Consider the following 72,089-nt stretch of genomic DNA (forward strand, 5'->3'; position numbering starts at 1 on the left):
ACGGACAGGCTCAGTAGTAGTAGCAGTCTTCTATGCATCAATCTGACATGACTACAGACAGACTCAGTAGGACTAGCAGTTTTCTATGCATCGATGTGACATGGCTACGTACAGACTAAGTAGGACTAGCAATCTTCTATGCATCGATGTGACATGGCTACGGACAGACTCAGTAGGTCTAGCAGTCTTTATGCATCCATGTGACATGGCTACGGACAGACTCAATAGGACTAGCAGTCTTCTATGCATCGATGTGACATGGCTACGGACAGGCTCAGTAGGAGTAGCAGTCTTCTATGCATCGATGTGACATGGCTACGGACAGACTAAGTAGGACTAGCAGTCTTCTATGCTTCAATGTGACATGGCTACGGACAGACTAAGTAGGACTAGCAGTCTTCTATGCATCGATCTGACATGACTACAGACAGACTCAGTAGGACTAGCAGTTTTCTATGCATCGATGTGACATGGCTACGGACAGACTAAGTAGGACTAGCAGTCTTCTATGCATCCATGTGACATGGCTACGGACAGACTCAGTAGGAATAGCAGTCTTCTATGCATCCATGTGACATGGCTACGGACAGACTCAATAGGACTAGCAGTCTTCTATGCATCGATGTGACATGGCTACGGACAGGCTCAGTAGGAGTAGCAGTCTTCTATGCATCGATGTGACATGGCTACGGACAGACTCAGTAGTAGCAGCAGTCTTCTATGCATCGATGTGACATGGCAACGGACAGGCTCAGTAGTAGCAGCAGTCTTCTATGCATCGATGTGACATGGCTACGGACAGACTAAGTAGGACTAGCAGTCTTCTATGCATCGATGTGACATGGCTACGGACAGACTAAATAGGACTAGCAGTCGTCTATGCATCGATGTGACATGGCTATGGACAGACTCAATAGGACTAACAGTCTTCTATGCATCAATGTGACATGGCTACGGACAGACTCAGTAGGACTAGCAGTCTTCTATGCATCGATATGACATGGCTATGGACAGACTCAGTAGGAGTAGCAGTCTTCTATGCATCGATGTGACATGGCTACAGACAGACTCAATAGGACAAGCAGTCCTCTATGCATCAATGTGACATGGCTACGGACAGATTCAGTAGGAGTAGCAGTCTTCTATGCATCAATGTGACATGGCTATGGACAGACTCAGTAGGACTAGCAGTCTTCTATGCATCGATGTGACATGGCTATGGACAGACTCAATAGGACTAGCAGTCTTCTATGCATCAATGTGACATGGCTACGGACAGACCAAGTAGGACTAGCAGTCTTCTATGCATCGATATGACATGGCTATGGACAGACACAGTAGGAGTAGCAGTCTTCTATGCATCGATGTGACATGGCTACGGACAGACTCAATAGGACAAGCAGTCCTCTATGCATCAATGTGACATGGCTACGGACAGACTCAGTAGGAGTAGCAGTCTTCTATACATCGATGTGACATGGCTACGGACAGACTCAGTAGGAGTAGCAGTCTTCTATGCATCGATGTGACTTGGCTACGGACAGACTCAGTAGGAGTAGCAGTCTTCTATGCATCAATGTGACATGGCTACGGACAGACTCAGTAGGACTAGCAGTCTTCTATGCATCGATGTGACATGGCTACGGACAGACTCAGTAGGACTAGCAGTCTTCTATGCATCCATGTGACATGGCTACGGACAGACTCAATGGGACTAGCAGTCTTCTATGCATCAATCTGACATGGCTACGGACAGACTCAGTAGGACTAGCAGTTTTCTATGCATCGATGTGACATGGCTACGGACAGACCAAGTAGGAGTAGCAGTCTTCTATGCATCAATGTGACATGGCTACGGACAGACTCAGTAGGAGTAGCATTCTTCTATGCATTGATGTGACATGGCTACGGACAGACTCAGTAGGAGTAGCAGTCTTCTATGCATCAATGTGACATGGCTACGGACAGACTCAGTAGGACTAGCAGTCTTCTATGCATCGATGTGACATGGCTACGGACAGACTCAGTAGGAGTAGCAGTCTTCTATGCATCGATGTGACATGGCTACGGACAGACTATGTAGGACTAGCAGTCTTCTATGCATCGATGTGACATGGCTATGGACAGACTCAGTAGGACTAGCAGTCTTCTATGCATCGATGTGACATGGCTACGGACAGGCTCAGTAGGACTAGCAGTCTTCTATGCATCGATGTGACATGGCTACGGACAGGCTCAGTAGGAGTAGCAGTCTTCTATGCATCGATGTGACATGGCTATGGACAGGCTCAGTAGTAGTAGCAGTCTTCTATGCATCGATGTGACATGGCTACGGACAGGCTCAGTAGTAGTAGCAGTCTTCTATGCATCGATGTGACATGGCTACGGACAGACTAAGTAGGACTAGCAGTCTTCTATGCATCGATGTGACATGGCTACGGACAGACTAAATAGGACCAGCAGTCTTCTATGCATCGATGTGACATGGCTACGGACAGACTAAGTAGGACTAGCAGTCTTCTATGCTTCGCTGTGACATGGCTACGGACAGACTCAGTAGGACTAGCAGTCTTCTATGCTTCGGTGTGACATGGCTACGGAAAGACTCAGTAAGAGTAGCAGTTTTCTATGCATCAATTTGACATGGCTATGGACAGACTAAGTAGGACTAGCAGTCTTCTATGCTTCGATGTGACATGGCTACGGACAGACTCAGTAGGAGTAGCAGTCTTCTATGCATCGATGTGACATGGCTACGGACACACTCAGTAGGACAAGCAGTCTTCTATGCTTCGATGTGACATGGCTACAGACAGGCTCAGTAGTAGTAGCAGTCTTCTATGCATTGATGTGACATGGCTACGGACAGACTAAGTAGGACTAGCAGTCTTCTATGCATCGATGTGACATGGCTATGGACAGGCTCAGTAGTAGTAGCAGTCTTCTATGCATCGATGTGACATGGCTACGGACAGGCTCAGTAGTAGTAGCAGTCTTCTATGCATCGATGTGCATGGCTACAGACAGACTAAGTAGGACTAGCAGTCTTCTATGCATCGATGTGACATGGCTACGGACAGACTAAGTAGGACTAGCAGTCTTCTATGCATCGATGTGACATGGCTACACATACAAGAGCATCCAGCTCACTAAGTTCCTGCCTTCATTGATCAAGAATTCTCCTTCCCAGTTAATGGCATTAAACACACCCATCTTTCAATTGATATTTCTAATATGAAATGCAAAAGCAAGCCTTACATTTCCATTTAAGGATGTGAGATTGTGGACTTTTGGAACCTTTTCAGCTTGAAGTTACTGTTCTTCCATTGTATAGGTCTGTTTCAAGAGTATGGTAGTTTATCCTGCAGAATAAAATCACTAACATCAAATATGTATCGGCCCTGCTGGGCACCCAGCACAGTTTCAATTCTTTCAGGATCGGTCCTCATTTCATTGAGTTTCCCATGCTTATCCCACTCTTGTTCCATAAGACTTGGAGTGAGAGGGCGGGTAGAAGTGGAACATACCGTTAGCACTATTTGCGCGAGTGGCTGATCTGATCCTCTCAGGAGCATTTGAGAGCCAGACCAGGGTAGAGGCTGAAAGTCTGCGCGAGAGTCTGAGCTGTATCTGAAAGCACAGCTCTTGGTTTATCGTAATGAATACTGTGTTCCTGCTGGATGTATTGCTGTTTAGCAGAAGATAAAGTAATGAAAAAAGGTGGGTCAAGGTCAATGATGGAAATGACCTCGCTTTAGGCTCCCTCTCACTACATTCTCACTCTAGTGAACTTGTCTTAGTCAGGTTTAGCAGCACACTGGCTGTCTCCCTTTACTCTTACTATAATGCTTGCTCCTTCACCCGTTACTTCCACCTTTCTGCATGGGTCTTCACAGCCATTTAACAACCAATGCGTCTCCACATACTGATGGCATGAAGATCCCCCTCACTCGTCTTAATGGCGACACAGGCTCTCTCCTTCTCTCCTCAATACTGCGTTTGACTGCAAAGTCCCGACTATACTACTTATAATCTCTCTATGCTCAAAAGCCCACAAACTATCCACAACCCTTCGTATTATGCTCTCACCCTTTGAGAGCATCCACGACCGTTCGTATTATGCTCGCACCCTCTGAGGCCATCCACGACCGTTCGTATTATGCTCGCACCCTCTGAGGCCATCCACGACCGTTCGTATTATGCTCGCACCCTCTGATCACTGCAACATAGCCTCCTCCTTGCTGATGACGTTGCCTCACAATTATTAATATGTCCACACTCTTATCACTCCCTCCTACTTCCCATTGGCCCTTACACATCACAAAGTGCTTGCACCAGTCACTCCTCTTACTGACCCTCCGCTGTACAATCTCACACTGTCCACGGGCACATTCCCTGCCTGCTAGAAAATGCCCATAGCCATTCCCATACTGAAGCAACTTACTGCTGACCGTAACATTCGCTTTCTTTCTAGAGACCCATCTCTCTCCTGATCCATCACTCCAAATATCTGCTTGAATCATATTGTCAACTAGCTTACTGACCACTCACTCTTTGATCCCCTGCAATATGGCGTCCACAGTAAATATTCTACTGGCACTGCCCTCACCCATGCTTCTATGTCATTTCATCGACGGTCATTTATTTTTATGTATTGGTTATTTATAATGTGCCTATACAGCAAATGGTGTTTCAAGGCACAACGAGAGAAAGGGGGGGGAGGGGTGGGATGAACAGGGATGAAGAATAACAATAACGGTCCTACTAGACCTTGTGAACATTTGCATTGTGTAAGTGCAGTAACGAGAAGTGCAAGGGAGTAGGGGAGGTGGGGGGGAAGTGCCTGCCAGAGTAGAAAGTGCTAAGGCCACTTATGTATTTATCTGTGTTTGCATTTATAGCAGCACCCTAGACCCTTAGAAATCATGGCACTGGTTACATTAAGTGCAATTGACAAGTTAAAGGAAGCGTGCTTTGGCAGAGCCACACCCCGTGGTATGGGGGACTACAACAAATATACAGGTAAAATGCACATTAGGATGGGTGCACAACATTGGGAAAGTTTCACCTCATGGTCCGGGGGGCTACAGCAGGCAAACAGATATGAGAGTGAAAGAATATTGCTAAATGCAAGGACTGGGAAAGCCGCGGCTACTGGTATGGGGGACTACCTCCGCAAGACAAATACATGAGTGACAAAATGTTAGTAAATGCAAAGTCTGTAAAAGCCGTGCCTCAAAGTAAAGGGGGGAGGGCGGCTACATCAGGTAAGCAGATACAAGAGTGACAAAATGTTGGTAAATGCAAAGTCTGGCACGACCCCATGGTGCCAGGGCTACCTCAGTTATTCAGGCAAGCACGCGTGGTAGCACGAGGAGGCAAGGTAAGATTAAGACAGGTAAATTGCAGATAAAGCTTGGTACTAGGATGCAGCAGAGAACCGTACAAGTGGAGTTGTTTGCAGTTAACATCAATCAGCAGCAGAATGCTACATAAATGTCAGGTTGGGAACAAATAAAGTCAAGTTGTGAGAGGCGTGCAAATTCCAGAAGAGCCACACCCATGGGAAGGTGGCTAGAATGATGGAGGTGGACACCGGAGGTAAGGTCCAGTGTAAATAGACAGGAGGGAGGGAGTGTGATGGAGTATGGACAGAGGCAGTGCTAGGCAGAAGTCAAAGGCGGATTGGGGCAGCCATTGGCGGCAGAGGAATGCGCTTCTCATGCAATAGAAGGAGCTTCATGAGGGACCACAAGGACTGGTAAGGTCAGACAATGGGTGTCGTTACAGAATGCAGAGCAGAGTAGCGAGATCAAGAAAGTTGGGGCAGCAACACTTACCCGTGATGTTGGTTCTGGGTCCTGATGCAACGTTTGTCCGATGGACGTGAAGAGATTTTCCTATGAGCGTAGGACCGATTGCCATGGATGTTTGGGTCCGGCACATGGACAGGGAAGTGCCCCATCAGATTCAAGAGGTACGAGTGAGCTCAAGGCATTTAGCAGAGATGACGGGGGCAATACTGCCGCAGAAAGATAGAATCATCTCGGCCAAGTGGAGGGCAAGGAGCATGGGGACTGCAACAGGGATGACAAAAGTGGGGAGGAGAGTTGCTGTTGGCAGAAAGGTGGGTTGGACTGGAAAGGAGCTGCAATTGTCAGGGAGCTGTAAAGGGTTGGGGCCCTCAATGCGCCTCAATGCCATGACAGGACAGGGCAGGGTTTTACCTGGCCTTATAATGAGGCCTTAGATCAGAGCCGGCTTCCCCTTCTGGCTTGGTCAGTCCTCCCTCCTTCAGTATGCCGGTAACCGATGGGATCGTCCCAGGCACAGAGGTGCTTGCTGGGTTAGCAAGCCCACAAGCCTTCATGTAAAAGTCATTCCTTTGACATTTTTCAGTGATTTTTTATGGGGGGGGTCCCCTCATGACCCTCCCTTCCCCTTCATTACTACCCCTATCCAAAACCTATTCTCTTTTTATCATTTAATCCATAAATACCCATAGTTTTCGATGGAATTTTGAAGTAATTACTTGGTAGTAAATTACCACAAAGTAAATACTGTTGATAAAGCATCAGGATACCTAAACCACGTTCCCAACTTTCTAACCACTACTCACCCTTCTCAACTCCATCCTCATTCTTCTTGCTCCCACACAGCCTTTGATACCATCCCTTCTTTCTATAATCCCTCCAATTCCCTTAGCTTCAAGGACACCGTACTTCTTAGGGTGGCTTCCGATCTCTCTGAACACTCATTCTCCAACACCTGGAACTCTAACATCTAATCCCCACAACCCTTTTCAGTGGCTACACCTTAAGTATCAGTCCTAGCCCACTTCCCGCCCCCCTCTATACCTTCACCCTAGGGAAACCCCCATCTTTTGGTCTTCATTCTTATCTCTTCACCAATGATAGTCATTCCATTCCATTTGATGTCACATCAGACACTCCCTTTTCTGTAACAGACTTACCTGCTGTTGGCGGAAGTGGTCGCAGAGGGAACGCACACACAGTAGTGGGACGCGCATTCTGGTATGGGACTTGCCTTAATGACCTTGTGTGGCTGGTCCATGCGTGCTTCCTTGCTCCGTGCGGTCCCGCAGTGGTTCCTGCGCGGTGTCTGTGTCCCATCGGGCTCATGATTAGCATGGCAGGAGACGAGTGATGAAGCAGAGAGTCTAATCAAGGTACTGTTAGCAATAGGCAGGTGGCATGTCACGCAAGTCATAGGCTTGTTATGTGCTTGTTCTTGTTACGTGCTTCTCTTGATTAAGCCCAGTCACAGCCAAACCTGTTATGTTTGTATGGGCAATCAGTGAGTGTTCCATGAGTAGCACATCTTCCAGGATTGTTTTATTTCTTCTGTTGCCTTTGATTCCAACTCCACAATGATCAGACATATTACAAGGTCCAGCCCTACAAAAGGTGACCTTTGCACGTACATCTATGCCGACAACTATGCATGTAAAAGTAGATAGGAATCCTTGCAACGTGACCAATACAGAGGTTCTCTCTGGAGTACAATCTTCCCTACAGCCTAAAATTACAGACCTATTTCAACAAGGAGGTTATCTCCAAGATTTCAGACCAGCCAGCAAGTCCCCATTTGAGTCTAATGCTCCACTTAATTCCACATTCATACCCCATCGCCAAGTGTGAGCTGACTTTCAAATGTCCTTGTAAGACTGAGAGAGTCGAGAGTTGGCGTGATGTAGTAGGAAACTGAAATATCCTATAACACTCCCGCAGGTCCGAAAAACCGGCCCGGTCTAATATCATCCAAGGAGCCGACTCTGAATATATTTAACGACAAATAGGCTCTCAAATTCTCCAGGAAAGTGAATATGAAGCCCGTGAAATTAACAGTAGTCCGGCTGATGTGGTCATTCAAAAGGGCACTAGACCAGAAGGAGCTATTGACGCCACGCCATGACCGCGACATCTCAGGCAGTGACTAATGTGCCACAGCGCACAATGACATGAGTCGAAAGGCACCTACGACCAGCAGAAAACACCACATCTGGCAGCCGAAAAGTCCTAGGACTAGGCCTTCCACCAGCCTGCCCACTTTCCCGACATTGGTCAACACCAAATTACAGAGAAATCCATACTAAACGGGTTTCATCTTGTTTAAGGAGGACAGTCATTCCTGTACCCCTCACGCTCTCCTTTAATTGCACTATTAATTTGTGTAACATAGATATATTTGTATTTATCATGTTGTTTGATCTTTCATATCTGCTGGTATTGATTTTCAACAATGCAATGCAGTTGTTTTTTAACAAACACTGTATCGTCTACTAATTGTGAAGTTAAATCTTCTTTGTTGTTTTTTTTTTTTAAAAGGTTCTTTTGAAAATGTTGGGCTTAATGTGAGACTCATGCTCTGATTTAGAGATTTACCTCAGATAGATTGATATGTATTACCTTAATTGTCTTACAACCAATATGCTGAGAATAAAACATGAAATAAAACTCATGTAAAAACTTGACAAACAAGACTATGAAATAGTATGTGATTGAATCACAAACAGTCTCATTGGGCCTCATTCCGAGTTGGGTGCAAAGGGATTACCGGCACCGGTAAGGACACTGGTGCCGGTAATCCCTTTGCGCCCTATTCCAAGGTCCCTTAGCGGGTCCCTCCTTTACCGCCTGGTCTGACCAGGCGTTGTGGACCGGACCCATTATTTGCGGTACCGTTATTTGCTCCTTCCCCATTCCCACTGAGCCCCTATGGGGACTGAAATGGGAATGGGTAATGGGTTTGTCAATGGGGACTTACCGGTCCCTCCAAGGTCAGAATGGGCTGGTAAATCCCTGTTGAACGGGACCGGACTCGGTCCCGTTATTGGTGGTAGTCATGGCGCAAATAGCGCCATGACTACCACCAACCTCGGAATGAGGCCCATTGTTTTCTGTATTTCAATACCCAATGTAATAATATGGGCCATAGGAGATTTTGCTAACACCAATTTAACCACGCCAGAACAAAACATCATACAGAACTAACAATATGCTCTAATTCATACAGGCGGCTACCCCTCTTGTGTAACACGCCTACCAGATATTACAACACCAATCAAGAGCTTCTCGTCACAGCCTTTAATGTACATGGTCGAAAGAGCCTCGACGTGTCAAGTTAGTTCAAGAGGCCCAAGATGGGAGAAGCCAGGTCCAGAGCTGATAGACTTCTCTGAACACTCATTCTATAAAAGAGGGCACTACATGTAAACTCAATGAAGTGGGCAATCTAAAGGAGTTCCGGCAATAGTTTGAGACTGTTAAACAGGGGGAGGGGGAGGCACCCCAGATGACAGCAGAAAAATACTGTCAAACCACCCTAACAGCAGCGAAAGGTACATCTGAGATTGGAATGGATAGGCCAAGTAAATGTGCCCCCCAGACTCCAACTAAGGCTCCCTTGTTAGCAATCGCGTCAACGTTGGTAGTTCATCCACGCGGTCATGTACATCCCCTTCCAGGCTCAGCTAAAACCGCCAGTTAGAAGCAAAGTCGTCACATGCGTACTTACAGACCAATGGATCTTCGCCCAAAGAAAAATGAAATGCCACTGATCAAAAGACACAAAATAAGCAAACTAATTCAGGGGAATCGGAACATTGTCATTACTAATGTAGAGAAGCCTGCAAGGAAGGAACATCATAAAGTCGGCCGTGGGTTTATAATATCGTACAACCTGAAAGTCATTCATAGGATACAAATTGACAAATTGTGTCCCTCCAGCAATAGAGACTGTATTGTTGTGAGCTGTGGTAAAAGTCATCTCCCTTTGTTTCTGAGCATCTGTGAGAGCCAGACAAATGCGTCATTGGATTCCAACTTGAAAATTGGACAGGACCACAATTTAGTTGGCCAAATCCAGCCGTGGATAGGATAGTTCCATTCAACCAGGGACATGGCTTATTAGGCAAATGCAATCTTTAAGTGCCATGGGTCCCCCCCTCCCCCAGTGCCAAGGCCTTTTTTGGTGATTTTGGTATTTCGCCATTCAATGCCTTCTAATGTTTTCTGTTTCATTAAGTTCTCAATGCAATATTGCTCTCCAACCCACCCCATCATCTTGCTGAATGCCTCACTCTTTATTCTTACTCTCAAACGCTGCAACCCTCCTCTCTCCACAATCTCTCTGTCCTATGCCTTCTCTTGCTTACGTCCACTTCCCGACCATTAAATCCAGCCCCTCTGAGTGGAATTATTCAACTCCCAAATCAGGTTCCATTTGCTGTCAGCACCCATCTGAATCCTAGACTACCTCTCCTCACGTTGAAAAAACAGGGACCAAGAAGGACAGCAAGACCATGTGGTTTTCATCACTGGTGTCTTTGGAGTATGTACAGTGTAGTGAACTAAAAAGGTATAACAGGTAAGTGCTTCTAGATACAATGAACGAGACCAACAGAACAGTCAGGATGGTTTTCTCCAGGTATATGTCTTTCCCGCCGTATGCAGGGAGAGTGCCCTTCTCTGGGCTCCGCCATGAAAGGGACAGTCCTCAGAGTTTCAAGGACGTTGTGCAAACTCCACCTTACCTGGTCTAATTTGTATTTATTTAGATATTTGCAGCGCGCACTAAACGAAATTAACCGTATAATGGCGCAGATGACACCCAGATTGATAGAAGGTACAGATAGATCCAATCCAGGCTCCGAGAATACAAAGGGCCATCTACCTAAACAGAAAAGTCTTTAGTGCTCGGCGAAATTGAAAAAGTTAGCTCATTGTCCTTAGCTTTAGTAGCAGGGAATACCACAGCCTAGGACCAAAGACAGAGAATCTTCTATCGCCTCGAGATTTGTAACCAGAAGATGACCATCACTAGAACGTAGCTGTTTCACAGGATGATATAAATGGATTAGCTCTCTGAGATACAAAGGGCAATGCCATTTACACACTTAAAGATACAGGCTGTCTTAAACTTGATACGATCATTAATTGGGAGCCAGTGTAACTCATGGCGGAACGCAGACACATGAGCAGTTTTGCTTCCTTGAATATTAATCCGACAGCAGTGTTTTGTGCTTTCTGAAGCCGCTGAAGCTGTTTAGAGGGGACACCCAGCAGTTAGCAGTATTACAATAGTCTAGGTGGGCGCTGGTTAATGCCCCCACCACAGAGGCATGTTCCTCTTTAGGTATATAAGGAAGCACTTGATGCAGCAATCTCAAAACAAAATACACTGCTTTAATCTTAGCTCCCACTTGGGCTTCGCTACTAAGGTCCTCGTGCCATATGCAGCCCAGGTTTTTTATTTTAGATACAAATTTTAGATTCTTACCCAAAAGTGTAGGAATGGGCAACTTCTTGGCTGTCCACAGGGTATCCCTACAAAATATCCCCACCAAAAATATTGCCTTAGATATGGCCGTTTGTCTCGCCATAGGCGATATTTTTGGGGGGATAATTTGTGGGAGCGGGGATTGCAGGGGTGTCCCCCGTACATTTTAAAATAATGCAGGTGTTGCGGGGGTGTCCCCCACTGGGTCCATGGGTCAATATCACCACAAAAATATTGCGATAAGTTTGTTTTTAGCAGCATTAAGCTGCAACCACTTACTTCTTCCAGACATTGGGCCTCATTACGAGGAAGGTGGTAGGGGGATAACGGCGCCGGTAGAGCTGCCGCCCCTGTTATCATCCTACCGGCTCATTACGAGGTCTGCTCATGGGTCCCACAAAGGACATCTGGTAAAACCAGGCGTCCTTAGCGGGACCCGCTAGCAGACCAGGATGCTTACAACGGGCACGTTGTTAGCATCATCCCCATTCCCATTGAGCCCTATGGGGGCTCAAATAGGAATAGGGATGTACCGGGTCCGGGTTCCAGGAAAGGGAATTACCGGGCCCTCCAAGGTCGGAATGGCCCGGTAATTTCTCATTCCAGGAACCCGGAATGCGGGTAGCCATGCCGCTAGAAGCGGCATGGCTACCTCCATACTCGTAATGAGGCCCATTGTCCTAGTGTGCTGAATGCTTCCTTGAAGTTGACAACTTCAATAAACATCTGGGTGTCGTCTTCATATGACTGGAAATCCAGCTCATAGCGTCTCAGAATTTCCAGGAAAGGCCGAATGTACAGATTAAACAGCAGTGGAGAAAGGGAGGATCCCTGAGGGACCCCACAATTAAATTCAATGAGGTCCGACAGACACTCCCCCAATCTCACACGCTGTTGACGATCAGTCATAAAGGACCTAAACCAATTCAGTGCTGAATCAGAGACTCTTCCTAACTCCTGTAACCGTTCCAGGAAAATGCCATGATGTACTGTATCAAAGGCAGTGGACAAGTCCAACATTACCAGGAGAGTAAGTTCCTCTTGGTCCGCGGCCTTTAGCAGTTCATCCTGTACTACCAGGAGGGCAGTCTCGGTTCCATATTTTGGTCAAAATCCAGATTGGGACTTATCCAGTATTAATTCATGTTCAACAAAATCCTGGAACTGGTTGGTAACAGAATTTTCAAGAACTTTGGTTGGCCATGGTAGTCCTGCAACAGGGTGATAGCTTTGTATAATCTACACATCTAATGATGGCTTTTTCAATAGAAGTAAAACAATAGAAAGCTTTAAACTCTCCGGAACAGTCCCACTCAGTAGTGACTTATTGACAAAAGTAGTAATGAATGGAGTAAATTCCTGTGCCAATTTCTTGGCTGCGTAAACCGGCAGAGGGGAGAGAGAGTCAATTGTAGGTCCTGTACTGCTGATAAATTGAAAGATATCTTCTTCAGTAACTAGATGGAAGAGAAAAGTAGATGGTAACATCTGGTTTTGTAAATCATCTGACTCGGCTACTGATTGATTGTTTACATATACAGATGGATTTATGGCAGCTGCCTGCTCAATGTCTATAGTTATTCGTTCAATCTTGTCAACAACAAAATAAGAGTTGAAAAGGTTGGCCTGCGGCACAGAAAAGTCAGGTAATGCACTTTTGCAGTTTGGGTTGCAGAACCTGGATATAATAGAGAGCAATTCCCTTGGTTGGTTACTGGCAATTTTCAATGTTTTACCCAGGAAATCTTTCTTGGCCAAAAGAATAGCTATCTTATATTCCAATAGAGCGTTCTTAGCTTGAGTTTTGTTCTCCAAGGTTGGCTTCCTAATCCAAGCCTGGTTGGTCCTACTAACTAATTTACGTAGATGTTGCAAATGATCTGAGACCCAGGGTTGTTAAGCCTTCTTGGTTTTTGGTTTCAGTGGGGCTGTTTTATTACAAATAGAGCTCCAAACTGATATTCCTGCTGTGGAAAAAAATCACTGCATGACGCTGTCGGGTCAATGGAAGCAAGAGCCCCAGCAATTTCAATGCCAGTGATTTTATCTAAGTCCTTTGCTTTCTGAGAAAAAGTAGCCGGTTTGGTCTTAGTATTAGTTTTAACCCAATTAGGTAAACTCAGTGAGAAAAATGTAACAAAGTGATCTGACCAATGAACGGGCATAATATCCTTCATGGTAGCACATCCACCTCTTGCTATAATGACATCTAGGCAATGGCCCTTTATGTGCGAGGGTTGAACCCCCAGTGACTGAAGGTCACGAATATCCAGTAGATCCCAGGAGTCTGGTTTTGTCTGGGCATCTAAGCAGATAGTCCAGTCACCCACTAAGAGCAACTCCTTTAATTAGCTCCCCTCGTTGCTGTGGAAGGCATCAAGATTCCCCAAAAATTGTTTACACGGGCCAGGGGATCTATAGGCCAACACTAAATGGATAGTAGTTTTAGGGGAAATGTGAAAAGTCATTTTTCCCACTTGTGCATCATCACCCCCCCGATCCAGAATGTGTAGGTGCGGAATAGATAGTGCTGCCTTGTGAATGATTGCAACACCTGCACCTTTTTTCAAGGTCCTACTAATATATTTAATTAAGTAATCATCCGGAACCAACTCATGAAATGTGCTAGAGGAGGATTCGGAGGACCACGTATCCGTGATCAATATGATGTCCGGATCATGAAAGCGGATAAGCTCTGCAATTTCTGTGGTATGTGCCCCAGCAGATCTGGCATTTACTGATGCTGCTTTACAACTCTCCATGCTTCCAGCAATGGCTGGGGAGGACCCCAATATGGGTTTAAGAATTCGCAAATCTCTAATTTTGTTTAATGTTCTTAAAGTAATACTGCCATGAGAGTTATCTAGTGCTTTCATTTCAGTGGCATTATAAGTAAAGCAATTCATTATACACATCTGTCTTAGCTTATTAAAATGAGTCAAGCCCCTGAAATACCATCTTGTCAAACGTGGACCGCAGCCGCAACCGGCAGCACCTCCTGATGACTGCAGACCAGGCAGAAACAAGCTAAAACAGGCTTTGCGTCAGCGCAGAGCACTGACGGGGGCCAGTTATAGCCTGTATCGCACCCTAGTGATACAACAGGTGCTCGACACAAGATATTCTTGGGGATTGTAGTTCTAACACTGGAATACCCTTTGTTGCTCGTTTGTTCGTGGGAAATATTTAACCACGATCACAGTGAGATTTCTATGGTGCTAACAGGTAAGCAACACCCATAAAATAGCAAAATCCCAGTACTTTCCCTTTAAATCACTAAGTACAACACTTCACTGAAACTAAAAAAGATTTTTTAAAGTTAATAATTCTAAGTCCAATAAAACCAGTTAAAACAAATTAACATAAATGGAATCCTAACAATTAGCTCAGTTTCAACAGAGCCCACACTAAGAATAAAAGTTGTCTCAATAACTGAGTGCGCTGACGCGGACCAGTTATAGCCTCTGTCGCTGCCATACCCTTCGTTGCTTGTTCGTTCATGGGTAATATGTAACCATGATCGTGGCAAGATTTCTATGGTGCTAACAGATAAGCAACACCCATAAGATAGCAAAATCCCAGTACTTTCCCTTCAAATCACTAGGTACAACACTTCACTGAAACTACAATATTTATTTAAAAGTTAATAAATCTAAGTCTCCCACTTCCATGATAGTTGCCCACGCCTTCTGCTTACTCTCTTTCGATGTTACTACCTTGCTTAATACCACCCTTCATGGGTGAGGTATCCCGATACTTCATTTCCACTCGATGTTAGCACCTCAATCCTTTCCTGATGATAGCACCATCCCCACCAGTCCTGGTATCACATCCTTCTGTACCCCTAATTTCACCTCCACATTCCTCACTTCTTCTGCTCTCACCACTGCCCCCAGCTCTCCTCTGCTGCCATATCAGCAGTCTCTTCCACCGCTTCCAACCCGCCAACCTTCTCTGAATGCATGCCTCCTGTTAATGGAGTGTAGGCTAGGATTGACTGGGTCCTTTGGATGCCCTTAGGTGGAGGCAGGCTAAGCCTAGATCTGGCCAGTCCACCATCTTGGATTTTACACATGCTTTTCTGACCCCACTGGCAGCTACTTACACTCACTTCGGGCTATGCTGTTTCACCAGGTTTTCCAATTTGTTTGTGATGCTGGGCAAACAGGGAAAGGAATGCAATGTTTCCCAGTGCAGGCTTCAATCGCTGGGGAGCAATGGCAATGTAACTTTGCTTTGCATGCCAGATTCCCCAAGTTCGTAAAGTGGCTGGCTCGAAACAGAGTGATGGCAAGACCGCAGAGTTCATTACGTGTCCCGCAAACCCCTAAATGGAATTCTTATAAAGTGCCGGGTAAACTGGTAACTATATTCAGTCCTATGCCATCTTCGTCCAGGACAAGGCGAGGGCTTCCCTTAAAGGGAAAGCCTTTAATAGCAGTGTTATGTTTTTTGGTCTGAATAGGGCAAGTCTTGTGCTCTCTTACCTGGCAAAGGTGGACCTTTCCACTATCTTGAAGGTTGTGATGTGTGTTGACCAGGTCCTGTAACCCTCAGACAGAAAGACTATTGTTCTGGGAAGGTACTGCGGCCCGGAGACTGGCCTGCAGTGGAGCAATGTCACTGCCGTCTGCGGGGGGACCAAGGCAAGGTGACCAAGAGTCCTCCTCATATTGCCCCCAGACCAGACAACTACTGGCTCGGGGTGGCACTCAGCGACCTCCGTCACTCTCCTACTGGTCTCGAGACTCGCACAGGAAAGCTCTATGCACTATCCTAACAATATCCCTCACAGATGTAAATATATATTGTTCCTATGTAAATTCTAGCACGAGTCTCCTAATAGCTCATCTCATGCATGTATGTTTCCTAGTCAAGGTTCCCCAGTATATGTATATATATAATGAAACTACCCCTTCATCACTTGGTATAGTCTTCACAGGCAAGGGTTACCTGAATAAAAGGCCCCCTAGCGACGGAACGAGTCGGACATCTGGTATGTGTTTTTTACACACGTCCCTTAGATTAACATCCCTGTTGTACTGAGTGAAACACTTCCCACACTTGGAGTGCCTCTCTCCTGTGTGGACCTTTGTGTGTGTAGTTAAAGTGGGCTTGTTAGCTTAGCACTTCCCACACTTGGAGTGCCTCTCTCCTGTGTGGACCTTTGTGTGTGTAGTTAAAGTGGGCTTGTTAGCTTAGCACTTCCCACACTTGGAATGCCTCTCTCCTGTGTGGACCTTTGTGTGTGTAGTTAAAGTGCCTTGTTAGCTTAGCACTTCCCACACTTGGTGTGCCTCTCTCCTGTGTGGACCTTTGTGTGTGTGTAGTTAGAGTGGGCTTGTTAGCTTAGCACTTCCCACAGCTGCCGCAGATACATCCTCCTTTTCTCCTAAATGTCTAATGAACAGAAATAGAAATATCTTTGGAACGGTTTTATACTGGGGTTACACATTCTGTACATTTGAGGATTTCGATTGACCAGAAAATATTTTCTAAAAGGTCAACTCCCCTTCTGCTCATGGGGGCACCCGATATCCAGACACAGGGTAGAAGATTAACTCTCGAGCCTAATCATAGAATATGCCTGCATTGAAGGCCGTCTGCCATCCCATCTTATAGTGCAATCATTTGGTCATCTTTAAGGTTCAATGCTGGGTTCCTTAGTCATTCAGGGGCAATTCCCAAACAGCAGGTATTTTCCGTAGCACTTACAAGTGTTCCCCAACTACATTTGTGGTCAATTTTCCAAAAGTGATGTTTTGACTCCTTGGCAGCCAATGTTGCTTCTTTTTCTGTTTTTTTTACCACTATTAGTATCTTCTAGTTGGTATGCTTTTAAATACATTTGATGAGACGCATGAAGTTTATTCTGGAGATAGGTCACTTAAAGGCAAAGCTCTGCTCGCAACCAACTCAAAAAGTGGTATGGTGTCTCCCCTGGTTGGTTCTCGGATAACTGTACAGAAGTAAACAGAGATGAAGCGTTTTGCACACTCCGCATGGTGCTATTTTGCCTCCATGTGCAATCTCTCATGCCGTCTCATATTCGACGAATCAGTAAACATTTTACCGCATTCTGCGCACTTGTAGGGCTTCTCCCCAGTATGGATCCTTTGATGCTTTTGTAGAGTCGTCCTTAGAAGAAAGCTTTTCTCACATTGAGTACATTTGTAAGGTTTTACACCACTGTGGAATCTTTGATGTCGCTTAAAGTTTGACAAATCAGCAAAGTGCTTCCCACATTCTGTACAGTCTAAGGGCTTTTCTCCAGTATGGAGTTTCTGATGCCTTGACAGATTCCAGTACTGAGTAAAGGTTTTCTCACACTCAGAGCACTTATAGTGCCTCTGCCCGGTGTGAATCTTTGTGTGTGTAGTTAGAGTGGTTTTGTTAGCAAAGCACTTCCCACAGCTGCTGCAGATAAATGCTTCTGTCTTTCCATGGATCCTCTGATGCGTAACGAGTTCCAAGTGTTGCATGAAACTCTGCTCGCAGTATGTGCATTTATGAGGTCTTTCATGAGAACTCTGGTGCATTAGGAAGCTTGTCGGGTCAGTGAAACTTTCCCCACATTCGGTGCATATCTGACTCTCTTCTGATGAGGCCTTTCCAGATTCAGTGGGACATCCTTGTACGTCTTGTGTAGGATTTCTGATCCGACTCTGCAGGCTCTCGATTTTGGGAATGGCTCCATTTTCTGAAGAAAGAAGGAAAGGTTCTAGTTAATATTTTCCAACAGAGTAGAGCGTAAAGATCAATGGATAAGTAGTAGCATGGTATCCAATACTTTGAATAACTACTCTTCTTTAGGTGCAAACGTTACCTAGGGAAAAGATAGCATTACTTTGTAACACACACACACACATATACATATGCATATGTCTACCAAGAATGCTCAGAATGAACCCCATGGCCTCTATTGGGCTAAAATGAACACAAAAGAAATACACGGTGGCACACGAAAGCCCTATACCAGGTCAAGACGGATCAAAATATCGGCACTAAAATACACATTTTGAAAACTATGCAAATGCCAGCTACAGGGCTCCAAAACAACTCAACACCCAGAGTAGCCGTGGAAGAGTTGAACCCAGAAAGAGCACCCATACATTCAAAGACCTCAAAAAATCCCTTTAAGAGCACTTTGCATGACAAGGGCGAATTTAAGAAAACATTGAAGAGTAGCCCAATGAAAAGTCACAGGACCTCAAGGAGAAAAAATCTCCTTCAGACTCCTTTTAGGCCCGGCAGTAGGACCCGGATAGGTGCACTCTCACATGGAAGAGGTGCGCCAGGAGAATAGAGGTGGAAGCGTATAGAGGGGAAGACTGACGAGAATCTTGAAGATGTGAACATTGATGACATAGAAGACGACACCCCATCATGGAAGGAACAGACTTGGACACAAACATTAGCCAATGGTACCCCGCTGAGAGGCCGAAAGGGACAAACGGGCCCCACGTGGTGGAAGACACCAGACCCTCAAAAAGTAGAAAAATACGCATATAGAATGCATGGCCTCCATGGGCTTATACCTGATGAGGAGGACATACATGACTATCCCATAGATTCCCCAGAAGAGGGCATGACTGAAGCAGGCAGCAGCATGGAGGAGGAACTCTGGCTGCGTACTCCACAATCATTAGATTCCCCAGAAGAGGGCATGACTGAAGCAGGCTGCAGCATGGAGGAGGAACTCTGGCTGCGTACACCACAATCATTAGATTCCCCAGAAGAGGGCATGACTGAAGCAGGCGGCAGCATGGAGGAGGAACTCTGGCTGCGTACACCACAATCATTAGATTCCCCAGAAGAGGGCATGACTGAAGCAGGCGGCAGCATGGAGGAGGAATTCTAGCTGCGTACACCACAATCATTAGATTCCCCAAAAAAGGGCATGACTGAAGCAGGCTGCAGCATGGAGGAGGAACTCTGGCTGCGTACACCACAATCATTAGATTCCCCAGAAGAGGGCATGACTGAAGCAGGCGGCAGCATGGAGGAGGAACTCTGGCTGCGTACACCACAATCATTAGATTCCCCAGAAAAGGGCATGACTGAAGCAGGCGGCAGCATGGAGGAGGAACTCTGCTGCGTACACCACAATCATTAGATTCCCCAGAAGAGGGCATGACTGAAGCAGGCGGCAGCATGGAGGAGGAACTCTGGCTGCGTACACCACAATCAGTCCTCAATAGATTCTCCAGCCACCAGCGCTAAATGCCTGCAGTGAAATTCAGATCAGCTCCAACCGACGCGCCGTTCATGAGAGACCAATTAATTAAAGATTCCAAGGGTGTTATGGCTAGAAAGTAATGCAATGCCCCCACTTTCACTAGTGATGATTGTGGCAATATGCCCCGTAGACAGCGGGCCAAGGTAATGCCCCCGGGGCCCTTAGTTACAGGCCCGAGCGCAGTGAGGGCCTTAACGAGGTCCCGAGGGCATTGGCCCGCTGTCGAGGGGCTTATAGCCATTAGTACCCCGGCCCATTAGACCGGGGTACTAATTGCATTTTTTTCTGTTCCGAAACGCTGCTGCAGTTCGAAACAGAAAAAACAAAGAAGAAAATAAAATGCCCGTCAGGAAAGGAAAAACGTAGTCCGTTTTCCCTTTCCATGGCAGCCATCGGGAGCGGACGTGCTGGGAACAGAAGTGTTCCCAGCGCGTTCTCTCCTGAGAAAAAGAAGAAAAAAGAAGGTAAGTAGGGTTGGGGGGGTGGGATGGTAGGAAATAAAAAACATATCTGAGACCCTGGCGGGGGACGAAGGCAGCCTTCAGCCTTGGGGAGACTCGGAGCGGGGATTGCTCCGTTTGGAGCCTCCTCATTGGTTAAGGGGCTGCCATGCCCCCCGCCAGGAACAAAGGCAGGCACATACGAGCGTCCACGGGTTTACACCATGGTATGGCTCGGAAACGAGCCATCACGTTAAATGTATCCCCTGGACGCACGTCCGCCGGGTACTAATGCCCAGTAAAGGAAAGTAAAAGGTGCTTTTTTATGAGCAAGTCGATCAGTGCTGGGAGTCAGGCTGCCCATGCCACTCTGTTAAAATGTAACTCCTGGCCTAGGGTCACAGGGTTAAAAGTGGAGGGACAAGCTGTTTAAAATAAGGAACGTGGGATCACTGCTTGTTGGAGTTAGTACACTCATGAAGAAGGGGCAATTAGGATCCCTGCTTGCTAGGGTGAGTGCACTTATGCAGAAGGGACATTTAGGATCACTGCTTGCTAGGGTGAGTGCACTCATGCAGAAAGGGCACTTAGGATCACTGCTTGCTAGGGTGAGTGCACTCATGCAGAAGGGACACTTAGGATCACTGCTTGCTAGGGTGAGTGCACTCATGCAGAAGGGACACTTAGGATCACTGCTTGCTAGGGTGAGTGCACTCATGCAGATGGGACACCTAGGATCACTGCTTGCTAGGGTGAGTGCACTCATGCAGAAGGGACACTTAGGATCACTGCTTGCTAGGGTGAGTGCACTCATGCAGAAGAGACATTTAGGATCACTGCTTGCTAGGGTGAGTGCACTCATGCAGAAGGGGCATTTAGGATCACTGCTTGCTGGGGTGAGTGCACTCATGCAGAAGGGACACTTAGGATCACTGCTTGCTAGGGTGAGTGCACTCATGCAGATGGAACACTTAGGATCACTGCTTGCTAGGGTTAGTACACTCATGCAGAAGGGACGTTTAGGATCACTGCTTGCTAGGGTTAGTACACTCATGCAGATGGGACACTTAGGATCACTGCTTGCTAGGGTTAGTACACTCATGCAGAAGGGACACTTAGGATCACTGCTTGCTAGGGTTGGTACACTCATGCAGAAAGGACATTTAGGATCACTGCTTGCTAGGGTGAGTGCACTCATGCAAAAGGGACACTTAGGATCACTGCTTGCTCGGGTGAGTGCACTCATGCAGATGGGACACTTGGGATCACTGCTTGCTCGGGTGAGTGCACTCATGCAGATGGGACACTTGGGATCACTGCTTGCTCGGGTGAGTACACTCATGCAGATGGAACACTTAGGATCACTGCTTGCTAGGGTGAGCGCACTCATGCAGAAGGGACACATAGGGTCACTACTTGCTAGGGTGAGCGCACTCATGCAGAAGGGACACATAGGGTCACTGCTTGCTAGGGTGAGCGCACTCATGCAGAAGGGACACATAGGGTCACTGCTTGCTAGGGTGAGCGCCCTCATGCAGAAGGGACACATAGGGTCACTACTTGCTAAGGTGAGTACACTCATGCAGAAGGGACACATAGGGTCACTACTTGCTAGGGTGAGTGCACTCCTGCAAGAAGGGAAACATAGGGTCACTACTTGCTAGGGTAAGTACACTCATGCAGAAGGGACACATAGGGTCACTACTTGCTAGGGTGAGTGCACTCCAGCAAGAAGGGACACTTAGGGTCACTGCTTGCTAGGGCGAGCGCACTCATGCAGAAGGGGCACTTGGGATCACTGCTTGCTAGGGTTAGTACACTCATGCAGAAGGGGCACTTGGGATCACTGCTTGCTAGGGTGAGCGCACTCATGCAGAAGGGACACATAGGGTCACTACTTGCTAGGGTGAGTGCACTCATGCAGAAGGGACACTTAGGATCACTGCTTGCTAGGGTGAGTGCACTCATGCAGAAGGGGCACTTGGGATCACTGCTTGCTAGGGTGAGTGCACTCATGCAGAAGGGACACTTAAGGTCACTGCTTGCTAGGGTGAGCGCACTCATGCAGATGGGACACTCAGGATCACTGCTTGCTAGGATTAGTACACTCATGCAGAAGGGGCACTTGGGATCACTGCTTGCTAGAGTTAGTGCACTCTTGGAGAAGGGACACTGAGGATCACTGCTTGCACAGGTGAGTGCACTCATGCAGAAGGGACACTTAGGATCACTGTTTGCTAGAGTTAGTGCGCTCGTGCAGATGGGACACAGGATCACAGCTTGCTCGGGTGAGTGTGCTCATGCAGAAGGGACACTTAGGATCACTGCTTGCTAGGGTGAGCGAACTCATGCAGAAGGGACACTTATGTCATGATCACTGCTTCCAAGGAGTCAGGACCAGCCCAACGTCCTTGGAAGCAGGCCCCTAACCTTAATCCTAGGCACCAGCCGGTCCCCACTGGGACCTTTTGGACCTTGTCCTGGCGCCGGTGGCGCCAGGCTCATCAATGCCATCGGTCCCGGCACTGGAAGCGCCGGGCTCATAATCTATATGATGATGCTTGGGTGGACTTACCTGCAGCAGACCATGCTGCTTACTTACCAGCTGCATAGGAATCCTCAGTAAGCCGGAACTACTTTCTTACCTGGGTGGGGCAAGCTCCACTCCCTGGATACAACACTGGAACTCTTCTGGAACAGGAACTCTTTTCTTACCTAGGCGGGGCCGTGGAGGAAGACGCCTCAGCACTCCAAGGCTATTTAAACAACACCCGATTGATGAAACGTGCTTCGCGTTATTCTGCATCTGCAGCAGAACGCTCACCGAGTCTGTTCCAGCTTTTCCTCTATCCGGGCCCGAACCTGCAAGAACAATACTTACCATCCCCGCATCCAGTCTTCAGCAGCACCTGCAAAATAAGAAACTACAGGTTAGCACGGCAACCTTCATACGAAGCGCATTACTCACCTGATCCATCGGCAGCGACCATTTCATCACGCTGCATCTCCGCCTGTGAAAACAAAGGCATAGTTATTTCTTACCGGCACTCTGGGTCTCCAACGCTGCAATCCGGACCTGAAAGACAAAAGGAGAGACATTAGACAGGTATTTACTTACGCCCATCGCGCTCACCATAATAGGACGCCTGCAAATACTCCGGCGTTTTCCAGCACCTCTTCAGCACGAACCCGCAGCTGCAAGAGAAAAGAAACAGTTAGAGCGCTTGCATTTACTCACGCATTTCCAAGCGCTTCATTCCCATTCCAAGGCTCTGGCTCCAGCTTCGGCTCCCTTCACACCATCTTCTGTCTCCAGAGCCCTGCAAAACAAATAGGAGAAAGCATTATACCAAACCCTGATCTACATAAAAGTGCCCTCGCACATAAAGACTTTAAGGACAAAAGGTGTCCGGAAACTCACCGCTCGTGCAGTTAACGGCGGTAGCGATCCTCTGATGTTAAGAGGCCTACGTTTTACCCAGTGAAGGAACTGGCAACGGCACCCTGCACCAGACGCAGATAGAGAGCCCAGCATTCACCTATCTAAGGTGAGCACGTTGACCTGGGGGATTCTACAGGGAAGCTGGGAATAGAGAGAGAGAGAGAGAGAGAGAGAGAGAGACACTCAACTGCCCAGATCATTAACCCCCATATTCTCTCACCTGCAGAAATCTCACCCTTCGAGTTCGACACACAGTGCGAAGAGGCTCAGCCCCAGAAGCCAACCGAGTCCTGCACATCACCTTTCGAGTCACAGACACCTTCCTGCCTAGACCAGCGCCTCCGTGGGAATCAGGTGAGCGTTACAGAACGCGAAGCCCACCGCAAAACTCCTACCCAGGCGCAATGGAAACCTCGGACACTGATCATTTGGCCCAATTGCTTGGGGAATTAAGAGCAGAAGTACATGCAGCTCGTCAGGAAACAAACTCACTAAGAAGAGAGCTGATAATATCCAAGGAGCGAACAGAGGATCTCGCTAGGCAATTGCTACAAACGCAGGCAGGACAGACACCTTTGCCCGCTCCAGGAGGAAGTTATCCTTCAGCATCCTCAAATCCTGTGCAAATCAATTTACCTGGTAATGTGCCCTTGGCTCCGCCCGAACGCTTTTCCGGTGACCCAAAGAAGTTTGCAGTGTTTATTAACCAGTGCCGCCTACACTTTTTATGTCGACCAGCTGCCTTCCCAACAGATCAGACCAAGGTGGCTTTCGTACTTTCTTATCTCAGTGGCAGTGCCGCAGATTGGTCGATCCCTTTAGTCACTCAGGATGATCCGGTTCTTCATGATTTCCAGGCCTTCCAGTCCAGCATGGAGAAACTGTTCGCAAGACATGCACAAGGGCAGGCCTTGGACAATGAACTCCTTTCATTACGGGCGGGTAATCAAGAACTCTTGACTTATGTTGCTTCATTCAACAGACTTATAGTGGAAACTCAATGGCCTGAGGATAAAAGAATAACGCTTTTCTACAGAGGCCTGCGTGGAGAGCTCAAGGATGTGTTAGCTCAAGTTGTGAATCCTCCACAAGAATGCTCAGACTATATTGACTTAGTTGTTCAATTAGACCACAGATTACAGAACAGGAAGGCTGATCGTTCCAAATTTGACACCCGAGTGTTTTCTAAACCACAAACCTCTACTAGGGGAGCTGACACCGTGGAACCCATGCAAATAGGGGGCATGAAAGGACCTTTAACCCAAAAGGAGCGGGAAAGAAGAAGACAGCTGCAATTATGCCTCTATTGTGGAAACTCGGGGCACTTTCTTCGAGACTGTCCAGTGAAACCAGCTAAGAAGGCTGTAGGAGCCGCAGATACCAGTGCCACAAATTCTGAACAGGGAAACGACCTAGCCCGACAAGTGTAGAGGTCCTCTTGCCGAGCGTTAAAATCTGTCCCGTGACCTCGCATTTCGTGGTGCCTATGGTCCTCATTAGCCCTGAACGTCCGGATCGTTTGCATGCAATTGAAGCTTACATCGACAGCGGAGCAATCAGTAATTATGTGGATCGTGAAATGGCATCAAGGATGAATCTACCTCTTGTCCCTAAGGCAGTAAAAGACGTCATTACTACAGTGGATGGCACGGAGATAGCCTCCGGACCAGTAACGCACGCCACCCAAGAAGTGACGTTAGTGAGCCAAGATGGACACCGGGAGAAAATCGTGTTCGATGTGATCAAGGCCCCTCAGTTCCAGATCATTCTGGGAATTCCTTGGTTAGAGAAGCACAATCCTCGGATCGATTGGCGAGCAAAGACGGTTCAGTTTCCAGAATGTTTTGACCACTTGTTATTCTCGGCCTGATGTCTCATTGGCGGCAATCTCTTCTGAGGTTCCCAAATTACCTCCCGAATACCAGGAATTCCAAGACGTCTTTCGGAAGGACCAAGCTAACACCCTGCCTCCTCATAGGTCTTACGACTGTCAAATAGATCTGATACCCGGAACAACTCCTCCTTGCAGTAGGATTTATGCCCTCACCGAGCCAGAGAATCTTCACCTCAGACAATATCTGGACCAATACCTAGCTAACGGGTTTATTCGTCCTTCCAAATCTCCAGCTTCCTCGGCTTTGTTCTTCGTTCCGAAAAAGGAAGGAGACCTTAGGACTTGTATAGATTACCGCGCCCTGAATCAGATCACTGTTAAAAACAGATACCCGTTACCTTTGATCCCTGAACTCCTGGACCAAGTCAAAGACGCATGTATATATACAAAGTTGGATCTCAGAGGAGCCTACCATTTGGTACGAATAAAGGAGACGATGAATGGAAGACGGCCTTCCGCACCAAGTATGGGCTATTTGAGTATCAAGTTATGCCCTTTGGACTTTGTAACGCTCCGGCCGCCTTCCAGTATTTTATGAACGATGTCCTTAGAGAACTCATCAATGTGTGTGTTGTTGTCTACATTGATGACATCCTCGTCTATTCATCATCTGAAGAGGAACATCAGAAACATGTTAAAGAAGTCCTCGAGAGATTACGTCAACATAACCTTTTTGCTAAGCTTGAAAAATGCGTTTTCAACGTAACTGAAGTTGAGTTCCTGGGATTCATATTGTCACCTAACGGAGTCCATATGGATTCGAAAAAAGTTGATGCGATCATCAAGTGGCCTTCACCAACCTCTGTAAAAGGAGTTCAAAGCATGTTAGGTTTCGCTAACTTTTACCGTAGATTCATTCCTGAATTCTCTCGAATTGTCCAACCCATCACCACTCTGTTAAAGAAGAACAAACGTTTTGAGTGGTCTACCAAGGCAGAACAAGCCTTTCAGGACTTAAAATTTAAATTCAATTCTGCACCTGTTCTAAAACATCCTCGTCCAGAACTCCCCTACATCGTGGAAACGGATGCTTCTAGTCTAGCTATGGGGGCAGTTTTATCACAAAGAGATCCGGTCACACACCAATTACATCCTGTAGCCTTTTGGTCTCGCAAATTCTCGGCTCCCGAGATCAACTATTCAATTACAGACAAGGAACTTTTAGCTATCAGATCGGCCTTTAAAGCCTGGCGGCATTATCTTTTGGGAGCCAGACACACAGTCACCGTAATGACAGATCACCGCAACTTACAATATCTAAAGACGGCCAAGGCTCAGTCTTCCAGGCAACTTCGCTGGGCTCTGTTTTTGGCTGAGTTTGACTTTATAATGACTTATCGACCAGGCAGTAAAAACGGAAAAGCAGATGCCCTCTCCCGGATGGGAATAGATGAACACTTGACCAATCCAGAACCAATACCCATAATCCCAGAACAAAGGATTTTGGGCTTGGTCAGCGCTCAATCCTTTGAAGACATCAAGACTACAGTCAAATCAATCCTAACTCCGGCCGAATTACAGGACTGGCAATTAAAGGGAAAAGAATTCTCTGTGGATCAAGACCTTCCATATTTCCGAGGACGATTGTACTTGCCCAGTGAGAAAATACAAGAACAAGTGATCTCCTGTTATCACGACTCACTAATGGAGGGTCACCCTGGCATTACCAAAACCATGGAAAAGGTCCAAAGACATTTCTGGTGGCCATCATGGAAGAAGGATATTAGAGACTTCGTAATCTCCTGCGGTGTATGTGCCCAAAATAAAAGTCAGAAGGAGAAACCAGCCGGCCTTTTACATCCACTAGACATCCCTCCCTGTCCATGGCATACCCTGTCCATGGATTTCATCACGGACTTACCTCCATGCTCAGGGTATAATACCATTTTAGTAGTCGTGGATCTATTCTCCAAGATGGCTCACTTCATTCCCCTGAAAGGCCTACCTACAGCTTCAGTATTGGCCCGAGAATTCTTAGAAAACATCGTTCGGCTACACGGTTTTCCCTCGGTTTTGGTCTCCGATAGGGGAAGTCAATTCATCTCCCACTTTTGGCGAAGTTGCTGTCGTTTAGCCCAAATTGATGTGAGACTTTCAACCAGTCACCATCCCCAAACTGACGGACAAACCGAGAGGACAAATCAAACTCTAGAGCAATATCTACGTTGCATGCTCCAACAAACTGAAAACCCTTGGAAGGACATTCTTTGGATCGCGGACTACGCTTATAACAATTCGACTCATTCGGGAACCGGGAAGACTCCTTTCTTCCTATTATATGGACACCATCCTAGGACCTCGAACCTGGATCCTCCCCAAGAATTCGAAGCACCTGCTGTGGATCACTTGCACTCTGAGATCACTCGTGCTTTTAAGGAAGCCACTGCCCATCTGCAAAGAGCTAAAGCTCAATTCAAGAAAGGAGCAGATCAACACCGTAAAGAGGCCCCTCACTACGCAGTAGGAGATCAGGTCTGGTTATCCACTAAGCACCTGCCTCTAAAAGGACCCCGCACCTTCATTCCGAGATACCTTGGACCCTATCTCATCTCTGCTATAATTAATCCGGTAGATGTCAAATTGGAATTACCTTCGCGTATGAAAATACATCCAGTATTCCATGTCTCCTTATTAAAACCAGTACAACCAGAAACCCGATTGACCGAACTCCCAGAACCTGTTTTAGTAGATGGAGAACTCGAATTCGAAGTAAAGAACATCCTAGATTCCAAAATCTCCAAATCTAAATTATATTATCTGGTTGATTGGAAAGGATACGGCCCCCAGGAAAGGTCTTGGGAACCCTCAGAATATGTCCATGCACCTCGTCTGTCAAGAAATTCCATCTGAATCACCGCGACAAACCAAAACCCCCGGAGAAGACACGCTTGGGAGGGGCCTTGAGGGGGGGGGGTACTGTCATGATCACTGCTTCCAAGGAGTCAGGACCAGCCCAACGTCCTTGGAAGCAGGCCCCTAACCTTAATCCTAGGCACCAGCCGGTCCCCACTGGGACCTTTTGGACCTTGTCCTGGCGCCGGTGGCGCCAGGCTCATCAATGCCATCGGTCCCGGCACTGGAAGCGCCGGGCTCATAATCTATATGAAGATGCTTGGGTGGACTTACCTGCAGCAGACCATGCTGCTTACTTACCAGCTGCATAGGAATCCTCAGTAAGCCGGAACTACTTTCTTACCTGGGTGGGGCAAGCTCCACTCCCTGGATACAACACTGGAACTCTTCTGGAACAGGAACTCTTTTCTTACCTAGGCGGGGCCGTGGAGGAAGACGCCTCAGCACTCCAAGGCTATTTAAAACCACACCCGATTGATGAAACGTGCTTCGCGTTATTCTGCATCTGCAGCAGAACGCTCACCGAGTCTGTTCCAGCTTTTCCTCTATCCGGGCCCGAACCTGCAAGAACAATACTTACCATTCCTGCATCCAGTCTTCAGCAGAACCTGCAAGAACAATACTTACCATCCCCGCATCCAGTCTTCAGCAGCACCTGCAAAATAAGAAACTACAGGTTAGCACGGTAACCTTCATACGAAGCGCATTACTCACCTGATCCATCGGCAGCGACCATTTCATCACGCTGCATCTCCGCCTGTGAAAACAAAGGCATAGTTATTTCTTACCGGCACTCTGGGTCTCCAACGCTGCAATCCGGACCTGAAAGACAAAAGGAGAGACATTAGACAGGTATTTACTTACGCCCATCGCGCTCGCCATAATAGGACGCCTGCAAATACTCCGGCGTTTTCCAGCATCTCTTCAGCACGAACCTGCAGCTGCAAGAGAAAAGAAACAGTTAGAGCGCTTGCATTTACTCACGCATTTCCAAGCGCTTCATTCCCATTCCAAGGCTCTGGCTCCAGCTTCGGCTCCCTTTACACCATCTTCTGTCTCCAGAGCCCTGCAAAACAAATAGGAGAAAGCATTATACCAAACCCTGATCTACATAAAAGTGCCTTCACACCTAAAGACTTTAAGGACAAAAGGTGTCCGGAAACTCACCGCTCGTGCAGTTAACGGCGGTAGCGATCCTCTGATGTTAAGAGGCCTACGTTTTACCCAGTGAAGGAACTGGCAACGGCACCCTGCACCAGACGCAGATGGAGAGCCCAGCATTCACCTATCTAAGGTGAGCACGTTGACCTGGGGGATTCTACGGGGAAGCTGGGAATAGAGAGAGAGAGAGAGAGAGAGAGAGACACTCAACTGCCCAGATCATTAACCCCCATATTATCTCACCTGCAGAAATCTCACCCTTCGAGTTCGACACACAGTGCGAAGAGGCTCAGCCCCAGAAGCCAACCGAGTCCTGCACATCACCTTTCGAGTCACAGACACCTTCCTGCCTAGACCAGCGCCTCCGTGGGAATCAGGTGAGCGTTACAACTTAGGATCACTGCTTGCTAGGGTGAGTGCACTCATGCAGAAGGGGCACTTGGGATCACTGCTTGCTAGGGTGAGTGCACTCATGCAGAATGGACACTTAAGGTCACTGCTTGCTAGGGTTAGTACACTCATGCAGAAGGGACATTTAGGATCACCGCTTGCTAGGGTGAGTGCACTCATGCAGATGGGACACCTAGGATCATTGCTTGCTAGGGTGAGTGCACTCATGCAGAAGGGACACTTAGGATCACTGCTTGCTAGGGTGAGTGCACTCATGCAGATGGGACACCTAGGATCACTGCTTGCTAGGGTGAGTGCACTCATGCAGAAGGGGCAATTTGGATCACTACTTGCTAGGGTGAGTGCACTCATGCAGAAGGGACACAGAGGATCATTGCTTGCTAGTGTGAGCGCACTCATGCAGATGGGACACTCAGGATCACTGCTTGCTAGGGTGAGTGCAATCGTGCAGATGGGACACCTAGGATCACTGCTTGCTAGGGTGAGCGAACTCATGCAGATGGGACATCTAGGATCGCTCCTTCCTAGGGTGAGTACACTCATGCAGAAGGAACACTGAGGATCACTGCTTGCTAGGGTTAGTGCATTCATGCAGAAGGGACACTCGGGCACACTGCTTGCTGGGGTGAGCGCACTCATGCAGATGAGACACTTAGGATCACTGCTTGCTAGGGTGAGTGCACTCATGCAGATGGGACACTTGGGATCACTGCTTGCTAGGTTGAGTGCACTCATGCAGATGGGACACTAAGGATCACTGTTTGCTAGGGTGAGTGCACTCATGCAGATGGGACACTGAGGATCACTGCTTGCTAGAGTGAGTGCACTCATGCAGAAGGGGCAATTTGGATCACTACTTGCTAGGGTGAGTGCACTCATGCAGAAGGGACACTGAGGATCACTGCTTGCTAGTAAATGTGATACTTGGGATCACTGCTTGCTAGGGTGAGCGCACTCATGCAGATGGGACACTCAGGATCACTGCTTGCTATGGTGAGTGCAATCGTGCAGATGGGACACCTAGGATCACTGCTTCCTAGGGTGAGTACACTCATGCAGAAGGGACAATGAGGATCACCGCTTGCTAGGGTTAGTGCATTCATGCAGAAGGGACACTCGGGCACACTGCTTGCTGGGGTGAGCGCACTCATGCAGATGAGACACTTAGGATCACTGCTTGCTAGGGTGAGCGCACTCATGCAGATGGGACACTGAGGATCACTGCTTGCTAGGGTTAGTGCATTCATGCAAAAGGGACACTCGGGCACACTGCTTGCTGGGGTGAGCGCACTCATGCAGATGAGACACTTAGGATCACTGCTTGCTAGGGTGAGTGCACTCATGCAGATGGGACACTTGGGATCACTGCTTGCTAGGTCGAGTGCACTCATGCAGATGGGACACTAAGGATCACTGCTTGCTAGAGTTAGTGCACTCTTGGAGAAGGGACACTGAGGATCACTGCCTGCACAGGTGAGCACACTCATGCAGAAGGGGCACTTAAGATCACTGCTTGCTAGAGTTAGTGCATTCTTGGAGAAGGGACACTTAGGATCACTGCTTGCTGGGGTTAGTACACTCATGCAGAAGGGACAATTAGGATCACTGCTTTCTAGGGAGAGTGCACTCATGCAGATGGGACACTTGGGATCACTGGTTGCTAGGGTTAGTACACTCATGCAGAAGGGACACTGAGGATCACTGCTTGCTAGAGTTAGTGCACTCTTGGAGAAGGGGCACTTGGGATCACTGCTTGCTAGAGTTAGTGCACTCTTGGAGAAGGGACACTGAGGATAACTGCTTGCACAGGTGAGCGCACTCATGCAGAAGGGGCACTTAGGATCACTGCTTGCTAGAGTTAGTGCATTCTTGGAGAAGGGACACTTAGGATCACTGCTTGCTAGGGTTAGTACACTCATGCAGAAGGGACAATTAGGATCACTGCTTGCTAGGGTTAGTACACTTATGCAGAAGGGACAATTAGGATCACTGCTTTCTAGGGTGAGTGCACTCATGCTGATGGGACACTTGGGATCACTGGTTGCTAGGGTGAGTACACTCATGCAGAAGGGACACTTAGGATCACTGCTTGCTCGGGTGAGTGCACTCATGCAGAAGGGACACTTATGGTCACTGCTTGCTAGTGTGAGCGAACTCATGCAGAAGGGACACTTGGGATCACTGCTTGCTAGGGTGAGCGAACTCATGCAGAAGGGACACTTAGGATCACTTCTTGCTAGTTTGTGCGAACTCATGCAGAAGGGACACTTGGGATCACTGCTTGCTAGGGTAAGTGCACTCATGAAGAAGGGACACTTAGGATCCTTTCAAGGGCATTTACCTAGGTGCACAGGTTTACAAGTAGTTGTACGTTTCCTCTCTTCTCAGTGTTACACCTTGTTAGAGAGGAACTATGTTTTTTGCCCAACAGGTCTTTTGGTTTGTTTTTGGTGTCTAGTAGGGCCTTTGTATCATCTAACAGCGAGCCTAGACCCAGTTGCTGATTTCTACTATATCCCTACAAGCGCCATCTACTTGCAAGAAAGAGATAACTGCGTCCTTACCCAATGTAGGACTGCCCTCAGTATGCAGTGTACACAGCAACCATGCATTATTTTAGAGACATATGAAGTATTTTATAACCTAAATGCTGACCTGCAAAGGAGCTTTCCATTTGCTCCTCCTGCTGATTATCCTTGAGGGCCTTCTCATTAGTCCGGTCGTTGTGATCCTCTCTAGATGGCACCTGTTCGTTGACCTCCTCCGCTGCCTCTTCTTGGTGATCGGCATGAGAAGGCTCAAGGTCCTGGGCGTCCACACCAGATGATTTCATCCTTGTCTTCTTCCCCATGCCCTGGTGGGTTTGTAGCGTTGCCTCCTTTTCCAAACACCTGTGAGAATTTACACATAGCTTCTCTCTCAAAGCCTCATGGTGTCTTTCATGAAGCTCTGCCTCCAAATCTATGTTGCACGGTATCTCGTCTTCCTCAGAGGAATTCCAAGCACCTTGCCTTTGGTTACTCTTTGTCTCCGTATAGTGGCAGTCTCTGGTAGATGGTTTCTCCTCCAAACTCTCAGGATTTATTTTACGCAACCTCTTGTTCAACCTCTGGTGGCCTATAATACGTGTTCTCTCTTTCATGCTTGAGTGGGCTTCGACAGATGCCCCTTCACATACATTCTTGCGGTCCCTTACACACTGTTCATCCTCCATGGAGGAGGAGCTCTGATATTTCTCTTCTGACCTGTGGCCAGCTCTAAACAATAGTGTCTCTCAAGAGGGTGGGGCTCCGCTACGGCTTTCCTGCACGCTTCCTTCTCCAGTGACAGTCACCTCCAAACACGGGTGTCTATGGGTGATGGTTCTACCTCTTCCTTCCCTCAGTCGCTCTGCTCCTTGTCCGGGACATCTTTAACAGATGGGGGTTCTTTAATCGTTTCCTTAACCCCAAGCTGCTCAGAAACTAAAACTAAAAATACACAAAATAACACATTTTAATGATTTTAAAACCAAATAGATATCAGCCCATGCAGAGCACATTTAAAGTGAGGACATTGTGCAGCTCAGTCCCCAATCGCAGCATCGTGGTAGTCTAGCATTGCATCATCCCACCTATGGAGGTCTATCGTGGAGAAATCTCCTATTCTCATCCCACTACCACAAGGAAAGAAGCAGATCTGGGAAGACCTGCAGCTTCTTGGACTCAGGTTTCTTTTTCTGAACTCACAAAGTGTATATTTCTACCAGCATTTCCCTCACGTGAAGTCTGGATGGATGCAGGATGCTGCCTGAAACCACTGTAGAGATACATTCTCAAGCATGGAAAAGAGGCATAACCTTCCTGGTGGCCTCTTTACTTCCTAGAGAAGTCAAGTCCATGGCTGATGTCCATTATAGCAACAAAGAGATTCTTGAAACATGGCAGAAAGGGCTTTGATGGAGAAGCCCGGGTCATGGGAGGGTGTGGGGCCCAGAGTCATCTCAAGATCGTAAAGGACACATCCCTGGTGAAACAATGATTCTATTGATATGATATGGCATTTATAAAGCACCTATACACAAGTGTTTCAAGGCGCAACGCAGCAAGGGAGGGGGAACAAGGGAGGACAGACAACGATCTTACTAGGCCAGGTGTCATTCAAATCGCGCAAGTGCATGGGAAGGAAGGAGAGGGAAAAGTGCGTGGGGGAGGGCAGAGGGGAAAGTGCAATACATGGAATAGTAGAATAAATAAGCTAATAAAAAGGACAGATGGTGGCAAGTGTGAGATAAGTGCAGACATAAGTGCTGGTAGGGGTACTGTAGAGATACAGAAAACAGTCCGGGGGTTGCCAGGGAGGCAGTGCAGGTGTGCAACTGGCGGGGCCTGGACCCGAGATAAGAAAGGGTGGCCAGGTAACCAGTGCAGTTTCAGCCAGGAATTCAGCAGGGGAGAGAAGGAGAGAAAGCAGAGGCAAAGAGGAAGGTTTTGAGGTGCTTCCGGAACCGGAGATGGTTCTCCTCAAGTTTCAGGGAAGCAGGAAGGCTGTTCCAGAGGGAGGCCCCTGCTGAAGAGAGAGATCTACCACCAACTCGTTGCTTGGAGAAGCGACTGACCCTGAGGGAGTTGGAGGCGGATGAGCGAAGAGCTCGAGAAGGAAGATATTTGGGAAGATTGACAGTATTGCGGCCTCAGGCCCCAGAAGGCCTTGTGGACAATGCAGAGGGTTTGAACTTAATCCTCACAGCCACTGGGAGCCACTGCAGAGTTTTCAGTCCTGGAGAGATACGATCCATGGGCTTGAGGCCAAGGATAAGTCTCGCAGTCCTGTTCTGGATAATTTGCAGAGGGCGGAGAGTAGAGGCAGGCAGATTTAGATAGAGGCTGTTACAATAGTCCAGCCTAGAGAGAACCAGGGCTCTGGAGATGGTGAGCTTCTGGGGGAAGGAGAGGAAAGGAAGAATACCTCTGAGGAAGTGCAACTGGTAGTGTGACTTCTTAGAGACGTCAGAGATGTGAGGAGAGAAGGAGAGTGTGGAATCGAAGATGACCCCGAGGTTTTTAGCCTTGCAGGTGGGAGCAGGGAGAGGGCCAAGAGAGGCCAGCCAGAGAGCTGCAGGGAAGGAGGGAGTGGGTGTGCCGATAAGTAGAATCTCAGTCTTACTGGCATTAAGGCAGAGGTCATTGGCAGCACACCACTCCTGGATAGCAGACAGACAGAGATGAGGGAAGGAGAGGAGGAGGAAGAGGGTAGCCTGAAAAGGAGCTGGGTATCATCCGCATAGCACTGAAAATTGGGGCAGAAAGCAGCGATGTGGTGGGCAAGGAGTGCCAAGTATTGGTTGAACAGCCAGGGAGAGATGTTAGATCCATGGGGGACACCACAGGTAGACAAAAAGATATCGGAGAGGAAGGACCCAAGTTGGACCTGAGAGGGTCGGCCAGAGAGGAAAGAAGTCAGCCACGCCAGAGCCTGACCAGTGATACCCAGGTTATCACGAGGCAGTTGAGCAGGATGGCATGGTTGACAGTGTCAAAGGCAGAAAAGAGATCAAGCAAGATGAGGACACAAGGGGTGTTCGAGTCAAGATTGGAGAGCAGGTCTTCAAGGATGTTCAGGAGAGCAGTTTCTGTGCTTCTAGCAGCTCTGAAGCCAGACTGATGGTCATGAAGACAACCAACAGATTCGGTGTGGAGATTAAGCTGGGAGATGACCAGGTTCTCCAGGAGCTTGCCAAAGAAGGAAGTAATGGAGATTGGGCGATAGTTAGCCGGGCAGGAGGGGTCGGCAGAGGGTTTCTTAAGAAGAGGGTGCACAAGGCAGTGCTTCGGGGGGGGGATGGGAAGACTCCGGTGGCGAAGGAGTGATTGCAGAAATCAGCCAGGGCAGGAGCCAGGGAGTCGATGTGGTCCTTGATAGTTTTGGAGGAACAGGGGTGAACCTGTTTTGATGAGAGTTTTATAGATCAGACTTGTCTAGAAACCTTGTCTGTGGAGAAAAGGGGAAAGGAAGAGAAGGAGGGAGGAGGGGTGGCTGCAGGAGGGCCAGAGGAAGAGCAGGGAGTAGGGGAAAGGAGGGAATAGGCAGAGAGTGAGGACAGGATATCCTGAGTTTTAGAGACGAAATGAGAGGTCAGTGCTGTGCAGAGGGCCATGGAGGTAGAGACTGTGGCAGGATTGGCCAGTTTCTTGCAGATTTTAAAGCGTTCAGCCGAGCTGTTAGATGCTGCAAAGACGTGGGCTTGGATATGAGCTCTCTTCTTGGTTAGGACAGAGAGCTGATATTGCCTTTGCAGCAGGTGGCAGGCCAGTTTGTCAGAGGATGTACATGAAGCACGCCATTTCCTCTCTGCCACCCTACAATTACGTTTTAGGGTGACGAGGTCTGAGTCGTACCAGGAGTTGCACTTGGCTTTGGGCTTCAGGCGGATTCTCATGACAGGGGCAAGGATATCAAGAGTATCGGAGATAGCAGAGAGGAGCATGGAGAGGGCTGTGTCAGGGTGGGAGTCAGCCAAAGGGGGGGGGGGGAAGGTGGTGGCGAAAGCCTCAGCTGACATGCGCTTCATGGGTCAGATGACTGAGAAGGTAGGTGGCAGGGATGGAGGTGGCTTGGCCTGAGGGGTAGGGAGGGTAGGGTGGGAGGAGAGGAGACAGTGATCACTCCAGGAGAGAGGCGTGGAGAGAGGATCAGAGAGGGGAAGGTCTGAGGAGATCAGAACATCCAGAGTATGCCCTGCAGAGTGAGTCAGGCCAGAGGGGAGAATAGTGAGTGAAAGAGAGTCACAGAGGTCGCGAAAGAGTACAGAGGAAGGACAGGAGGCATCCAGGTGAATGTTGAAATCTCTGAAAAGGAGGAGTTGGGTGGTCGAGGCCAGCAGTGAGGAGGAGAGGTCCGCCCACTCAGAGAGGAAGGAGGAGATCTGACCAGGTGGCCAATAGATAGTAGCCACAGTAAGGGAATAGCTAGGCGAGAGAGAGAGCCTGCAGACGAGGCATTCAAAAGAGGAGTAGAACTGCGTAGGAGTGACAGATGCAGGAATCCACTCAGGGAAGATCCGGACAACACCCCCTCCAGAGCGGTTGCACCTGGGCGAAGAGAAGATCTTGTAGCCGTCGGGTAGGAGCGTGTCAAAGCTGGTGAAAGAGCTGGCTGTGAACCATGTCTCAGTGAGACCGAGGACATCGAGGTCGAGTTCTCCCAGAAGGCGGCAGATTTCAGAGGAGTGTTTGACAGCAGAGCGAGAGTTAAGAGTGGCAAAATTGAGAAGGTTGCCATCCTTGAAGGACTTCCGGGGAGGGGTACAGATCAGAGGTACGCCCTTCAGAGGTGTAGAGGGTGCCCGAGAGGGGGCAGAGAGGGGAGGAGAAGGCAAGGTAGCCAAGGAGGAGGCAGAAGGGGGAGGCGAGAAAGCCACGGAAAGGGGGAGAGAGGGGACAGCAGGGGAAGAGAGGAAAGTTATGAGGCGCGGGAAGCATCTATCAAAGAGGTGAAGGTTGGCCTGAGGGCCTTGGACCAAGACAGTCCTGTTCCAGTAGACATTAATGATGACCTTAGAGGAATGGAAGGAGGCCAGGAGGACGTCCCAACGGGTGCCACCATTAATGGGAGAAGAGGAGAAGGAAGAGAGCACAGAGACCACATGAAGAGTCCATAGGTCTGGCGAAGGAACAACGAAGAGGATGTCGGTGAGAGTTTCCTTAGAGGAGGCACTGGTGTAGGTGTCAGCGATGGGGAGACCTGGGTTGGAGACTAGGATGTCCTTTTTAAACTTCTTGTTACCAGACTTAGTGGAGAGCAGGATAGCCAATAGAGAAGCAGTTGGAGAAGATAGGAGAGATGGAGAGCACCATAGAGTAGGTGGGAGAGGAGAGAGGCGGAGGTATTGGAGAAGGACAATAGACTAGGCAGACAATGAGCGAGAGGCAGACAAGTTGCGCAATAGGACACGATGAAGACACTTAAGCTTACAGAGCTAACTTTTGCACAGTTATGACAGGAGAGAAGACACACCTAAGTTTGAGAATCCTGAAAAGAGGGAGAAAGGCCTAGGTTTCACAAGCAATTTTAAATACTGAGACAGTGCATATTATACCAGGCGATCACACCTAAGTTTGAGAATCCTGAAAAGAGGGAGAAAGGCCTAGGTTTCACAAGCAATTTTAAATACTGAGACAGTGCATATCATACCAGGTGAAAACACCTATGTTTGAGAATCCTGAAAGAGGGAGAAAGGCCTAGGTTTCACAAGCAATTTTAAATACTGAGACAGTGCATATTATGAATTGAAGTGATGCATTGAATAGACAGGAGGACACAACTAAGTTAGTGGGTCTGCAGGGGGAGCCGGCAGGCAGGGCAGCCTGGACCAATGAGCAGGGTGACAACAGGCAACAGGCGCCCCCTGCGGACACAACCAGGAACCACCTAAGGGGATATTATAAAAGGATGTTACTACTCACTTGACGTGAATCGGTTACCACCTCAGACAGGATGTCCAAGAGACAGTGGGGCAATAAGCCATGAAATATTAACACCTGTTAATAGTATCTGGCAATTCATGAAGCAACACAGCATAATCCATCAGTGTTCTCTCACCAAAGCCTTTCCCCCCGACTGTGTACCATTTTCTTATTTGACCAGAACCTTATGTGCCTTCCCCCTATGGAGTTCTGCACCCTCATTGGAGGCACAAGTCCCCGCCCGAGTCCTGCAGCCCCTAACCTCGCCCCTACTTATCTGTTCTTCCCAGTCTTCGGACCACACTCCTTCCTTATGGCCACCATGGACATAGTAAACAGACATACTCCATGGTAGCCATCTTTGTTTGTAGTTTATTTAAGGGAAACTGAGCACACACATTTATTGCAGCCACAATTTCCCTTAAAAAAACGATGAGCACCCAGGATGAAACCCCCGGGGTGCGTTTATTGATAACCCCTTCCCATTGTAACACTGGTTGCATGCACTGTCCATCCATCAGGAAAGACATGCTGAAATTGGCTAAGATTCCTTGAACAGCCTGAAAGAGGAATTTGAGGAAATCTACTGAAGTTTCAGTCTCTCTCCATTAGCAGTCGGATCTTCTCCACAGACATTACACAATTGTGTAAAGCTCAAAATGTGCACTCGCCACTAGCAATAGTGGGTTGTCTGCATGTGAAGAACTGGGGGAGCGGGTGGGCTGGTTAGCAGCTAGCAACTTTACCTTTTGACCCCCTTCTGTTAGCTAGATTTACTCCATAAACCCTGAGGTTTTAAGGAGCATTTCCTTCATGGCATGTTTGCATCCAGATGTAGTCAACATTCTGCTGGGACATGCTCTGTTGAGCTCTAACTTATGGATCCTTCCAGACTCTGAGCTCCAACTGGGTGCTTTGGCTCCCCCTTTTGATCATTTCAGGGGTGTGGTTCTTGAGAGGACTCCTCAAATATGATGTTTAACATGTTCAGCTGCCAAACCTCTTCAGCCCTCCTGTGCATCCCCAGACCTGAGCTCCCAGCCATCCAGAGTCATGTTGGGCGGGTGTAGGGACATTGGAGACAGAAGCCGCCAGTAGTTTTACACCCAGAGGCTCGGGTCGAGCACTGCATGCTTTTCTACATGTAGGCTTTCCCCTACACATTTAGGTTTTTGGTTGCCCAAGTCTCCAGTGAATGGAAGAACTTCTCCTAATCTGGGTTTAATAGTTCAAGCAGATGAAGCCCATCGCTCCCGAGCTACATTTAAACATGACATGATATGAAATGTTCAAACATTTGTCATCTGCAACGTTCTGATAAAATACTTTGGAAAGAAACAATGTAAAAATATTTAATAGGCTCTGAACGCTGCTCATCGTTTTATAGCGCAGCATGCCCACCATTAAAGTCTATGGCGTGCGGCTGTCAAGAGAATTGTAGGTTCCCTTATGTCCTCGGGCATGGCTGTCTTCTGTAGTTGACGAGCCCGGACCTTCCCCCTTAAAACACAGTTCTGCACAGAAAGCACAGCCTTTAACAGAACCCCTACACAGAGTAAGAAACGTTTTGAACTCTCACAAAAGTACTGCTGTCTCCACACCACTGTGCTAGGTTGCTGAAGAATCGGTACTAGAAAGCCCACAATACAATTCTCCTCCACTGTTTGAGCTTGTCACTGCTTCTGTACCGGGTTCATTTGACTGCTAGGCAGAAAGTCAAACTTTATTACACATGTTAGCCCCTGCACTTTCTACTGGCTTCTCTGGGCTTTGGACTTTTCTGCCAGACAGGTTTAATCCGTACCTAGAGTCTAACCAATTACTCGGGTTGCGTCAGTCTGGCTTCCGGCCTCAGCATGGAACAGAAACTGCCTTTGTCGATCTTAAAAGTCAGATTGACGAAATCAAAGATAAGGGCAAGGCTACCATCCTACTCCTATTAGATCTCTCAGCGGCCTTCGACCTGGTTGACCATAAAATACTCTGTAACCACCTCTCCTCTGCCGCCCACTTCTCCCCCTCTGCTGTCTCGTGGATACAGTCCTTCCTAGCCAACAGAACTATGAGGGTCTTCTCTCTGGAGGCAGCAGCAGACCCTATCCCCATATCTTGTGGTGTCCCACAAGGATCATGTGTCTCACCCACCCTTTACAATATCTTTACAAAGCCCCTCTTCGATAAACTGGACCGCCTGGGTGTCATCTACACAAATTACGCGGATGACACCCAGATACTCCTCACTATCTCTGGCAACTACGATACTGATGTAGCTAGGATCAATGAAATCTTCTCTGTCATTCAGGCATGGATGGCCACACATGGCCTCTGCCTCAATGACGAGAAGACCGAACTGCTCATTGTTGGCTCACCGAATAACCTACAAAGATTAAGTCCTAACTACTCTAACATCATAATCGATGGCAACAACATCCCGGTTGCCAAAAATGTGAAAACACTTGGCTTCTATCTTGATGCCAACGTTAACTTCACCAAACAAATCAATGCTACCGCCTCAGCCACGGCATATACCGGAAAACTCATTAGAGCCTGTAGACCATTTCTCTCCCCTAACAGTTGCCTCATACTATCCAGAGCCCTTATACAATCGAAACTAGACTATTGCAATAATCTCTACCTAGGTGCCAATCAAGCGTCAATTAACAAGTTCCAAGTCCTTCAAAACAATGCACTTCGGGCAGCGCTAAATATCCCCAGACGTGAGCACATCTCGGCCACCAGAACTACATGCAGATGGCTTACCATCCAACATAAAATCGACCTAAAAACACTTTGCCTGACGTATAAAGCTCTCAACAATCTAGCACCCCCATACCTGACCAACAAACTCACCATGAAACCGTCCGTTAGAACGACGGGATCCTCCGACACCTTATGCCTTACAGTGCCTAGATTTAACTCCAAAAGAGCCGGATGCTTGAGCTTTACTGTCCTCGCCCCCCAACTCTGGAACTCCTTGCCACTGAGCATAAAAGCATCCAACTCCTTCCAGTCATTCAGGAAACTGGTCATTGGGTGGCTTCTGACAAATAGCCAACTTTGAAGTCAGATCTAGCTATATAATGTATTGACTGTTTATTCCTCACTTATGTTACTATTGCGTGCTTTCACCCTCACTGCCTGTATATAACTGCTATTTAAATTGTTCTAGCTTCACTGTTTATTACCCTGTACCGTGCCTTGTAACCTTGTACTAAGCGCCCCTATACTCCAGGGTCTGGAGCGCTATAGAAATAAATAAACAAACAAACAAACAAACAATCCAAAGCCTGATCGAGCGTGGCGGTTTTCTGGGCTGGTTCTTATGACATAAGGCAAGAGTACCCCAAAGATACCCCAGAGAAGGCACTCCTTCTCTGTTAATCATGTGACTAGGCTGATGGGGGCCTTTTTTCACCTGGGTAAAATTGATGGTTCCACTGGGTGGAAATAATTTTACCTGACAGGGACCTTTTTGACATCCCTGCAACACCCCCCCCCACTTCCAATTCACCAAAAAAGAACTATTTATTTGCCTTGAAGACCTGAGGAATCACATGACTACACCTTTTTTGAGTGTGAGAGAAGTGGCTATCCTGGGCCACCAGATGCCAGCATCTCAGGACTGGGTGCTGTAGTCAAACTGAAACCATTTCTGACTGTTACAAGAAGATAGCTGTCTGGAATAGCATAGATTTGTTCGACCTCTACAGGTGACCTGAAGAAACCCTCAGCAAAGCTCAATTTCTGCAATCCAGTGGAGACAACTGGATCAAAACCCCTGCTTGAGGGCACGTCTCTCTGAAGCACCCATGCCTTCATCACTGGGTGCAGAAATGTGTGCCCCTTCACTGACAGGACTGCGAACACTATGTCATACCTGACCAAAAACCTTCATCCCAGGACATCAGGCAAGCGCCTTGGTTCCTTCTCCCCGACTGGGAAGCTCCTATTGCTTGGGCGGTCTTTGTTCTTGCAACCGCAGTGCCAAACTCACCTCCTGGCCCATCTTCCAAGGCAGGTTCTTCTTTGTTATGATTTCTTCAGCATTGGTTCCCTTCCCACTGGAACAGCCTCCTTGCCTCGCGCCATCTGACCATCAGACCAAGTATGGTAGGTGTTTGTTTCTGTATGTCCTTCTCCTCCCCCGTCCCCATCTATCACGTGTACTATTTGAGACATCGTTGGCCAGGTACGGCAACTAAGGATTGTACGTTCTTCTCCCTCTCCTCCCCCTCCCCCCTTCCATTTTGTCTTACACCAGCACTTATAGTAATTCAATAATTTCATAATCAACCATCAGTTAACCTGAAGGTCTAGTCCACATTTTGAAGTGCCTGAAAGTTTGGGCAAGGGAATCCCTGCTCAAGCCATGAGCTGTGAAGAGCCAGTGGAACATTTGTTGAACAATTATCATTTCGAGACTCAACCCTTACACAAGTAGTATGTGAGGGCAAGAATAGGTTTGGACACAGACAGAACATTTGATTTGGCCTTCCTTACATCAACGGACCTTAGTTTGAGTTAAGTAGGGAAAATCTCACTTAGAATAGGGCAAGGTAGGACTTTTCCCAATCCCATTTTCCTTTCAATAAAAGTTTAAGCCGGTCAAGTGGCACAGCGAGTAGAGCACTCGCTTTGACATCCGTGCAGAGCCTGTTAACGCAGGTTTTAATCCCGGCGGGTAAATGAGCACCACACATTGTGGGTAATAATAAGCAGCGCTCAGGTACCTGAGGGTTCTTAGCGCTATATAAATGCCTAATTATTTTTATTTATAGCCAAACCTATATCTCTTGTATCTGTGTCTGCTTCATGATGCCTTCACACTGTTTGCAACAGATGTTCTGGGGCACCTCTACAAGCGGGTAAGCGTCTCGCTCCTGGTACTGTCAGCATCCCGTCCATCCTACTGCTGTCGGTATTCGAATCTCTCGCTTTCTCCTCCTCAGAGCTCTTCCTTTACAAAGTTTTCCTTTCTTATGTTCTGTTCCAATTTGCTTGACACAAATTGACCAGTGCGTTTGTACTGGTTTGGTGGTGTATTACACATTACGCTGCACTTCTTCCTCGTCCCAGTTTTATAGTCATCCCTGTACTCAATGTTGTTCCTCGTCTCAGCGTTTCTTGAGGAAGTGGTATTGTCTATTCTGCACTCTGATGATTGGGTTCTTTTTAATAGATGTTTATAATATTGAGAATGTATTGTTGTATTGTCTGTTGGCTGCTGTTTGCAGCACGTTCACATCTATTTTATATATAAAGTGTGCAGATGTACGTTGAGTATAAAAAAGTTAGCATTTTTGCACAGTCTAAGCTAATGTGTATTAAAGTTCAATGAAATATTTTTTTTGTGGAAATGTTTGTTGGTTTGTAAATGGCTGTCGGTATGAAAATAATTATTTTTTATACTATATTTGATGAGAAAAGGATAATACATTTTGTTCATGAACAAATTAAAATGAATAATACGTACATTTCTGCCTGTGGTTTTCTATTGCCTGCTCCTGTACACCTATTGAAATTGATTTAACGATATTCGTGAGGCACCTTGGTATTCATGGTCTTCTCTGCAGACATACATGGAAGTGTATGGGGTAATTATGTCCTATGCAGGATAGCAGAGTTGGGGATGTTGGGAATTATACTGCATTGCTCCCAAGGTGTCGTCCTATAGGGGGTTTCCCTCCCCATGAGATCCACCCGCTGACTACCACCCTCCGAGTTGACTATCGGGTAGCGGCCTCACCCCATGGCCTCATGGGAAGGAGCTTCCCCAAGGAAGCAGGGACAACATTCTGGGATTCGTCACATACCTTTCCCACTAAGACATTGGCTTTCCCATGTGGATTGAAAGGGGAGCTCTATTTATATATTTTTTGGGGATCTGTCTTATCCCAAGACCAAAGGGGGGAATTATGGTAAAGTCATCTTCTTCCTAGCTATTAAACGGGGAATATGTGAGTTGGTTCTCATTAAGACCCTTTTGAAATCAGGAATATCGGTCCTTATAATGGCCTCGTCTGGGAGACCGGGAATTATTGCTGTATTCATTTTGGTTTTTCTACCTCCGATATCTATGAGTACTGGAGTTCCATTATATATTTCCTGATCTCCATGAACACTTGTAATTCTGATAGGGTATTTTTGGTCAGGGTCTCAGGGTGTACTAGGTGAGCTCTTACGGCTGTCTCTCTAAAACCAGAATCTATTAGGGCAGAGATGGGAATTCCATTTATGGTGGCTTTTTGTGGGTTTTAATGGGAGATGGAATGTAAAAACTGTTGTTTATCAGCATCTGAACTATCCTGTTTATCTAGTTCTCTTCAATGTTCTCCCATCATCCACCCCATGTGTATGGGTTCTTTTCTGCAGTTTCCTGGGCAGTGTCTGGCTAGATGCCCCCTCTCTCCACAGGAAAGGCAGAGGACTATTAGTGATTTTAGGGGGGGTTCCTATTTCCTGGGTTGTGGATACTTCCTGTGCTCTGTTCTTGCTTTGTTCCCTGTTTCTAGAGCCTGATCTTTGGCACTATGCTATACTTCTGGGCGATCGATTCTTAGGGTGGAGACTTGTAAAATTCCATGGGGTAGGATTGGTCCTTGTTGGGCCACAACTACTCTTTCTAACCCTTCTTGGAACCGATTGTCCGCCTGATCTGCGAGGCGTTGTAAGAGTGTCTCCAGGGCAGCCATTTGATCTTTTATCACTATTTCCTCTGTATATACCCATGGGGTTCTGAATTGATTTCCTCTTCCACCAATCTTGTTTCTGATTCCTCAATAATCGGGTCTGGTAAAGGGGTCTTGGATTACCAAGGTAGAAAAGGCCCTGCTTCCAATTCCTTGGTAAATTCCCCTGTACTTAGTGGGATGCAGACGTCTGTCTGTGGGGTCTCTATTAGTCCGGGAAGATTTTCTTCTGTCTCTTTTCTAAGGGAAGAACCAAAAAGAGCGTTCTCCATGCTGATGAGGATGGATCTTTTCAGGATGGGTTTTATTCTCCTTTGGTTTTGCTATCAGATTACATTTTCTATTGGGGCAGATGGAATACGCTCAAGTTCGGCTCCGTCGGCTAGGGGCCATCCCTTAAATAAGGGTTTCTGTTGACAAATTGGTGTTCGAAGTTGTGGCCTGGTCTTGTCTTTTGTCTGACTTCAGACAGTGGGTAGACATGTTAGGGTGCAGCAACCCCCATGACTCACTTGATTGATGGAATTGTGAATCCCCCTTCTGTCTGTCCTACCCATGTAAGGAGGGTTTTTAGGTGGAGGGGTGGGGTGGGGAGGAGTCTGCCCCCTTCGGATTGTGGGGCACAGAGCCCTAAGAAGCTTCTCACGTGCCCCAACAACGCTGTAGATGCTGCGTTTTGCACGTGAAGTAGACGCATTACAAACTTTGGAAGACCCACATAGATTCTATTGCCCCAGCCTAGATATGGCATCACAATGGTCTGCACCATCAGAACGTGTAAACTGAATAACGGAAAACGTAATGGAAACTAAATTATTTGAAGGTGTTGGAAAGGGCTCTTTTCAGCACCGCTGCTAGTTGTGGGATTGGTGATCAGGAGCCTCCAGAGATCTTCTGTATCATTAACTGGATGCCGGCACACATTCCCTTTCTGAAGCCAGACCCCCATAGGTCAAGAGCAAAGTGGAGCACCGAGTCTCCCAAGAATCTTTGTTTTAGTTCCTCATCCAATCGACAATTGTAGCTCAGCAGTTAGTAAAGGTGTGCAATGGATCTGTAAAATGTGATTGTACTGTAAACGACCATGCATTTCAAACAAGCAATGACAAAGCCAAAGGTTTTGCTTTTGTATAGGCATTCACCAGGTACTGCCATAATGGTATTACCTGCCTATGAACTGTAAACAGTGGGAAACTGTGATTAACTGGGCATACAATAGAAGTACCTGGCAAATGTATAACTAATACCTATAAACAAGCCAAATCGATTGGGCTTGTTGATGCTTGCATTTAATAGAACTTCAGTGCAAGGAACTCCAGTAGCTGACGACCTTCTTGGTTAAGACAATATTATTACGCCCATGGCACATTTACAACTGCAATCAAGCCCTTAACTCTCATCAGACTGCTTAGAAATAACACAGGTAGGCCAAAGCTTGAAGAACTGCTTGATAAAGTAGCTCAAAGGGATCCCAGGAGGGTGTGTTTTGGGCAGGAAGAGTGGTTGGAATGGCCATATGGATTAGCATGACCATGGGTTGTCCAGTGGCGGATATCCATACAACACCTACAGATGAGGTATCGCTCTTAACGTCATCTTCCCTCCTAGTGGTACTTTAATTGAATAGTTTGTGGGACTGTTGAGGTCTTTAGGCTTCAACTCTCAAATGTCTATATTGCAGGGAAATTATCTCAAAGCAGATTGTATCTTTAGGCAGATAATTGGTTTACCTTACAGGATCTGAAAGTAGCGCATGTCCTGCAATCTGCCTAGGTCTATGCACCTGTTGGTAGAAGTGTGATATCGCTGAAACCTGGATGTTTGACTCTCCACGAGTTAAGCTGAGGAAGGACAATACATTTGCTACCTTAAAATGTACAAGACCTGGAACCTGCTGCGCCTAGGAAACTATCCTGCACTTCAGCGATGAGGCCAAGCGAGGCACAAATGTACTGCTTGTGTTCCTGAGTCCATGCTGAATGAGGCACAGGCCAATACCAATTTGTATATGGATGGCCCAGAACTCTCAAGTTTCCTGTGGCCGTGCTTGAGAAGTCCATCCAGTCCTGTTCTGTTCCCTTTGGATTCTGATATTTGTAGTTTGTTCAGGAAAACTAAAAAACTCATAAAAAATAGTTTTTAAAAGGTTTGGAAAGTCTTCTCACTCATAGCCACGGGAAACACGAGGGCTCTGATGATCCCTTTGTATAGTGCAATAGACCAGATCAGAAAAGATAACATGTGCTAGATAGAAACACATCGACATTGAAAGAACTGTATTAACCATTTGCACCCATCATCTCTTGATTTTTAGTTTTGGCTGTTTTGTTGCGCTTTAAGGCAAATCTATTGCATTAGAGTACAGCTAGGGAGAAATGGCATATGAGGAGGGACATAAGGTGGGTAGGCCATACATTATTTCTCCACCAGTGACTGACCATCACCATGCTAATGCCTATGGCCATTCCCACTGACCCTGGGCTCCATTATAAGGTTGCCGGTCCGGGACCTATGGTACCAGTAAGCATGCCGGTACCATAGTTCCCAGACCGGCAAAGTACGAGTTCTGTTTGCAGGTGCCATTGCGGCCGTCAGGTCTGACCTGGCGGCCGTACCGGCACCTGCAAGCTTAGCATCCGGCATCCCCATTCCCATTGAGTCTGGTGGGGCTCAAATGGGAAAGAATATTTTCTGCCGCCCAGGAATGGGCGAATACTGGGTCCGGCAGAGCCGTAATGACCTGGTAATTACCCATTCCTGGGCGCCGGAAAAGAAAAAAAGACCTGTGGCAACCTCGTAATAAAGCCCATTCTCCTGGGTTCTCTTTGAGCTAGATTTATCAAGCCTTTCAATCAAAATGAGCTCAAAGTGCCTGCCTGTGCGTTCTGAAAGTAGTCATCTGAGATTGAATTGCTTAATTGACGTTGTAAAACCACTACTGGTGTAATAAAAATGTTGTTACCAGGTCTGCCTTCAGCCATTCAATTTAAAAGCACTATGTGTGGCTTTCACTGAAGTCCTGGTAAAAACAAGCATTGACAAAGCCAACTGTTTTGGCTGGTGTCCAAGTATTAGACCCTGCTATTGGATGTACAGGTAATTTCACAATTTCGCACCTGCTACCCTCAATGGGCAGTTAACACTGCTATGGGAGTGCCTGGCGAGAGTCCTTCCCATGCCTATCTGTTGGCATTGCCAATGCTTGTTTCTGACGAGGCTGCTGGTAGAAGACAGCCTGTGGGCTTCCCTGCCTGAGCAGAGGTGGCCCTGGTGGGGGGCATGCTTACTACGCCCCCTCTGTGAAGCCGAAGGCTGTGCAGGGGTGCTGTCCCCCCCTCGCCCCCCTCCCCCGCCTGCAGCTCCGTGGACGAGATTAGGCAAAGGAAAATGCACTCACATCTCCCCCGGGAACGGTATCCCCGCCCTGGGTGAGCAGCAGGCGCTCTCCCTCCTGCGAATGACCTTTCACCCCGGAAGTGCAGGCTTCAGCACAGGAAGTAGCCGTGAGCCCTTCAACCCGGAAGTGAAGAGCGGGCTTCAGCACAGGAAGTAGCCGTGAGCCCTTCGACCCGGAAGTGAAGAGTGGGCTGCAGCACGGGAAGTGAATGGTAGCTTGGCCCACGGGAAGTAAAAGGTTTTCGTTGCTCATCCGTGCTGTAGTATTCCATCGATATGCGGATGTGAAATTCCTATAAACGCGAAGGTCACGGTCTCTCACCGGAAATAGCTGCTGTAAACGGAAACCCACATGCAGCCCAACTGGGCCTTGAAAGAAGCCCAACCATAGCCCAAGAGCAAGCAGCTGTCAGACAAGGACGTCATCACACAGTAACTTGTGTGTTATGTCCAAGTGTACTTTAACTACATTGTGGTAGCTGTTTTCCTTTCAATGATGGGCAAAATAAAACAACAATCCCATTTCTTTTGTTTAACATATTTCTTTGTGGTTTGAGATTTTTCTTTCATTTCATATTAGGATTTGTATGCTTATTTTTGTGTGGTGCACAGAGGGCACGTGTGCCACATGATAAGGGAGACTGACATGGGAGTTGCTGCTTGCTTGGTCCCCGCTCTTGCATGCCTCAGTGTGACGAGCGGGTCTCTTATTAACCCAGAACAGTGACATATACATGCACTGCATAGCTGTCAACCATTTGTATTGCAAAGGCGGGTGAAATTACCCGATTTTGTTTTTGGCGGGTGAGACGCCCATTGGAATGAATGAGCTTGCAGGAGGCTTGGCGGGTGAGTCAGCCCTTTACAAGGCGGGTGACACCCGCCAAAAGGTGTGAGTTGAGAGCTATGGCACTGTTACCTTAAAGGTGACCACACTACACACCTTTTTCATAACAACAAATGCATAAGCACAACTGTAAACCATTTAACATAACGGCACACTAGTGTTATGGCACGCTTGCACTTATGTCTCATTTCACTGCTTAGCCATCTATTATATAGTCCTGTAGCAGACATGCCAACATTCTTCAGCCCCTGAGAGGGAGATTTCCCCACAGAAATGGGGAGAAGGTACTTTTCCCATAGGATTACATTGGCGATTATAGTTATTTTAGGCGGTAGACAGTAAGAAATAGTGCAATTTTTGGTTGCAAAATCGGGAGTCTCCCGCCTTACTCGGGAGGGTTGGCAAGTATGCTGTAGGTATACCGGCCGCCACCTGGACCCTCTGGCTGGATATCTGAGCACTTCTCTGTCATGCTCTGTCTCAATGTGTTCTTCTCTTTCCATTGGTGCGGATCCTGAGGTATCATCACTGGTTTAGATGGTGAAGCCGCTACCCGATAAAACCCCCGGTGGGTGACCCTCAGCGGGAGGATCCCATGGCAGGGGAGGACCCCATTGACAGCAGTGACCACGAAGGAAGAACACAGTTATCCTTTAACCCTCTCAACTTTCCTTCAAACCCTTTTCTCGCCCCTCCTTTAAGTACATATTTTGTGACATATCGCCATTAGACAACAAAGACATACACACCTATTGCGTTGTTCTCCGTGCATCACCAGCGTGTTGGAGGATTTATAAACTCCAACACAGTAGAAAGCAGCTTGCACATAGGTTTTGACTCCAGCCTGCTTGTAAACTTTTCTGATCGTTGCACCTGCTGTGACTCCATCTATCCATCTACCTGGGACCCTCCATTGGCCCACAGCACGTATCGAGCTGCTGTATTGCAACTACCGGACTGCTTGAGAACTACATCTCCCAGCAGTCCGGCAGTCGCATATAGGGAAATGTCAGGTGCTTCAGCGCCAGCAGCTTGCACATAGGTTTTGACTCCAGCCTGCTTGTAAACTTTTCTGATCGTTGCACCTGCTGTGACTCCATCTACCTGGGACCCTCCATTGGCCCACAGCACGTATCGAGCTGCTGTATTGCAACTACCGGACTGCTTGAGAACTACATCTCCCGCCAGTCGCATATAGGGAAATGTCAGGTGCTTCAGCACCCGCGCTTCCGCAGCAAGCCGGTCTTCGCCTGTCCACGCCGGATAACGGCGTTCAGCGTGGAACGCTGCCTCAAGCTCCTGCCAGGACTCTGATCCGGATAATTTGGAAATCCAGGTATGGGATACCTAGAAGCATGCAAACTCTTGGCCCAACTAAAGCAGCTACACCAAACATCAATGGTAAAATAATTTCTTGGAACTAGACATGATCTTAGGTACACACCTCACCCAGGTACCTCACTGCTCACCCATGACCCAGGTCTCCCTTTTAAATCCCTCTTATCTAGTGAAAACACATGTGCTGCTCCATCAATGCTCCCCAGTCCATGACCTGACAAAGTTATTGCCAAATCAGCAGAAACTACACCTACAGCAAAGGTGGTCAGACTTCAGGACAACAAAATAGGACTCCTAAATACTAGATCATTGAACAAAAATGCCCAAGACATTCATGATTATATTATTCATGACAAACTCGATATTTTATGCATCACGGAAACCTGGCTTCAAGAGCCGATAGGACCTACAGTTGATATTGCAGTCCCTAAAGGATATAACATTTACTACAAAAATAGGGAAGTGGGTAGAGGAGGAGGTGTGGCTGTCATAAACAACGAAAAACTAAGCCTCTTCCCCTCGCCCATACACTGCAATGACTGTGAGATAATTATGCTGAAAATGGCAACCTCGAAAAACAGTAGTAATCATAGTTTTATACAGACCACCGTCCTTAATGCCAGACTTTAATGACGAGCTGGTTCACCTACTGAACACCCTAAATGGACCTAACACAGGTACACTGCTATTGGGAGACTTCCATAGGTGGAAAGGAAACCTGCAGGACAAAGATGCAATTTCCCTTGAAAAAGATCTAACCACGATAGACTTTCAGGTGCTGAACTCCAAGCCCACATGTATTAGTGGAAACCAACTTGATTGGATTATTTCCAATAATACCAATATCAACGAAATCGAGACAGATCCATGTATATGGTCTGACCATTACAAAATCGAGCTAAACCTCTCCCCCAAAGATAACATAAAAAAATTGGCTAACACTCCAATTACCACCCTTAGTCGTAATCCTAAAAAAAATCACACCAGTCCATCTTGAGCAAGGCATTGCTCACATCTTGAACTCTACTAAGGATGAAGACTCATACGAAAAATTGACAGCTGACCAATTCACAAGAATCCTCAACCAATATGCTCCCCTTAAACAAAAAATTGTTCGGCCCAACAAAAACCATTGGCACTGGTAAAACACTGAAACCAATGGATTAAAAAAGGCAAAGAGAAAAGCTGAAAGGAAATGGTCTAAAGACCCCACGGCTAGTAACAAAGAAAGTTTGAAAAAATTAGATCAGGCATGTAGAGAAAAACTTGCATTGGCAAAAAAGAACTTACAATGACTAAATCAACTCAGCAGTCAACTCCACAAGTAAACTCTTTCAAATTCTCAAATCAGTGGACAAACCTGATACTCTTTCCCCTCCGTTCCAACCATGTCAAATAAACTGTGAAATGGTACAAACAGTGTTTCATAATAAAGTCTTGAAGGCCCGAGAGAAAATTCAAACATGTTCTATACTTAATCCATCGTCCTTTCAACCCACTCACGAAACCAAGCACTCTTACTCAACCCTAAGTTAATTCCAATTTACTCAAACCACAGTAAAAGAAATAACCAAAGTTCTTGCATCCACTGAATGTACCTCTTGTACGGAAAATATCATTCCCCCCAAAATGATTCTTGACAACCTGGAGCTTTTTGCCCCACTTCTATGTAGAATGGTCAACTCTTCCTTTAGAAACCGCAATGTACCCACATCCATTAAGACAGTAACAGTGACACCATTGGTCAAGAAACCCTGCCTAGACCAACGCGATCCAGTGAATCTTCGGCCCATTACCAACTGCAACTTTCTTCTCAAGATTCTAGATAAGGTTGCTACAGGCCAGCTGCAGAAATATATTGATCAGAACAATCTACTACACGTCCAACAGTCGGGCTTCAGAGAGGCCCATAGTACAGTGTCAGCTCTACTGGACCTCCAGACCAAAATGCTGGAGATGGTGGACAGGGGCAAATCTGGACTATTAATCTTGCTGGACCTCTCGCCAGCTTTTGATTTATTAGATCACCAGAAGCTCAGAGAGGCCCTAGAGAAATCAGGTAACTGCTCCTCAGACATCATTGAGTGGATAGCTTCCTTCCTGGGAAACAGGAGCTCCAGGATCCAATGGGGCAATTATTCATCAGCCTCCCAGCAGGTAGACTGTGGAATTCCTCAGGGAGCCAGTTTTTCACCACTGTTGTTTAACATTTATATGTGTTGCCTCTGCACCCTCCTGACCAAATTGGGCATATTCTTCACGAATTTCGCAGATGATACCCGACTCGTCTTAGAACTGACTCGCTGCTACACCACCGACAATGATAGGCTCAACTCAGTCTACAACACCATTGAGGCCTGGATGATATCCAACTGGATGTGCCTCAATGGAGGGAAAACTGAATTAATGGTCTTCGGATCCCCCCCAAGTAAGAGCAAAATTAGATCCAGCTTATGAAACCTTCCTCATCAAAGATGCTCCAGTAGTGGTCTCAGAAAAAGTGAATACTCTAGGCATTTACATGAAGGCCTCACTGGGAGCTGAGGCACAGGTGGCATTTCTGAAAAAGACCTGTCAATACCATCAAAGACTACTTAAACAAATAAACCCCCACCTGAGTCTACAAAACAGCATCAACATTGCAAGAGCCATCATACTATCTAGACTTGACTATGGCAACTCTCTTATGCTTGGTGCCACTAAAAAATGCATCAAACAATGCCAAACCATCCAAAATAATGCAGTAAGAACTATCATGGGCAAATCCTATAAAGACCACATCTCTGATGACAGGAGAACCCTCCACTGGCTTTCTGTAGAGGACCTCATCTCCTTTAAGTCCATGTCAGCCCCTGACTATCTCAAAAAACAAATTAGACCCTACGTACCCAGCCGAACACTAAGATCAGGAAACAAAGGGCTGATCCAAACCAGACAAGTAAATAAATCCAATGGCCTGGGCCGAGCCTTTCCCAGCCTAGCCAAGATTGGATGGAACAGACTCCTGCTTGATCTCTGACTGGAGCCCAATTTTCTGATTTTCAGAAAAAAACTGAAAACGGCCCTGTTCAAGTAACCATTCTTCCCTGTTCTGACCAGTCACCTGACCCTTGCTATCTGATTGTCCCGTCTATTCTTGTTCGTCCTATGTCTCTGTGTCAGCGCCCTGATGCCTACGGCGCTATATAAATAAATAAAAATAAGATGTGAGAGAACCCTGTTCAACCATGGCTGAATAAGGGTACTGAGATGAGGAAGTGGTACCGAGTAGTGCAGAGCACTTGTGAGCACCAAAGTGCTTGGTTTAGTCTTTTTGTTCATCAGATTGGTTCAAGTTCATTCAAAACCTCTCGGCAGAGAACAGCAGTGCTGCAGCCAGTGAACACACAGGAGACGAAGAGGCAGAACGGAGCAAGACGGTAGCCCGGTGACAGGCATGCCCAGGAGAGCTCCAGAGAGGCTCTACCGAGGTGGGGAGAAGAAGACAGCACTTCCCGATGGCTGAGAAAGCTGGGACGGAAAACAAGAACCGTCTGCCTGTTGCATAAGCAGGAGCATAGCCACAGGAGCAGAGAAAGCACCTGAGCAGAGTCAAGGAAGCCACAACACCTGAACGAGTACCAGTGAGCCCACGGGAGAGGGTTGGGGTGCTGAAGCACTGTGGGGTGAGTCATGAAAATCCCTGGACAGTGGAAACTTGGGTCTGCGATCCAAACAAGAGGCAGAGAGAACTTCTCCTGGCAAGCAGCCCGTGTCGTGAGTGGAGACCGGGTTTACAGACTCCAGGGAATGGATTGAACCGTAAAAAGAGTGTCTGGCACCCAGGTGGGGAAAGCACACCCCAAACTTGGAAATGGAGAGCTACGAACTTGGCAAACATAAGCTGTCCACAAAGACCTTGGGAGGAGAGTAAACCAAAGCTGTGGAAGGGGGTAAAAGCAGATACAGAATATCATGGAACTGACCAATTGAAGAGGGCCGGGGACCCTTACAGGGGAAGAGCACCCTGAGTACAAACACAGAGGAATACAAGATTGAGTTGCACAACAAATACTCAGGGACCTTGGCAGGAGAGCAAACCACGTGTGAGCGGTCAGAAATGAGACGCGCACATACAGTTATAATGTTTTCATTATCAGACATCTTTATTAAAATAAAAGGGGTTGCATAAAGCCCTCTCAGTCTCCATCCTAAATAGTTTCCCTACCTAGGAAACTAAAACTAAAGAACAGTCTGGGTCCCAATGTTCAGGCTGCCGTACGCCATCCCAGGAATTCACGATAGGGGAGTGCACATGGAGCCAGCGCTGCCTCTCCTTCCTTGAATATGAGTAGGGGCTCATATTCTCATAAAGATATTTTTCAGGGACCGTGATTTCCAGGAACTGCTAACTGCAGGCGGGGCAGGGCTGACCCTGGTGTCTTCTGGGCACTGTAGTGCAGGGTTGGACTTGGGGGTCAACGCTGGCCACCTCCTGGAACAGTATGTCATCTAGCGCCCGCACAAATCTCCTTTGGTAACGATGCTGTGTACTTGAAATAATGGTGGGATCGCCGGATCAGCTGTGGAGTGGAGCTGAGGCACGGTGGTATCACTGTGTCGAGTCAGGAGCCCAGCGCGCTGTGGAAAAACCTTTGTCGCCAGTTGTTGGACCTTTCATTCACAAACACAAATGGATGCGACACAGGGTGGAGTGGACATCAAACCCTTTATTCTGCCTCCATTAACATACTCTTAGATTCCTCAGAATCAACAGGCTTGTTTGTGCGTTCAGTATGAGTCTCACCTTCCCCCTCCTCACCTGAGGTCGCTGATGGCACGTCCGATGGTTCTTCAGAAGAAGTTGGTTTCTTTCTTCCTCTTCTTGATCTGGATTTTTTCTTTGTTCCTTTCTTTTGGAAGCGGTAAGGATGGGGTCCCCTGGGGACCACCTTGCCTTACTTGCATTTTTTCCGGCAGCGGGGACTCCGGGGAGCCCACCCCAGTCCAGGGAAAAGCTTAGGCTAAAAAAAAACCTGATGGTTTCTGCGCCGTTTTATGGTGGTCTTGAAGATCCTGAAGATGATGTCCGCTGATCTCTGTTGACTCTGCAGGCGTCCCACAGAACAATCTTGAGGAATGCTGAAGAGGATCTTGCTTGCAAGAGGACTACTGTTACTAGAATACAGTAGTAAGAGTACTGCAGGAGGACTGCAACGTGCCGAGCCATTTCCCAGGTGTTTGAGAAATAGACTACAGCTGCCATGTTGGTGGAAGGCTAGACCGCTAGTCTCTGCTTCTGTATGAACGTGACGGCCATGCTAGGGAGCTCTCCAGCAGTCCCATACTTTCCAGGTCCGGAACGTGACACATACTGAAAACTAACTGCCATCCTCCCAGCTCTGCCGCTTCCTCCCACTTCCCACGTGGTATCCCCTGGGCTGACTTAAAGGTGCAGTCACCCATCACATCACCCCCAGAAAAATGTTCTGAGGTCGGGCTCAGCACTCTTCCACCAGGCGTGGAGGTCATCTGATTGTGCGCTGCAGTCTAGTTCTTTCTTCACTGGAGCTGCTAGGCTCAGGTGCTCTTGGCGGCTCTCTTGGCAGTTCCCACTCTCAACCTGGTGGAATCCACAGGGCATCCTTGGCTCTCTCTCATCCGCTTCTTGCTCAAGCATAGGGATGTCCGTCTCTTCGTTCTTGACGAAGTGTTGAACTGTGAGCTGTTACTTGTGATTTCATGTTTTGTGTTTTGTGCTGTCACCATGGTCCTCTTTACATACTTGCCAACCCTACCGATTTAGGCGGTAGGATACCGCTTTTTAAGCAGTCCTACCGCCTACCGATTTTTTTACACCAAATACCGATAATTTTTTTTTTTGCACACGCCAGCTCGGGGGAGTCTTTCAAGGGCTCCCCCGAGCTGGCGTACCGGGAGAATGCCCGGCATGCAGGCTTTTAATGTCAAAGGCACCCACGGCGGTGGGCTAAAGCGCCGCTCCACCGCGGGTGCCTTTGGCAAAAGGCGCCATTAGTCCCCCACCACGCCAGCTTGGGGAGTCTTTCAAGGACTTCCCCGAGCTGGCGTAGCGGGAGAAGGCGCGGCATGCAGGCTGTTAATGTCAAAGGCACCCACGGCGGTGGGCTAAAAGCACCCTTCTGCCGCGGGTGCCTTTGGCAAAAGGTGCCATTAGCCCCCCACCACGCCAACTAGGGGGAGTCTTTCAAGGACTTCCCCGAGCTGGCGTAGCGGGAGAAGGCGCGGCATGCAGGCTGTTAATGTCAAAGGCACCCATGGCGGTGGGCTAAAAGCGCCCCTCTGCCGCGGGTGCCTTTGGCAAAAGGCGCCATTAGCCCCCCACCACGCCAACTCGGGGGAGTCTTTCAAGGACTTCCCTGAGCTGGCGTAGCGGGAGAAGGCGCAGCATGCAGGCTTTTAATGTCAAAGGCACCCACGGCGGTGGGCTAAAAGCGCCCCTCCACCGCGGGTGCCTTTTGACCAAAGGCGCCATTAGCCCCCACCACGCCAGCTCGGGGGAGTCTTTCAAGGACTTCCCCGAGCTGGCGTAGCGGGAGAAGGCGCAGCATGCAGGCCTTTGATGTAAAAGGCACCCATGGCGGTGGGCTAAGGGCGCCCCTCCGCCGCGAGTGCCTTTCACAAAAAGCGCCATTAGCCCCCCCACCACGTCAACTCCGGTGAGTCTTTCAAGGGCTCCCCCGAGCTGGCGTGATGGCAGAAGGCGTGGCAGGCGCCTCATTGTCATTGAATGCACCCGCGGCGGCGGGCTCATTCAATGACAATGGGCTGCTGACGCGCCCTATTCCTATCATTACCTCCTCGCCTGACTATTTTTGAAACTTTAAGATTCCTACAGATTTTTGGTCACAGAATGTTGGCATGTATGTCTTTATTGCCACTATCTTGAGGGAGCCTGGCGAGTGATTGTGCATCTGTCTTCTTGGGTGTCGCCTGTTTTACCAAGACTTCTTATCCTATTAGGAAGTCTTTGGCCACTGCCCTCCTCCTGATGTCCGTGTCCCTTCTTGCTTGTTCCTGCGGTGTCTCTCTGCATTATGTCTTCATCTTGTCTGTCTTGATCTTCTGGGTTTCTTATGATTCTGTTGTGTAATGGGTGTCTGATCATGATTTCTGCCAGTGGCTTGTTGGTGGCTTCATGCAGTGTGTTGCGATAGTCTCTGAGCATCTTACCCAAAGCTTGGTGTGGGTTGGTGGCCTCGATGCGTGCTCTCTGTATAGTGTTCTTGATGGATGCCATAAATCGTTCTGCCATCCCATTCGCTTGGGGCCATCAGGGCGTTATATTTTGATGGGTGAAACCCATGTGTTCGGTGAATGCTGCAAAGTCATGACCATTGAATGGTGGCCCGTTGTCAGATTTGATTGTGCGTGCAGGAAATGCCCCACTCGCTGAGTACCTCAACAAATATGGCTGCGATCTGTGGTTATGCTGTCGTTGCGGTTCTCTTGATGATGGGGAACTATGACTATTCGTTGATGAAGACCAGCAGATAGTCTCCCACCTCCATGGGGCTGTAAAAGTCCATGGCCACTCTGTCCCATAGTCCATTAGGTAATTGAGTGTTTTGTAGAGGTATGTGGGGTCTAATCTCGCAGTGCATTAGCAAGGTAGGCAACTTGTGACCCAGTCTTTGACTAGTGTATCCATGAACGGGAACCACAGATGGCACAATGCAACTGCTTTTTTGTGTTGTCTGCCCCACGGTGTCCCTCCTGTGCAGACCTAATGACCTCGGCCCTGAGTGCATCTGTGATGACCAGTTTGCATCCCTGCAGCAGTATTGAGCCGTCTTTCACTGCCAGTTCCTTGTGTACTATGGATATCCTCTCAATCTCTTGTTTGCTTCCCGCTGGGGCTCTCCCAAGTTGCCTGTGGTAGTCTCTCCACCTGTTGTCATTTGTTAGAGCTGTTGCCAGAGCCATGAGGGGTCCCCTACTGATGCTGTTGCAACTGCCTCCAGTGTGAGTGCAAGGGTGAGTGCGTTCTTGGTGACATAATGTATTCCACGTCTCCTTTCCTTGTCACCTGCTTCCCCGTTGGATGTCTCGATATGTAGTCCGCCAGGTTTTGGTCTCCCCCTAGTCGGTGGGTGATCGTGTAATCATACTCCTGGAGGCGCATGCCCCACCTTTCTATTCTCGGTGGCATCTTCGTGCATGGATTTTCAAATAGTGAGAGCAGAGCCTGGTGGTCCGTGATCAATGTGAATTTCTTGCCAATGATGAAATTGTGGAAATGTTTGCATGCCCATACCGCCACCAGCATCTCCTTTTCGGCCTGGGAGTATGCCTTTTCTGTGGGCGAGAGGGCCCTTCTCGCCTATGCCACGACATGCCTGGTGTGCACATCGCCCCTACTTGTTTGGTCGAGGATGGCTGCTAACCCAACTGGGCTTGCATCCACGGTGATCTACGTGTGCCACGTTGGGTCAAAGTAGGCTAGTCTCCTTGCTTCGGTGAGTGCATCCTGGACGGTGTCAAATGCTATTTGACATTCTTCGGTCCATTGAAAAGGGGTGTCCTTTTGTAGAGGTCTCCTCATTGGTTCTGTGTGTGTCGCGTAGTGCGGGATGTATCTGGTGCAGTAGCCCGCCATGCCGAGGAAGGAGCGTACATCCGCTGCTTGGGTCGGCGCTTGGAGGTCTGTGATGGTGCTAACTTTGTCTGGGTCGGTTGTCATCCCCTCGTCCAAGAAGATGTGCCCGAAAAATGTGAGTTTCATTTTATTGAACTTACACTGCTCGAGGTTTAGAGTTAGGACGGCATCTTGTAGTGCTGAGCAGGTTTCTAGGAGTGCATTGTCATGTTCTTCTTGGGTTGTTCCGAAGACCAGGATGTCATCGCTGTAATGTAGCGCACATTTGATTGGGCAGATTATTTATCTGATGGCCTCCTGGAAGATTTCCGCGTCTGACGAGATGCCAAAGTTCAGGCATCGGTATCAGTAAAGTCCTTCATGTGTGGAGAAGGTGGTGATGCTCCTTGATTCAGGATGCAGCTCACGCTGGTGGTATCCTTGAACAAGGCAGAGTTTGGAGAATGTAGTGGCTATATTTAGTTGCACAATCATGTCTTCAATGCATGGCCCTGGGTGTCGTTCTCACTGAATGGCAGTGTTGGCCATGCACATGTCCACACAGAGTCTTATGTGTCCTCCTTCGTTGGGGACGATGACCAGTGGAGAAACCCACGGCAGAGGAAAATTGGGCAGAACGGCAAAGCAGACCCACACCAAGGGCCGCGTTAAAAGGGAGGTCAGCAGACGGGAGATCAGAGCGGATGCAGGAGCTGCTATGAACAGAGCCAAAGGTTAAGGACCTCAGATCCACAAACAACGTGCAAAGCAGAGAGAGGAAGCAGACTCCTAAAACACAGAAGCTCTGTGCAGCGGCAGGAATGGACACTTAAGGTAAAGGGAGGCGGTTGATTGAACGGCTCCCGGAGGACTTGTCCCCGCAATACGCAGAGCCAACCCAAGGCCTGGTAATGCTCCCAAACCCCTGCACCCCCTGAAATGGACTGAAATGCCTCTCATCCATAGCACCATGCGAGGGGGATTGAGACTTCAACGGCGCTCGTAAGAGCTAGACACAAAGATTCCAACCGGCAGCTGCAGAGGGTGAGAGGCAGCGGAATCAGAAGGTGATACTCCCCTCCCTAGTCCTCAGGAAGGAGTTTAGTCATCAGGAAGGATTCAGGGCAAGGGCACCCCACATATAACAAAATTCCTACTCCATGAGGGAGAGAGACCTCATTGGGGAACGCAGCTAAAGGGGAGCAGAACACCCATCAGAGGGATACATAGTCCCCACTCCACAATCATTGGTAGACTGGCCAAACGCTGGAGATAGGAGCACAATAACATCCGGAGGGGGAAGAAACGAGCTCCCCACGCCACCCATACTGTGAAAGGTGCGAATACACCCAGGGAGTACGGGAGCAGCGGGCTTATCATAGTTGACGTATTCATAGCCGCTCTCGGGGTGCATAAAACAGGGCGGTCTCTGCAGCAGGGCAAAGGCTATCCAGATAAACCAAAGTGCAAAAGGGGACCCACTCCCCCTCCCAAGATCACAGCCCCGGAGGCAGCACAGAGAGGGTTAAACTACCAGCCATCGAAACTCTAGAAGGGAAAACGCCAGGACCAACTAAGGATACCCCACACAATTAAAGGGCCCAGCACAACTTCCTCCAGAGACTCAAATAAAACCCAATCCTATGCCCACAAGCCCTCAAAACCTCATACAGCCACAGAAACACAGACGCCGTCAAGGGAAGCATACATGTCCAAGTCCTCAAGGGGGGAAAGCCGCACAGGCCACATCACAGAACCCCACACAGAGACAGGACCCAAACCTAATGCCGCTGTGGGGATCGGAGTCAACCACCAAAGCAAAAGGAAAGAGACAGGATAAAACTCAACTGACTACAGAGACATCCCCTAAACGACCAGAGATGGCTACTAAGGAGGACAGGCATTCATGGTTAGAATTCCAAGAGCAATTTCTGGCCTCTGTACACAACCAATTTGAAACACGAAAAGATGAAATGAAGCAGGCGGTACAAGAGGTAAAAACAGACATATCAAAGCTTGAGGAAAGAACGGACACGATGGAGAGAATAGTGCAGAACATGGAGGAGGAAGCACAGCAGAGTGAAGAGGTACAGGAACGTCTGGTACGTATAACGCCCAACGTGGAACTCCAATGTGTGGATCTATAGAACCGCTCCTGCAGAACCAACATAAGGATTAAGAATATGGTGGAGTCGGTAGAAGAGAAAGACCTCAAGGAAGCGGTACAACAAGTATTTAAAGACATAGGGCTTCATCACGAGTTGAGCGGTAACGCCGGCAGTATTACCGCCAGCGGTATTAGCCCTACTGCCAAACCCCCAGGCGCTATTAGCACCGGATCACGGGTTTGGCGGTTATGGAATTCCCCATTCCCCACTGAGCCCATTCGGGAATGCCCCATTCCCCATTGGGCTCAATGGGGAATTTTCGCGCTCTTACGCCGGCGGATTTCCCGCCGGCAGTAATAGCGTGAATTTTCGGCAGATTTCCCTCCAGCTCAGAGCTGGAGAGAAATTCGCCAAAGCCCATATTTGGCAGACCCTTGAATCCGGCGGTAATAGCGCGTCCGCCGGATTTAAGGGTTACAGCCAAACTCGTGATGAGGCCCATACTCTCCACCGAAGATGAAACAGAAGTACTGATAGACCGAGTCCACGAGTCGGCCAACGAAGATCAGGGGAACCATGGGCCCGCCCCCGGGACGTCCTGGTCGCACTCACGTCATACCCACAGAAGGAGCAGATCCTCCGCAAAGCGAAGATAATGGGGCACATGAGGATGAATGGAGTGGAAGTACAACTTTACCAGGATCTGGCCCAATCGACTCTACAGAAAAGATGGGATATGGGCTCAGTGATCAAGGAATTGGTGACAAGACAAATTCGCTACAAATGGACCTTCACCTTCGTTCTCCTATTTGCATGGGAGGGAAAACAACACAGAGTAACCACCTGCGAGGAGAGGATGCAAATCATTAACTTACAGGAAGATGAAAGAGACACGGACAGGCAATCGAAGGGGAACAGGACAAGGCGGAGCCCCTGGGAGAGGAAAACGATACACGAAAGATCAAAACCGAATGGCAATAAGAAATGATGACCATATGAGGCCATAAGCCGTGGCTATGACCCAAGGGCACAGAAAACCAGAGGGGAAATTTCACTTAAGGGGGTATAATCAGATTCTCCATTCCAATGCACAGGATAAAAAAGAGGGGGTGGACCTGGCTTTCCACAACAACGTCAAGGTCCAAATACAGAATACACAATCAGACAAAGAAGGCACAACTCGAGGGGAGATCAATAACATTAGCCTCAATATACGCTGCCAATACGAGACAGGATGGCTTCCTGAGAGACACACTAGGTAAACTAGAAAGATTTGCCACAGGGGAACTAGTGATAGGAGGAGATTTTAACATTGCATGGCAGCCTAATCTAGACAGGACAGGCCCCAGAACGCATGGACAGGGCTCCCCGTCCAAGAACCTGCGGGGAAAAAATTGATACCCTAGCACTCGCTGACGTGTGGCAGGTGAGAATGGGCCAACAGAAGAGATACACACACTTCACACAAGTACATAACACAATGTCCATGTGGGCTTCAGTGGGGCTCTTGGGTAAGATCCAGAAGATTGAAATGGGCACAAGATCTATATAGGACCATGCACCGCTATGGTTGGAATGATGTCTTATACAAAAGAGGCCAGGGTTATGGAGATGGAAACTCCCATTAGATATACTTCTAGATCCAGTATTGGGGAACATGATAAAAACTAGTATCATGGAGAACCTTGCCCTTAATGATACAGAGGAGACTTCAAGGGAGATCCTATGGGAGGCTTGCAAGGCGGTCACAAGGGGGCAGTTCATAGCACTCAAGCCGATTAGGGACAAAATGCGCAGACAATGGGAAACAGACCTTTTAGCGAAACCGCAGGAAATTCAGGCAGAAATAGTACTGAAACCCTCCTCCAAACTGAAGAAAGCATTAAGACTTAAGACATGTGCAGGGACAACTTGATACCCTCCGTGAGCAGAGAGACACCTCTTATACATGAAGCATTGATTCTACATGAAGGCAAACAAAGCCGATAAACTTCTAGCTAGACAGCTAAAAGCCAAACAAAACACACACATGGTTAAAAGAATGGTCAACAGTGGGGGGATTACACAGACCAGGACGGATGATATACATTTAAAGATTGTTATCAATCACAAATACGCGTCAGACCGCCCCTCAGCTAGGGATCAGGAAGCATGCCTAAACTCCATACAACACCCAACCATTTTGGAGATAAACAACTCTTAGACACAGAAATGAATGTGGACGAAGTAAAAAGAGCATTCTAAAACTACCCAGTAACAAAGCTCTGGGCCCAGATGGGTATACGGCACTCTTTTATAAAAAATGTATGGATATCCTAGCACCAATCCTCACAGATCTATTCAACACATTCAAAGAGAGAGGCAACATCACCCCGTCAATGAACGAGGCTAAGGTCCTATCTAGTCTTCCACAAAGCAGGGAAAGATCCAGAACTCCCAAGCTCGTATCACCCCATAGCGCTAATTAACTTAGATGGCAAATTGTACACAAAAGTCTTGGCAAACAGGTTAACACAACTGCTCCTGAAACTGATACATCAAGACCAGTTAGGAGTCATCCCAAACAGACAGACACGTGAAACTATAAGAAGATTAATACATCTAGTGGAAAAGACAGGGATCTCCCAGACCAAAGCTATCCTACTCTTGCTAGACGCAGAGAAGGTGTTTGACCGAGTAGAATGGTCCTTCCTCTTTTGCATTTTGAAACACATGGGCTTCGGGGAACCCTTTATTAGAATGATCCAGGCCAACTTCAACTCCCCCAGTATCCGCATAGCACTCAATGGAGAGATCACGGACAGAGTGACCGTTGAGCGAGGAACGAAACAAGGATGCTCCTTGTCTCCCTTTCTCTATGCAATATTCTTAGAACCCCTACTAATAAGGATTACAGACACTGGGCCTCATTAGGAGGCTGCCGGCCGCGGAATGAACAGTGCCGGTAAGGGACCGGCACTGTTCATTCCGGGCTGCCACATTGCGAGGTCTGCAGCGGGTGCCGCTCTGGATGCCTGGCCAGACCAGACATGCAGAGCGGGACCCGCTAGCAGTACAGGATGCTAACAACAGACCCGTCATTAACGGGCCCGCTGTTGGCATCCTCCCCATTGCCATTGAGCCCAATGGGGCTCAAATGCGAATGGGGGCGTACCGGGTCCGGATCCCACGAAAGGGAATTACCGGGCCCGCTAAAGTTGGCATGGCCCGGTAATTCCCTATTTTCTGGGACCCGGTTTGGGTGTAGCTATGCCGGTAAGAACGGCATGGCTACCTCCAAACTCCTAATGAGGCCCACTGAAACCCTGAGAGGTTGAAATTACAGGAATATCCCATAAAGTGATAGCTTACACAGACAACATGCTGATTGCCATCTCAGACCCAGAGAAGACACTTCCTGCACTTCTCCAAGAGATAGAACATTTCGGTGCAATATCGGGCCTCAAAATAAATAGGCAAAAGTCGGAAATTTTGGTGTTAGCAGTGGACAGAGAAGCGTTAAAGAGCCTGGCCTCCTCCCTACATCTGAGAGTAGCCGACAAAGGGGCGACCTATCTAGGAATCAACCTAACAGATAGAGCAGACAGGCTCTACAGGAAGAATTTCCCGACACTACTGGGGAGGATAAAACACGATCTGGAGAGGTAAAGATGACCATACTTCCCAAGCTACTGTACCATTTCCTTCCTTCAAATCTCTAAATAAAGCCATCATGGCCTTCATATGGAAAAAACAAAAATGCCCAGAGTAGCTAGAACGCTCCTCACAGGCCCAAAACATAAGGGAGGACTAGCCCTCCCACATATACGCAAATATTATGAGGCAGCTCAGTTGTGGGTACTGAAGGAATGGAGCCCGGGAAACTCTCGTAAAATATGGGCATCCCAGGACAGCAGAAATGCTCTGGAAGGGGAAAAATACCAGACACCCTAACATTCAAGTGAGTGAGGTGTTGAAAGCGACATTGGAGGTTTGGGATGAGGCAACAAAAGAAGGGACACTTACACAAGAACCGGCTCCCTTTAAGCCCATGGCCGACAACCCGGACTTCCCACCAGGAATGGAGAAGGGGGCATTTGAGAGATGCAGGTTGTACCAAAATAGGAGACATGTGTCACGAACATAAGGTCAGATCATTCGAGGGTTGTTCATCACTGCTAGGACTGACAAACAAAGACAGATATAAATACGAACAACTTAGACACTGGTTATCGACACAGAATATAAGGCAGGCGGCAACAAGGGAACTAACCCCCTTTGAGCTCTTTCTAACGACCCACACATGCTCTAGAAAATGTGTCTCCTACACATACAAATTACTGAACACACATTAGGAAGACATTCAATGGAACTATATGAAGAGGTGGGAAAAAACACTCCAGGGCACTATACCCAAGGCACACTGGGAATATGCCTGGAGGTCGATCCCGAAGCTAACACGGGCAATACAGCTTCGTGAAATGTGGATGAAAATATTAGTGCAATGGCACTACACTCCAGAACGGCTACATGCTATGTACTCCCAGAAGACAGCCCTTTGCTACCGGGGGTGTGGCCAAAGGGGGTCCTGGAGACATATATGTTGGGATTGTCCAAGTATCCAACAATTCTGGAAAGAAGTGAAAGATCAAATGCATGGGATGTTTTCACACCTGGGAATACTCGAAGAGTGGGTATGGCTATGTGGCCTATGGAACCCCAAGGGTGGGCTCTTATCGAAATACATAAATGTAACTTTATGGGAAAGGTAACGGCGGCATGGCTCGCAAAAGCACAGAAATGGAAACAAAAAACCCCACCGACAATATACGAGTGGCTACAGAGAGTATGGTCATATGAGGTGTTGGAATGGATCACGTATAAGATTCAAGGAGACCAAGACAAGTTCAAGTCTGATTTGGGAATCAATACTCGCATACCTGCAGAGTGATTATATAGAACAATGGTGCCCTCACAAGATCAGGATCCTAGACATGTTCGGCACTTGAACCTCGAACTAACAAGCATGAACCAAGGACATTACCCTTCCAGGGGAGGGGGGGTTTGATGTTTCATTCATGTTAATTTATTGATGTGTAACCCAAAACCAATAAAAATATGTTAAAAAGAAAATGAAGTTCATGTATACCACATCAACCTCCTTAAGGAGTGGAAACAAGAACCATTAGAATCAACATCTGTGGTAATGGCCAGTTTGTTAACCGTAGAAGGGGATAGTTTAAATCTAGTCCCTAGAGACCTCCCTATCCAACAACAACAGGATATTCAGGATCTCTTGTTCCAGTTCCCCGATGTATTTTGATATGAGCCAGGCAGGGTAAAAGATGTGTTTAACCATATTTGCACCCCCCTGCCCCCCTAGGCAAAGTCATAAATCTAAGGCCCTGCAGGATTCCGGAAGCCTGAAGGGAAATTATCGTTCAGGAGGTGGAGAAGATGCTGGCTGAGGATATCATAGAACCTTCTCAGAGAGAGTCCATGGTGGTCCTCACCAATAGCCCTTGTGGCAAAGACAGATCAATCGTACCAATTTTGTATCGACTTTCGCAAACTGAATGTGGTGTCCCAGTTCGATAATTATCCGATGCCAAGAATTGATGTACTCATCGATTGGCTGGGCAGTGCTAAGTATATCTCCATGATTGATCTGAATAAGGCCTATTGGCAGGTCCCTTTGAACACCGAGGATAAGGCGAAAACAGCCTTCTCTACCCCAAAGGGTTATTTCACTTCAAGGTTCTTCCCTTTGGGCTTCACAGAGCACTGACGACCTTCCAAATGTTGATGGACCAGATCTTGCAACCCTACTCGATTTTCTGCGGATCTATTTAGAGAACATCATCATTCACAGTAGGAAATGGAATGAACATATGTTGCATGTATATCAGATAGTTAGAGGCCTATGTAATGCCAGATTAACAGACAAAGCAAAGAAGCACCTTCTTGCCCAGTCAGCAGTTAAATACCTTGGCTTCTATGTAGGCACAGCATGGTCCAACAGCACTGGAGAAAGTAATAATCAGTCAAACTTTATTTGGCACAAAACGCCATAAAAGTTCATAAAAAATAAGATGCAGCGCATACATAAAAGTCCATAAAATGAGATAAAAAGCAGCACATCCAAGTATGTTTTCGTACAAACATAGAAAGGATAACACTATTTGTGTTGTTAACATTTCCTGATGAGATGATCATAAAACTCCATACACAAGATTTCAAGAAATAGGACCACAATTCAATGTAAATAAAATCCTAGCAGCGTCAGATTCTCTAACATTCAAAAACGTTAAGTGGGGAGAGTATACTTGCAGTCCCACTGACTATCAGATTCCCAGCGGCCTATCTCCTCCAGATCGGTTCATGTTACTTCAGCAACCTGTTTATAGGTTTTCTGTATACGAAGCCACGCTTGATGAACAGAAAGAGCAGTGCAGTTCAATGTGCTTAGTCTTGTGCTCTCCTTACAGAATTCCAGAACCTCGGTGGTTGTACGGATCCCCGCCCCCCTCAGCAAAGGGCAAAGATGTTGTAGCCTCAGCGCTCTCAGTTTGTGACAAATAAACATAAAATGAATTAATGTCTCTTCACACAAACCACATAAAGGGCAAATAGGTGACCCACTCGGCTCCTACAATTGTGTAAATATGGCTACATTTAGTGACACAAGACTAAAGCTAATAAACAGCGATCTAACGTACAATGGAGTTAGGTAGTTGAGGTAACTTTCTGGACCAAACACCCTTTTGTGACATAGGTTGTCAGGTCCCATTTGCAGTTTATTCTTCTCTGTGATCATTTTTGTCCTAATCAGGATGGTGGCTGCCTTCTCAATTCTATTTAGGGCTCTCTTGTCAGCACTATGCAGTACTGTCCACAAGCTAAATTCATTTAAACTGAGCAGAATTGTTTTAGTGTGCTACACCCAAGCAATGCGTTTACCCCCTTCAGGCTCAGGAAATGATTTAATGCATCTCTTCACTTTTCCAGCCCGCTGCACTTCAAAGCCTTTCCCAGTAAAGTATTGAGGCAAGAGAAGCTTGTTCACCTACTGGACGTACATCAAGTTCCAAATGTAGTGGTGCATTGGGTGTGCCACCGGGGAGCTGTAAAAGTAGCTTCAAGAATGTATTTTCCTCTCTATTTAAACTTAATGTGCCTCATCACGAGTTGGGTGGTATTCCGGACATGGCGTTAACGCAAATAGCGCCTGGTGGAAAAAGTGGCCAGGAAGCCGTAAATCCAGGGCGCATTGCGCTACCGCTGAGTTGCGGCATTATTAGCATGCGGAAAACACGTCACCGCCGGAACAGGAAATAAAGTGGCAGCCATTTTGGAAATCACAATCCACCGAATATCGCATCCACTCTGGTTAAGCTAGGAAAATGGCTCAGGAATGCACCAGGGGAAAGTCAGCCCTAGATAGGGCAAAAACCAAAGTTTACAGACCAGGAGCTTGCCATACTTGTAGATGAGGTTCTGAGCCAGCAGGAAGAGCTGTATAGCCCCCAGCAGTGAAAGTCAAGTGCTCAGCGACGAGCACAGATCTGGAGGCAAGTGAGCCAGATGGTGTCGGCAGTGGGCCATGTGCCCAGGGCTGGGTAGGACAGCCGCATGCGCCGGAATGACTTGCGGGTCCATGTCCGTGGTCTCCTGGCCCAGCACAGGTGTGTGTGCATGGGGACTCAAGGAGGGCCAGCACCATCCCCACCGGAGCGCACCGCCTGGGAGGAGCAGATGACGACCCTGATCGACATGGGCACTATTGAGGGAGTTGGAGGAGCGGAGGCTGGCACCGGTACCCTGGATCCTGCAGGTGAGACCCCCCCTGCCCCCTGAAAATGCATGATTCTGTTAGGCCCACGCCTCCAGACCCTGAGTGAATGTATGTGCATGCAATGTGTGTGAAGCACCGCAGCCACCCATTAATGCCCCATCGTACCATTGTACCGTAGCTCCCCCTTGTACCATAAGTACATACAATGTATCAACCTAAGGCCCAGGGGAAAGACATCCATGGCCTTGGCATGGCAACGTGATGTGTGGGTGCGTATGAAAACCCCCCCGCACAGCAATATGGGAGCTGAGCATCTTCAACAGACATCTGAAGATTTCACACCAACATGTCCAAGCAGTGTCCCTTCCTCTATGCCACGTTCCACCAATCACAACGTGGGGACTCACTAAAATGCAATGGCCAAGCATGATAGAAACTGTGTCCAAACCCACTGTAAGGCATGAAATGCATGATACAAATGTAAGATGCCCTCAACTCATACAACACCCTATGTACCCCACAGGCACGCAGCACTCATCACATGCCAATGATGAGGGGGAGGAAGCAACACCATCCAGCTGCATGTCCCGATGCGCATCTACCAGCACCACCACCCCGCAAAGGGACCGGGAAGAAAAAACAAGATGAAGGACACATCCAAGTTCACCCCACCGTAGCCCACTCAGACGTGTGCAGCGTCCACAAGGCCGCAGGGCGACAGCGCCTCAAAGACTGCAAACCACCATGGCCACTCAGGATGTGGAGGGAGCCACCAGTGGGTCTAACTCTGATGAGGTCCACACATCCACAGCAGCACGATACACTGCACTGCTGACCTCACCCAGCCTCAGTGTCACACATAGGATGGGCACACCCCACGGAAGCCCGGAGCAGGCGCCAGTGGATGCACACACTCCACATGTACATGTGCGCCGTGCTCGCACACCCGAGCCTGATGTGGACACACCATGTTATGGTTCCCCTGAGGATTGGCACTCCAACTGCAGCAGCCCCATCAAAGGTGGCACCATGTCCCCTAACAGCCCCCCTTCCACCCTGCGCAGCGCTGTCAGTCTGATCCCCAACACACCTCAAAGACCAATCATCACAGGAGATGCTGTGATGGGGCGGCTGGATGTGATGGAGGCCCGACAGCTGGGAATTGAGGCCATGTCGACAGAGCACAACCGCCACATCAAGGCCATCAGCCGTACCCTATGGAATGCAGCCAAGACCATGGCACGTGACAATGCGCAGACCCTTAGAGTGGTGGAGGGCTGTACAGCAGCCCTGACAGGTTGTGGACAAAGGGTACGGGAGCTATGTGAGGACCAATCTGCACATCCTGAGCAGATGCGGGAGGCAAACAATCTGCTCCGCATGGGTGGGTCCTTTGTAGGCCTCTGATTTGCATTGGGTCCACCTGGGTCCTTATTGCTGTCTCCTCCCTGCTCCTGCTGGTGTAATGGTGTTGGGGAGGGTGTGTTGCGCATGGGTGGGTCCTTTGTAGGCCTCTGATTTGCAGTGGTTTTACCCGGGTCCATATTGCTGTCTCCTCCCTGCTCCTGCTGGTGTTCCGGTGTTGGGGAGGGTGTGTTGTGCATGGGTGGCTCCTTTGTAGGCCTCTGATTAGCAGTGGGTCCACCTGGGTCCTTATTGCTGTCTCCTCCCTGCTCCTGCTGGTGTAATGGAGTTGGGGAGGGTGTGTTGTGCATGGGTGGGTCCTTTGTACACCTCTGATTTGCAGTGGGTCCACCTGGGCCCTTATTGCTGTCTCCTCCCTGCTCCTGCTGGTGTAATGGTGTTGGGCAGGGTGTGTTGGGCATGGGTAGGTCCTTTGTAGGCCTCTGATTTGCATTGGATCCACCTGGGTCCTTATTGCTGTCTCCTCCCTGCTCCTGCTGGTGTTATGGTGTTGGGGAGGGTGTGTTGTGCCTGGGTGGGTCCTTTGTAGGCCTCTGATTTGCATTGGTTTCACCTGGGCCCTTATTGCTGTCTCCTCCCTGCTCCTACTGGTGTGATGGTGTTGGGGAGGGTGTGTTGTGCATGGGTGGGTCCTTTGTAGGACTCTGATTTGCATTGGTTTCACCTGTGCCCTTATTGTGGTCTCCTCCCTGCTCCTGCTGGTGTAATGGTGTTGGGGAGGGTGTGTTGTGCATGGGCGGCTCCTTTGTAGGCCTCTGATTTGCAGTGGGTCCACCTGGGCCCTTATTGCTGTCTCCTCCCTGCTCCTGCTGGTGTTATGGTGTTGGGGAGGGTGTGTTATGCATGGGTGGGTCCTTTGTAGGCCTCTGATTCGCATTGGGTCCGCCTGGGTCCTTAATGCTGTCTCCTCCCTGCTCCTGCTGGTGTAATGGTGTTGAGAAGGGTGTGTTGTGCATGGGTGGCTCCTTTGTAGGCCTCTGATTTGCATTGGTTTCACCTGGGCCCTTATTGCTGTCTCCTCCCTGCTCCTGTTGGTGTAATGGTGTTGGGGAGGGTGTGTTGTGCATGGGTGCATCCTTTGTAGGCCTCTGATTTGCAGTGGGTCCACCTGCGCACTTTTTGCTAACTCCTCCCTGCTCATGCTGGTGTAATGGTGTTGGGGAGGGTGTGTTGTGCATGGGCGGGTCCTTTGTAGGCCTCTGATTTGCATTGGTTTCACCTGGGCCCTTATTGCAGTCTCCTACCTGCTCCTGCTGGTGTAATGGTGTTGGGGAGGGTGTGCTGGGCATGGGTGGGTCCTTTGTAGGCCTCTGATTTGCATTGCTTCCACCTGGGCCCTCATTGCTGTCTCCTCCCTGCCCCTGCTGGTGTAATGGTGTTGGGAAGGGTGTGTTGGGCATGGGTGGGTCCTTTGTAGGCCTCTGATTTGCATTGGGTCCACCTGGGCCCTTATTGCTGTCTCCTCCCTGCTCCTGCTGGTGTAATGGTGTTGGGGAGGGTGTGTTGTGCATGGGTGGGTCCTTTGTAGGCCTCTGATTTGCAGTGGTTCCACCTGGGCCCTTATTGCTGTCTCTTCCCTGCTCCTGCTGGTGTAATGGTGTTGGGGAGGGTGTGCTGTGCATGGGTGGATCCTTTGTAGGGCTCTGATTTGCATTGGTTTCACCTGGGTCCTTATTGCTGTCTCCTCCCTGCTCCTGCTGGTGTTATGGTGTTGGGGAGGGTGTGTTGTGC

The 72,089-nt window shown here is 48.1% G+C and overlaps 1 protein-coding gene across 1 annotated transcript; it reads right to left on the minus strand.

Moving 5' to 3' along the window:
* Positions 1-16,721: 16,721 nt before the first annotated feature.
* LOC138565060 (putative zinc finger protein 286B) lies at positions 16,722-48,429 on the minus strand. The gene is made up of 3 exons (XM_069642952.1): positions 48,272-48,429; positions 32,397-33,211; positions 16,722-18,001 (listed from the first exon to the last, which is right to left on the minus strand). Exons 2-3 carry the CDS (start codon positions 32,953-32,955, stop codon positions 17,310-17,312), a joined length of 1,251 nt encoding a protein of 416 aa, XP_069499053.1. The 5' UTR covers positions 32,956-33,211; positions 48,272-48,429; the 3' UTR covers positions 16,722-17,309.
* Between the last annotated feature and the right edge of the window lie 23,660 nt (positions 48,430-72,089).

This window comes from Ambystoma mexicanum, chromosome 1p, assembly GCF_040938575.1.
Source record: "Ambystoma mexicanum isolate Mex_15411 chromosome 1p, UKY_AmexF1_1, whole genome shotgun sequence".
In the NCBI taxonomy this organism is placed as follows: Eukaryota; Metazoa; Chordata; class Amphibia; order Caudata; family Ambystomatidae; genus Ambystoma; species Ambystoma mexicanum.

Coding starts and splice junctions, on each gene's coding strand:
- LOC138565060 (XM_069642952.1), bottom strand. CDS start 32,955: ATGGAGGATGAACAGTGTGTAAGGGACCGCAAGAATGTATGTGAAGGG. Junction 18,002..32,396: donor AATGGAAAGCTCCTTTGCAG/GTCAGCATTTAG, acceptor TTCTTTCTTCAG/AAAATGGAGCCATTCCCAAA.